General features: G+C 34.0%; 6 protein-coding genes and 1 long non-coding RNA gene across 9 annotated transcripts; 3 read left to right on the top strand and 4 right to left on the bottom strand.

Annotated features, from left to right (window-relative positions):
- Positions 1-19,102: 19,102 nt before the first annotated feature.
- On the bottom strand, positions 19,103-20,821 carry LOC142548166 (SNF1-related protein kinase regulatory subunit gamma-like PV42a). Its single transcript, XM_075656495.1, has 3 exons — positions 20,367-20,821; positions 19,773-20,124; positions 19,103-19,682 (listed from the first exon to the last, which is right to left on the bottom strand). Exons 1-3 carry the CDS (start codon positions 20,795-20,797, stop codon positions 19,344-19,346), a joined length of 1,122 nt encoding a protein of 373 aa, XP_075512610.1. The 5' UTR covers positions 20,798-20,821; the 3' UTR covers positions 19,103-19,343.
- Positions 20,822-25,281: 4,460 nt separating this feature from the next.
- Positions 25,282-28,561, top strand: LOC142549307 (PTI1-like tyrosine-protein kinase At3g15890). The gene is made up of 4 exons (XM_075658176.1): positions 25,282-25,720; positions 26,083-26,230; positions 26,905-27,167; positions 27,662-28,561. The coding sequence occupies exons 1-4, from the start codon at positions 25,677-25,679 to the stop codon at positions 28,218-28,220; spliced, it is 1,014 nt and encodes a 337-aa protein (XP_075514291.1). The 5' UTR covers positions 25,282-25,676; the 3' UTR covers positions 28,221-28,561.
- Positions 28,562-29,211: 650 nt separating this feature from the next.
- Positions 29,212-32,377, bottom strand: LOC142549306 (peptide deformylase 1A, chloroplastic-like). The gene is made up of 4 exons (XM_075658175.1): positions 32,051-32,377; positions 30,557-30,646; positions 30,410-30,477; positions 29,212-29,599 (listed from the first exon to the last, which is right to left on the bottom strand). Exons 1-4 carry the CDS (start codon positions 32,309-32,311, stop codon positions 29,359-29,361), a joined length of 660 nt encoding a protein of 219 aa, XP_075514290.1. The 5' UTR covers positions 32,312-32,377; the 3' UTR covers positions 29,212-29,358.
- A 15,658-nt stretch (positions 32,378-48,035) lies between these two features.
- Positions 48,036-49,875, bottom strand: LOC142548165 (glyoxylase I 4-like). The gene is made up of 3 exons (XM_075656494.1): positions 49,680-49,875; positions 49,408-49,513; positions 48,036-48,345 (listed from the first exon to the last, which is right to left on the bottom strand). Exons 1-3 carry the CDS (start codon positions 49,832-49,834, stop codon positions 48,100-48,102), a joined length of 507 nt encoding a protein of 168 aa, XP_075512609.1. The 5' UTR covers positions 49,835-49,875; the 3' UTR covers positions 48,036-48,099.
- A 4,620-nt stretch (positions 49,876-54,495) lies between these two features.
- Positions 54,496-56,855, top strand: LOC142549305 (uncharacterized protein At2g34160-like). Its single transcript, XM_075658174.1, has 5 exons — positions 54,496-54,814; positions 54,905-54,953; positions 55,737-55,799; positions 55,900-55,967; positions 56,582-56,855. Exons 1-5 carry the CDS (start codon positions 54,554-54,556, stop codon positions 56,672-56,674), a joined length of 534 nt encoding a protein of 177 aa, XP_075514289.1. The 5' UTR covers positions 54,496-54,553; the 3' UTR covers positions 56,675-56,855.
- Positions 56,856-57,665: 810 nt separating this feature from the next.
- On the top strand, positions 57,666-62,819 carry LOC142549303 (O-fucosyltransferase 13). Of its 3 annotated transcripts, none has more exons than XM_075658171.1 (7): positions 57,666-57,907; positions 58,032-58,114; positions 59,057-59,127; positions 59,240-59,328; positions 59,442-59,663; positions 60,136-60,869; positions 62,800-62,819. In XM_075658171.1, exons 1-7 carry the CDS (start codon positions 57,792-57,794, stop codon positions 62,802-62,804), a joined length of 1,320 nt encoding a protein of 439 aa, XP_075514286.1. In that variant the 5' UTR covers positions 57,666-57,791; the 3' UTR covers positions 62,805-62,819. The 3 variants fall into 3 exon arrangements, with proteins under 3 accessions (XP_075514286.1, XP_075514285.1, XP_075514287.1); XM_075658170.1 differs by lacking the exon at positions 62,800-62,819 and adding an exon at positions 61,905-62,259; XM_075658172.1 differs by lacking the exons at positions 57,666-57,907; positions 62,800-62,819 and adding an exon at positions 61,905-62,258 and having other exon boundaries at positions 59,028-59,127.
- LOC142549304 (uncharacterized) lies at positions 62,379-63,103 on the bottom strand. Its single transcript, XR_012821159.1, has 2 exons — positions 62,935-63,103; positions 62,379-62,710 (listed from the first exon to the last, which is right to left on the bottom strand). It is a non-coding gene; the product is annotated as an uncharacterized LOC142549304 (long non-coding RNA).
- Between the last annotated feature and the right edge of the window lie 8,986 nt (positions 63,104-72,089).

Here is a 72,089-nt window from a genome sequence, read left to right as displayed (position 1 = left end):
AGGTCTCTGCACTGACAACTGAGCTATGACTGCAACTTTCCTGCTCAAGGCATCTGCGACGACATTAGCCTTTCTCGGATGGTAGCTAATCTCGCAGTTGTAGTCTTTCACCAACTCTAACCACCGTCTCTGTCTCATATTTAGTTCTTTCTGTGTGAAGAAATACTTGAGACTCTTGTGATCCGTGAATATCTGACACTTCTCGCCGTACAAGTAGTGTCTCCAAATCTTCAATGCAAAGACAACGGCGGCTAATTCTAAATCATGCGTCGGGTAATTCTTCTCATGTACCTTTAACTGTCTGGAAGCATAAGCTATCACCCGACCCTGCTGCAACAAGACTGCGTCTAAACCAAGTTTAGATGCAACGGTGTATAGCACAAAATCACCTTGCCCCGTTTGCATGGCTAACACTGGTGCTGAAACAAGAGCTTGCTTCAAAGTATCGAAGCTCTTCTAACACTCGTCACTCCACACAAACTTAGCATTTTTCTTGGTCAGTGAAGTGAGTGGCACTGCTATCGAAGAAAACCCTTGAATGAACTTACGGTAGTAACCGGCTAAGCCCAGAAAACTGCGGATCTCAGAAGCATTTCTTGGTTCAACCCAATCCTTAACTGTCGCTACCTTGATTGGATCCACCCCAATTTCACTGCTAGAAATGATATGACCCAAAAAGGCTACCTTCTCCAACCAAAACTCACATTTACTGAACTTCGCAAACAACTTGCGGCCCTGCAAAACATGCAACATTGTCCTCAAATGCTGGATATGCTCCTCATGGTTATTCGAGTAAATGAGAATGTTGTCAATAAATAATATGACGAACTAATCAAGGTAAGGCTGAAATACTCGGTTCATGAGGTCCATGAAAATTGCTGGAGCATTCGTCAGTCCAAACGGCATCACTAAGAACTCGTAATGCCCATACCTGGTCCTGAAGGATGTCTTGTGAACATCTGCCTCTTTCACCTTCAGCTGGTGATACCCTGATCGAAGATCTATCTTAGAGAACACTGTAGCTCCCTGCAACTGGTCGAACAAGTCTTCGATTCTAGGTAGTGGGTACTTGTTTTTTATCGTTACCTTGTTCAACTCTCGGTAATCGATGCACAGTCTCATTCTCCCATCTTTCTTCTTCACAAAGAGCACTGGTGCGCCCCACGGTGAGAAACTAGGGCGGATAAACTCCTTGTCGAGAAGCTCCTGAATCTGTTGCTTGAGTTCTAACATTTCAGCTGGAGCTAATCGGTACGGTGCTTTAGAGATTGGCACTGTGCCTGGCATGAGGTCAATAGTAAACTCCACCTCTCTATCTGGTGGAAGGCCTATGACGTCGTCAGGAAAGACGTCTGGGAAGTCTCTGACTATTGGCACCTCTGATAAAGACGGAGTGGGTATGTCAGGTGCAGAAATAATGCTGGCCAAGAAGACCTGACACCCCTTAGAAATAAGTCTCCTAGCCTGCATGTAAGAGATCATGCGAGGGAAACTTCTCCATCTGGCTGGTTCAAAAAAAAACTGCTCTATGCCCGGCGGTCTAACCAATACTGACCTCTTCTGAAAATCAATCAGAACTATGTTCCTCATCAGCCAGTCCATTCCTAAAATAATGTCGAATTCTGGCATCGACAAGACGATCAAATCAGCATACATCATGTGGCAGTGCAATTTTAGATCAATGTCTCTGACCACACTAGTAGCTGACAGTTCTTCCCCTGATGGGACTGTCACGGAATAATTCACGTCGAGTCCAATGGTCTTGATATCCAAGTGACTAGCAAATGTTTCCGAAATGAAAGAATGGGTGGCTCCTGAATCTATCAAGGCCTGAGTGGCTAATCTCTTAATGAAAATATTTCCTGAGAGACGTTAGCACAACACAAACTTATATCCCCAAAATTCTAACGTTTAATCCTAAGCATAGTAGAAAATTAATATCCCAAGTCACTCAAAAATATCACTATCACACTAATAATCCCAAGTAAAATTCCACATGCAAGGCAAAATAATACTGAGCTTAGGTATAAAAGTTTACATGTCAGTAAAGTCGTGTCTGGGTTCGCCTCCTGTGCATGCATGACGAACACTCTGCCCTGAGTTGGCTGCTTCCACTGTGGGCACTCTTTCAGCATGTGGTCAGTAGCTCCACATTTAAAACATTTCCCGGATCCCCATAAGCACTGTCTGGGATGCTGGCGATTGCACTTCTGACACACTGGGAAATTACCGGGCTTTTGAGGCGCCCCCTGCTGCTGAATCGGACCCTTGCCCTTTGGTGGTCCCTGATAAGGTTTCTTTCCTGGTGGCCCCTGATACTGTTTCTTAAATTGGGGCCTCTGATGCTGCTGCTGTTGTTGTTGCGGTGGTGTCTGATAGGGCCTTTTGCCCTGCCTGTCCGCCTCTATGTCCCTCTGGTCTTGTTCTGCTGCCAAAGCTCTAGACACGGTGTAGAGGCCCGTATTTCGTATTCATAATTTTTGCGGAATTATTAAAATTTTTCTAAATAAATAAATAACTTGCCCAATTTATATAATAAACATGTAAATAACATAACAGCGGAAGTCAACATAGTATTTCAAACAGTAGTTTAAAAATAATCCAACATGTTAAAATCGAGTTTGAATGATAAAAGGTGCATAAATTAAATCATGAGGTCCTCGGGTTTACTACTGCTGTCCCAAGATCGCTCACTGGTCAACGTCCTCCGTCTCGACCACATCAGTACCTACAACAATCAAGTCTAGTGAGTCTAAAGACTCAACATGTATATATCGTGAATAACAAGTAAATATATCATAAAATCGCATGCAACATAAAAATAAAGTATCGTAAAACGTACGGTGAAAATCGTATCATGAGTAATTATAAGTACGTGCATATCTGAAAATCATACGTAAAAGCTTTGCTCAATAGAGCTCTGTCATGTCATATCATAATTTTCTTGTAGAGATAATGTTTCTAAGCAAGTGGCCCATAACATAACGTGAGCGCCTGATCAGACTAAACCACAGTATACTAGGCGGTACAGATCAATCACAGCCCTTGGACTGGATGTCCGTACCCATACATAATCGTAAACCGGTCGTAAGTCACCGGGCGGAGAGGTCCTCGGTTGCGCCTACCGACTTCCAAACCCATAAACATAAGGTGGCCACAAGACATATAGCATATATCTCAAAAATAAATATTTTATATTTTTATGCACGTAATATAATTATAACCTTATTTTACCGGATGAGTTGGATCGTTCCCAGGCTTGCTGCGACTTAATTCTAATATGTGACACATGAAATAAATTTTAACTTGACAAAACTTAACAATAGAACCAAAAAGAGACGATTAGAACCAATAACTTGAATTTTAATTCATGGCTTCGTACCAACCCGAACCAACATTTAATCGACGTTTAACCATGATTAAAAATACCCCAAACATACTGAAAAATATGTATGATGATAATTGTACACGAAAATTGGTGAATGGAACACAACAACATAAAACACTCTTTCGAGAGTCATTTTGGCACCTTTCACCGTACATTCTCGTACGACCTCTAAACTCGACCAAATCACAAACGGCCAAAAACATGACTTTCCTAACTCATTGAGGTACTGTCCAGTCCAAGGCCACGAGCTAAAATCCAACCAAGAACTCAAACCACCTCCAAAACCGAAGCTCAAGTTGCTGTCAAAAACCAGAAATTACAGCAGCAACTATGGTGTATGTTTTGATCAGTTTATGAAACTATTGACCATTGTGGCTTGCACCACCAACCAGAGACTCTTGACAACATCCTAAGGCATGGCTTGGACCATGGCTAAGGGCTAAAAGCCAACCACAACCCAAGCAACCACTTAGAACAAGAACAGCATACCAGCCGAGAGCACCCATTCTGTGCAGTGGGATGTATTGCGTTGTTTTGTCATCTTAGATCGTTCCAGTGGCTATGTGACCAACCGTGGCTCAATCCAGACATGATGAACTGTTGTATGAACCATGGCTATGGGCTACAAGCCAGCCACAGCCCATTCAATACCTCAAAACCGAACTCACTCACCCAAAGATCAAGATTTTTAAAACCGAAGAGCACTTATCATGTTTCTGTAAAAAATCTGGGGGATCCATGAAAAAAGCTTTGAAAAGATGATTTGGTCACGTTCTAGACATGATAAGGAAGGGTTCTAACCATGGCTATAGCCCCTAGGACAGCCAAGGTTCGAACACCCCTCAAACATCTCAAGGACAGAAAATCGTGAACCAATTCTGTAGCTTGTGTGAAACATTTGCTGTCATGCTTTTGTTTGAGAGGTTTGGACTCAAAGCAATGAACCAACAACTCCCTAACACACTCTAAAACATTCCTAGAAGCAGCCTTGAGTGCCTGGAATCGAGCAACTCCCTGTAAGCAACGAAGATCAGCAAACCGTGAAGTTGAAACCAAGAGAGCCGAAAATTTCTGTACAGCTTATTGCTTGGAAAGTTGCTGTCATTTTCGATTTATTGTTTGAATCATGCATATATAATGGTTTAAAAATATCTATAGGACTTGATTGAAGAGAAAAGGAACAACATATACATGCCTGGAATTTGTTTTGACAAAAACAAATCAATACGACGAATACGAGCGGCGTAGTCGGAGTTGAATTTTCTTCTCTTGTTTCTGCTGCTGATCACGATTGTTTTCGCTGTTGGTTCTCTGCTATTTTCGAAGCTTATGGTTGTAAGTTCTGAAGGTGAAGATTCAAGGGGTGTTAAATGGGTATTGAAGTGCATTAAGGTGGAGGTTACAAGTCAAGAAGTGGAATGGATTTGAATTTGTTTCTCCTACCCTTGCTGCTGTTGGTTTATCTTTATATTTGTTGCCTAAACACGTTATTTGTTAAGGTAATTAGTTGAGGAAAAATGAGGTGTAATATTGTGTTTAAATTACTACTTATTAGTGAATTAAAATGGGAAATGAATACTCCATGAAGTGCAATTAGGAATGGTTTGAATGGAGAGTTACCAAACCTTTGAAATATTTTAAATGTTGGATCCAAAATTATTACTAATTTTCATGGTATTTTATTGTTTAACTCTTGTATTTTAATTGATGAAGGTTTTAATCATCCATTATATATATTCTAGTACATTAACAATTTTATTTAGGATAGAATCTTGCATGGCATGCTTGACTTATTAATTAAGTATTAAAATATGATGTTTAATTTCTTGAATATATTATACCTAGGTTAATTTATCCCCCACTATCTTACATATTTTAATTTAAACTTTAATTAAATATTGAACCTAAAAGAACTTATTTAATAATTTAGCTCCAATTAATTAAATAAATTCTAAAAAATTCTATTTCTTTAAATTAAATTATTCCTTGATTTCATTTAAATTTAGGAATATTTTTCTTATTATTAATCTTATCTCTAATCTCCAAACTCCGATCCGGCCTCGCGTATTTATCCTGGAAAGATAAATCTAAACATCTACTTTTAAAATAAATAATCATGACTTAAAATTATTAAAATAAATCAAACACTTCATATATTTATAAAATTTTATTTTTTATTTAAATAGTAGCAATTATGCATGGCTTATACGTAATCTGATTTTTCGGGTTCTACAACTCTCCCCCCTTAAAAGAAATTTCGTCCTCGAAATTCGCTTATCCTTGATAAACAAAAAGTTTAGACTCTTAATTCTAGAATCCTAATAATCCACGCTTCCGATGCGCTACTCTGATAAGATAAATATTAAGCTGTCTTTACGTTTCCTCAATCCTAAATAAATTTGTCTACCAAAATCTTCGTTTGTGAATCGCAACTTAAAACAACTTATGGTAACGTAGTTCTATTCAACTATAGCCTCGAATTTTGACTTATCCCGCAATTCCTCATACTAGAGGTGGATGTCCAAATTTAACGCGCCTTACTTTCCTTATAATATACCCAAGATGTTCATTGACCTATTATATTCCAATATTGAAATCTTAACAGCATCCCTTCTTAACTTTATTGAATTCAAGATATATTAAAGCTTCAAGTCCAAGTATTGGCATTCATGCAGTTCGACTTAGGAGATCTTAGTAAAACACTTAAAAGTTTAAACCTTATCTCAATCCCATAATAATATTAGACTAAGATACTTGAATCGAATCTTTATCTTACCGCTCCAAACTTACATAACCTAACTATTTAGAAGTGCATCCCAATATAACGTTGTTGCAAATCTTAAGTTCGAGTGGTCTTAATCCATAAAACCCAAAATATACGATACCGATCTTCCACCTAAATAATAAAATTATTCTAGCACAAATTACATGCTTAAACTATTTCCTTTTCAATTAGAATAAAGTTGAGACCTAAGACCCTGGGACTTTCCTTATTGAAGCGAACGTCGCACCCTTACGTTTCCTTAATGCTTAATTAATACTAGCGTATAAAACTTAATAAGTTAGCCCATGGTAGCATTAGACTAACTCTAATAAATCAATTTTATTTATAACCCATAGAATTCTAGAATCCCCATATCAAGCTTTTAGATTCCTTACTTGATAAAAATCTTAATATTCATCAATTGATAACTTATATTGAACACAACTAATTCCCTTTTGTTTTTATTTCACTCAAAATTTCCGTATGAACAAATATCCCATAAATTTGAAATTCAAACTTACCTAATCCAAATATCTTTGAATAAAATAATTCCAATACGCATATCCGTTTAGTCCCAAGTTTTTTAATGACTTCCAAAATCTCTCAAGACAAAGTGTCTACCTCACCTCTTACGCGCGTCTACCAATTATACTAACCATCATCGTACCCAACTTTCCTAAAAATTTTAAATTCTCACAAGGTATAATCTTAAATGTTAAGATCATGACTGAAACTTGTCACACATCAAACTTATGTTCCCAAAATTTTACTAGCTCAATGTTTATCCTTATAACTTAACTAACCGATCAAATTTACCTTAAATCATCATCACTTTAAATCCTTAATTTACCACAACATGATTTCACTAACGCTTAAATTTTCATGCCTAAGATTGATTCATCCTACAATGTCCTTGGTTACCAATCATTATAACATTATAATCCAAATATCTAAATATTTTATATTTCCTTCGAGCCTAAATAACCGAAAATTCCTACCATTTAAACCGTTCAATTCTCACTTACTACTAGATAAGTTCTCAAATTTCTTAAAATTGTAAAAATAATTCTTACTTTCCTCGAATATCGTCCAATTTTTTATTTTTTTTTCTAAATCTCGAAATTTCCACAATTACCCATGAGTACTCAGTATTTCCAATTTCATTTTATAGATTTCCCGTATCATAAGGTTCAATAGTCTTAAGTTTATTAAACCCAAAATTAATTCCCATAACACGTCTTACATTTCTATAAATACTTAAAATCTCAAGTGTTCCTCAAAAGTTCGCATTTAATCCTTAAAATTTTGAAAATTGCAACCTGACCCTTACAGTTCTCCCAATTTACATTTTGGCCCCACAACTCTTCGAAATCTGCATCATTGTCCCCATAAAATTTTCCATCTTTACCTCATTAAACTTTTAGATTCTCGAACTCAAAATTTAATCCCCAAAATTTGGTAAATTCGAAAATAGTCCCTTAGAATTTTTTTTTTCCACTTAGGTCCTCAAATTATTAGTTATTACAATTAGGTCCCTAAAATTCTCAATTCATGCAATTCCATCCTTAAATCTAACTAGGTAGAGCATGTATCCTAAATAAATTCTCATAATTAATCTTACATTTCCATAGATACTTAAAATCCTCAAATTGTACATTTATAATCCTAAAGATTGTCGTAGTATTCGAATCGCTATTGCTTATATGAAATCCTCAAAAATTTACTCGACTAGCAACCAAGAACCATCAATAATTTCTTAGAATTTCTACAAGTCCCAAAAGCATTCATAATTTTCAAGATTAACTTATGGTCCATAAGGAGGACATCAACACTATTGACCTAAAAATTAATATAGTCAAATCATTTTCAACATCTCCTAAAGCCCAATATTCGAATTCTTAGACATGTCCAATTCCAAACGTACCCAACATGCATAATTTCATAATTTATATTTTTAATTTAAATAAACACTGAACAATTAAAATCTGAACGCAAAAACATTTCATGAAAACAAGCTGTTAAAATAATTCATGCTTTAAATAAAATGCGTAAATGTAAAACTTACAGACCAAAGACGTGACTTCATGAGCTTCTCGAGAGCAGTAGTAGTACAACCCTTTACAAGATCATAGGCTCTGATACCAACTGTAGAGGCCCGTATTTCGTATTCATAATTTTTGCGGAATTATTAAAATTTTTCTAAATAAATAAATAACTTGCCCAATTTATATAATAAACATGTAAATAACATAACAGCGGAAGTCAACATAGTATTTCAAACAGTAGTTTAAAAATAATCCAACATGTTAAAATCGAGTTTGAATGATAAAAGGTGCATAAATTAAATCATGAGGTCCTCGGGTTTACTACTGCTGTCCCAAGATCGCTCACTGGTCAACGTCCTCCGTCTCGACCTCATCAGTACCTACAACAATCAAGTCTAGTGAGTCTAAAGACTCAACATGTATATATCGTGAATAACAAGTAAATATATCATAAAATCGCATGCAACATAAAAATAAAGTATCGTAAAACGTACGGTGAAAATCGTATCATGAGTAATTATAACTACGTGCATATCTGAAAATCATACGTAAAAGCTTTGCTCAATAGAGCTCTGTCATATCATATCATAATTTTCTTGTAGAGATAATGTTTCTAAGCAAGTAGCCCATAACATAACGTGAGCGCTTGATCAGACTAAACCACAGTATACTGGGCGGTAGAGATCAATCACAGCCCTTGGACTAGATGTCCGTACCCATACATAATCGTAAACCAGTCGTAAGTCACCGGGCGGAGAGGTCCTCGGTTGCGCCTACCGACTTCCAAACCCATAAACATAAGGTGGCCACAAGACATATAACATATATCTCAAAAATAAACATTTTATATTTTTATGCACGTAATATAATTATAACCTTATTTTACCGGATGAGTTGGATCGTTCCCAGGCTTGCTGCGACTTAATTCTAATATGTGACACATGAAATAAATTTTAACTTGACAAAACTTAACAATAGAACCAAAAAGAGACGATTAGAACCAATAACTTGATTTTTAATCATGGCTTCGTACCAACCCGAACCAACATTTAATCGACGTTTAACCATGATTAAAAATACCCCAAACATACTGAAAAATATGTATGATGATAATTGTACACGAAAATTGGTGAATGGAACACAACAACATAAAACACTCTTTCGAGAGTCATTTTGGCACCTTTCACCGTACATTCTCGTACGACCTCTAAACTCGACCAAATCACAAACGGCCAAAAACATGACTTTCCTAACTCATTGAGGTACTGTCCAGTCCAAGGCCACGAGCTAAAAGCCAACCAAGAACTCAAACCACCTCCAAAACCGAAGCTCAAGTTGCTGTCAAAAACCAGAAATTACAGCAGCAACTATGGTGTGTTTTGATCAATTTATGAAACTATTGACCATTGTGGCTTGCACCACCAACCAGAGACTCTTACCAACATCCTAAGGCATGGCTTGGACCATGGCTAAGGGCTAAAAGCCAACCACAACCCAAGCAACCACTTAGAACAAGAACAGCATACCAGCCGAGAGCACCCATTCTGTGCAGTGGGATGTATTGCGTTGTTTTGTCATCTTAGATCGTTCCAGTGGCTATGTGACCAACCGTGGCTCAATCCAGACATGATGAACTGTTGTATGAACCATGGCTATGGGCTACAAGCCAGCCACAGCCCATTCAATACCTCAAAACCGAACTCACTCACCCAAAGATCAAGATTTTTAAAACCGAAGAGCACTTATCATGTTTCTGTAAAAAATCTGGGGGATCCATGAAAAAAGCTTTGAAAAGATGATTTGGTCACGTTTTAGACATGATAAGGAAGGGTTCTAACCATGGCTATAGCCCCTAGGACAGCCAAGGTTCGAACACCCCTCAAACATCTCAAGGACAGAAAATCGTGAACCAATTCTGTAGCTTGTGTGAAACATTTGCTGTCATGCTTTTGTTTGAGAGGTTTGGACTCAAAGCAATGAACCAACAACTCCCTAACACACTATAAAACATTCCTAGAAGCAGCCTTGAGTGCCTGGAATCGAGCAACTCCCAGTAAGCAACGAAGATCAGCAAACCGTGAAGTTGAAACCAAGAGAGCCGAAAATTTCTGTACAGCTTATTGCTTGGAAAGTTGCTGTCATTTTCGATTTATTGTTTGAATCATGCATATATAATGGTTTAAAAATATCTATAGGACTTGATTGAAGAGAAAAGGAACAACATATACATGCCTGGAATTTGTTTTGACAAAAACAAATCAATACGACGAATACGAGCGGCGTAGTCGGAGTTGAATTTTCTTCTCTTGTTTCTGCTGCTGATCACGATTGTTTTCGCTGTTGGTTCTCTGCTATTTTCGAAGCTTATGGTTGTAAGTTCTGAAGGTGAAGATTCAAGGGGTGTTAAATGGGTATTGAAGTGCATTAAGGTGGAGGTTACAAGTCAAGAAGTGGAATGGATTTGAATTTGTTTCTCCTACCCTTGCTGCTGTTGGTTTATCTTTATATTTTTTGCCTAAACAGGTTATTTGTTAAGGTAATTAGTTGAGGAAAAATGAGGTGTAATATTGTGTTTAAATTACTACTTATTAGTGAATTAAAATGGGAAATGAATACTCCATGAAGTGCAATTAGGAATGGTTTGAATGGAGAGTTACCAAACCTTTGAAATATTTTAAATGTTGGATCCAAAATTATTACTAATTTGCATGGTATTTTATTGTTTAACTCTTGTATTTTAATTGATGAAGGTTTTAATCATCCATTATATATATTCTAGTACATTAACAATTTTATTTAGGATAGAATCTTGCATGGCATGCTTGACCTATTAATTAAGTATTAAAATATGATGTTTAATTTCTTGAATATATTATACCTAGGTTAATTTATCCCCCACTATCTTACATATTTTAATTTAAACTTTAATTAAATATTGAACCTAAAAGAACTTATTTAATAATTTAGCTCCAACTAATTAAATAAATTCTAAAACATTCTATTTCTTTAAATTAAATTATTCCTTGACTTCATTTAAATTTAGGAATATTTTTCTTATTATTAATCTTATCTCTAATCTCCAAACTCCGATCATGCCTCGCATATTTATCCTGGAAAGATAAATCTAAACATCTACTTTTAAAATAAATAATCATGATTTAAAATTATTAAAATAAATCAAACACTTCATATATTTATAAAATTTTATTTTTTATTTAAATAGTAGCAATTATGCATGGCTTATACGTAATCTGATTTTTCGGGTTCTACACACGGCAATTGCATAAGTAGTAGGACCAGCAACTCGCACGTCACGGCGCAAGACCGGCCGCAACCCATCCATGAAATGCCTCAGCTTACTCTGGGCATCATTAGCTATCAGGGGTACAAAATGACACCCCCTCTCAAACTTCCTCACAAAGTCTGCCACACTGCTGTCTCCCTGCCTCAACGTCATAAACTCCCTTGTTAGGCGAGAGCGTACTTCCTCAGTGAAGTACTTGGAGTAGAAGACTTCCTTGAAACCGTTCCAAGGCAACACCTACAAGTTGACTGCCACGGACGCACTCTCCCACCACAACCTGGTGTCCCCTGACAGAAGGAACGTGGCACACTGACCCTATCTGCATCGGTCAGTTCCATAAAATCGAAGATTACCTCGATGGACTTAATCCATCCCTCAGCTACCATCGGGTCAGTGGTACCCGAAAACTCCTTAGGATTCATCCTCCTAAACCTCTCATACACTGCTTCCGGTCTGGGCCTCTTCCCCGCATCTACTGCAGTCTGGTTCCTCGCAAACTGTGCGAAGAACTGAGTCATTCCTGCCAGCATTTGTGCTTGCATATCTGGCGGTGGAGGTGGAGGAGCGTCCCTTCTCTCCTCTCGAGGCTCTTTGTCCTCATCCCTTGCTTCACGGTCGATCACACGTCTAGGAGGCATTCTGTTCCAACCATTTACCCAACACGTAAACCCACTATGCAAGAATATATAATAACAATAACATAGATGCACGTACTCTGAACTCAAAAATGTAAACATGCTGAAATCATGACAATGCGCTTACTACATAACATAATTCAAAACTTTAAAACTTACAGACTTGAGGTGTGACTTCGTGAGCTTCTTGCGACTGGATGTAGGCATAACCCTTTACAAGAACACCGCTCTGATATCAACTGTAACGTACCATACTTTTACTACTCAAAATTTGCGGAAGAATTAAAATTTTTCTTAAATAAACGTGAACATTCAAAATTTGCTAAAATAAATAAACTGTACACCTCACAAATTGTCGCAACAACAGATTTGAAAGTTAAGGTTTGACAAAAGTGTTCAATATTTTCATAAAGCTTAAAACATGACGGTCCTCGGGTTTAGCCTCCCGCTCAGTCCAAGCCTGCTCCTCGGTCCCCACCTTCGGTCTCCTCATAAACATCCTCACCTGCATCGATCAAGTCTAGTGAGTCTAAAGACTCAACACGTATAAACTGGAAGTAACGAGTAGTACATAATAAAATCACATGCAACTTTAAAATAGGACATACATACTGAAAATTTGAACTTGCATAATAAAATTGTACATACGTACATACATACTTAGACGTGCCATCAACATAAACTTTTCTTAAACGTGCTTGCATACATGAACATACTTGAACATACATAACTTCATCATTTTGCGTAGAGGATATTTCAAAATAAGTGACTCATAACATAATTCGCCTGATCAGAATAAACCACAGTATTGGGATGACAGGGACGTATCCACTGCCACATACATGAGATCCCCATTCATAATTTAACGGGCTGATTGGTCCGCGTTCATGATTTAACGCTATCCAATCACGATCTAAACCCGTTCATAATTTAACGGGGTGGAGAGGTCCTCAGCCACGTTCACCGACTTCCAAACCCATTCATAATTTGGTCACAAGACATTTAGCATACCTCAAAAAGACTTGAAATATTTTCTTTTGCACGTCAACATACTTACTTGGCGTTGAGGGATTCGTTGGACTTCGATTGGGGCCGTTGCTGCACATACTAATCATGAATTTACATGCTTAACTTGCATAACTTAGACGTAGGTAATCATGCTTACTTACGAGTTCATTCAATTCCTTAGGACGTTCTAAAATTCCCATAACCCGACCTTGTAAATCATCGTACTAAACCATGACATCAAACCCCGAATATGCTATATAAAATTTTTCCCAAAGTATGAAGGACACGGACCCCGTGCCTAGGTCCAGGTAGGGGTCCGTGTTCGTGCGCTAAAATGTGTCGTGCAGAAGGAGGAAGGCACATACCCCGTGTCTAAGTCCGTGTAAGGGTCTGTGTGTGTGCGCAAATTGACACCGAAAAGAATACAAAGGCAAGGACCCCGTGCTCTGGTCCGTGTGGAGGTCCGTGTATGTGCGCAAAAATGACGATCAAGAATAGACAAAGACACGGACCCCGTGCCAGGGTCCGTGTTCGGGTCCGTGTATTCTCGTTGGACGCGAACTCACGAAAATCATGTACGTGTCATGTTTAACATTCTAGACTCGTTTGTACGGACCAAGAACCGACACCTCGAGACACATCCTAACATGCCAAAACATCGAACCAATTACATACAAGCACCCAAAGCAACGACGACGTTCACCCTACGACACATACAATTCAAAAACGTGACAATTGACACCAAATCGGTTCCTACGACTTCTAGTGTATTCGAGTGCCTAACAACACCGAACGACATGTAAAATAACAACCCAATATCATGCTAATCATGCCTAGACGCAGCAATGATCACCCGTCGATTCCCAACGAAGCCTGCAACAATAAAATCTCAAAAACGCATCAACACATAATTTTCTGAAAAACGAAGTTTGAGCAGTCCCACGAAAAACGTCATAACTCACTCAATTTTTATCCAAATGTTTCGAATTTTATATCAAATCGAAGGCATCAAAAAATTCTACAATTTTTGCATTGAAAGTTTTCTCAGAATCCCGACCGAAAAATCTCAGTTTTCAAAATAACAGCAAAAACGGGATTTGAGATCTAAACTTATTTCAAAACTGATCCAAATCGTTTTCCGCTCAAACAACGAACGTCACCCATGAATTTTTACACATAAATAACAACGCAACGCATAATATGACGAGATCGATGCAGAAATAACAGAATATACATGCCTTTTGATATTTAAAATACCGTAACGACGATACCGAAGAGGAGACGGAGTGAGGGTCGATCCGGGACGAACGTGGCGCTAAATTTCTTGAAGAAAACCAACGAAAACTCGCTAGGAAATATAGAGGGATGGGGCGGCTGCTTCTAGGAGTAAGAACCCTAGTAATTCTCCTCTCAAAAGTAATAAAAACTGAATGAAATAAGTGTGTGTGTGTGTGTGTTTTGATCGGTTCTAGGTTTGAGTAAAAGTGTGTGTGTGTGTGATTAGTAATTTAGGGAAAAATTGCTTAATTAAATAATAAATAAAACTATTTAAAATACTAACACTCTTAATTAAATCCTCTTATAAAATTAACACACTCAAAGTGCTAACTTTAAAAGTTTCAAACACTAAAATCACTGAGTAAATAAAATTAGGCTTTAAAATACTACCAACTTAATAAATTAGTTAAAATGCCCCAACCTCAACTTAAAGTAAAATACCACATTTTAAATTGCCAAAATCGTCACCGGTCTTTTCCTCGATCCCGCCTCGAGTAATCGCCTGAAACATGAAACTCGAAAAACATTTTAACGTGCATTACATAAACATAATTAATTTAAAATAATGCATTTAAATAAATCATGCATGGCTAAAAACTCAATTTAAACTTAAATAAATGCTTTAATAATTAAATAAATGCATGGGTTATACGTGTACTGAATCTGGGCACTACAATCATAGTTTCCAATATCACTTGTGATGCTTGTTTGAAAGGAAAGCAACATCGTGTTCCTATTCCCAAAAGGAGTCAATGGAGAGCAAATGAGAGATTACAGCCAGTTCATGCAGACCTTTGTGGCCCCATCTCACCAGCATTAAATAGCCATAAGAGGTATCTACTGTGTCTTATTGATGATTTTTCAAGGAAATCTTGGATCTATTTTTGGTAGGAAAATATGAGGCTTTCTATATATTCAAATGTTCCAAAATGTTAGTTGAAAAGAAAACTGGAATGCCTATCAAGTGTTTAAGAACAGATAGAGGATGAGAGTTTAATTCTACAGAATTCAATGATTTTTGTAAGCAAAATGGGGTAAAAAGACAATTGACCGCAGCTTACACTCCACAACAAAACGGAGTGGCCGAACGCAAGAATCGCACGGTGTTGAATTTGGTAAGATCCATACTATCAAAGAGACAAGTGCCCAAAACTTTCTGGCCAGAAGCTGTTCGATGGATAAATCATGTCTTAAATCGATCACCCACCATTGCTGTGAAAGACATGACCCCAGAGGAGGCATGGAGCAAGAAAAAACCATCAGTGGAGTATTTTCGAGTGTTTGGTTGCGTGGGACATGTCCACATACCAGATGCTAGGAGAATCAAGCTCGACAATAAAAGTGTAAGTTGTGTATTACTTGGAGTTAGTGATGAAACGAAAGGTTATAGAATGTTTGATCCAACTGCCAAGAAAATTATTGTGAGCCGTGATGTATTCTTTGATGAAGATCGCATGTGGGATTGGGATGCAAGCTATAAGAAAGAACAAATAATGGAATTAGAGTGGGAAGACAACACTGAAAACACTCCAGATGCTGCAGAACAAATTGTTGATGGAACTGGAAGCTCATCAGAAAGTGAAGAAGATTCGGTACCAGCTGTTACCTCACCAGCGACTGAAGAAGGATCAATACTTAGGAAGGGCAGACACAGACATCCTCCAATCTGGATGTCAGATTATACAGCTGGAGAAGGCCTATCTGAAGAAGATGAAGCAGCCTTGGCACTTATGGCGTCATCTGATCCTACAAATTTTGAACTACCAATTTGGAGTTAAGAAATTAGGAGTGAAATGAGTTTATAAAACCAAACTAAATGAACATGGAGAAGTGGACAAGCACAAAGCCAGACTATTGGTGAAAGGCTACTCTCAACAATATGGAATTGACTACATTGAGGTATATGCTCATGTGGCTAGGATGGACACCGTAAGGATGATCATAGCTTCGGCAGCACACAAAGGTTGGAAGATATATCAATTAGATGTAAAATCTGCATTCTTGCATGGTGAATTGCAGGAAGCTATTTTTGTAGAACAACCAAAAGGATATGAGAAGAAAGGGAGTGAGCACATGGTATATAGACTACAAAAGGCTCTCTACGGCCTAAAACAAGCACCTAGAGCTTGGTTTAATCGAATTGAGTCCTATTTTATCAACGAAGGCTTTGATAGGAGTCCAAGTGAACACACACTCTTTGTCAAGAAAAAAGGAGGTAACATTCTTATTGTTAGCATCTATGTTGATGACCTGTTGTTCACTAGCAATGATAAAGAAATGGTGCGTGATTTCAAAAGCTCTATGAAAAAGGAGTTTGACATGACTGATTTAGGAAATATGAGATTCTTTCTTGGAATTGAGGTCCTAAACCAGTCTAATGGCATTTTTATATGTCAAAAAAAATATGCAGCTGAAGTGTTGAGTCGATTTGGTGTGGAGGAGAGCAATTCTGCTCGAAATCCAATTGTTCCAGGGCAGAAGGTTGATAAAAATGAAGATGGGAATTTGATAGATGCAACCCAATACAAACAGATGGTAGGAAGCTTAATGTACTTGACAGCTACACGACCTGATCTTATGTTTGCTGTGAGTCTCATCAGTCGCTTCATGGCAAGACCTACACAACTACATTTTGCTATAACAAAAAGCATCCTGAGGTATTTAAAAGGCACTGTGGATCATGGTGTGTTCTACAGAAGGGGAGGAACTAGTGACTTAGTGGCATTCACAGATAGTGACTATGCTGGAGATATAAGGGATAGTAAGAGTACTTCAGGATATGTGTTTATGATGTGTGGAGAAGCCGTAGCATGGTCTTCAAGGAAGCAGCCCATTGTTACCCTATCAACTACTGAGGCTGAGTTTGTGGCCGCTGATGCGTGTGCTTGCCAAGCCATTTGGATGAGTAGAGTTCTAAAAGAAATTGGTCATGTGCAAGATGATGCTATGGTATTAATGTGTGATAACACATCTACTATAAAGTTGTCTATAAATCCAGTGCTACATGGTCGTTCCAAACACATATGAATAAGGTTTCATTTCCTTGGGGATCTTACAAAAGAAGGAGTTGTTCAGTTGGTTTGGATTGGCACAAGGGATCAGCTTGTAGACTCAATGACTAAGCCTCTCAAATTAGAAGACTTCCAAAAGATTCGTGAGAAGTTGGGGATATGTTCTGTTTCAATATTTAACTAATAAGTTCAAGAGAGGGATTGTTAAGTTGATTAAGTCAAATAAAAGACCTATTCTTCTGTAGGTTGTTAGGATATATTTGTTTCCCCCATTCTCTCATTTGGTTGTTTTTACTAAGCTTGCTTAGCACTGCATTTGTCTATTTTCTGTTGTAAGGCTATAAATAGCCATATTCTGCTGAAATAAACGTTATCATTGTTTTCACCAAAGTTGGTTTTTATCTGTCTTTAATATTCATCACTTTGGTGGCTACCCGCAACAAGAATTTCAACAGTCTTCACGTTCCTTATGTTGAGCGTCGATTCTCTGGTTTTCAGAGCCGTTGCTATTTGGAGGCAGATGAGTCATCGACTCGAGCCTATTTATATTTGGGGTTATAATTTTGGAAAAAAAATACTTATTATATAACAGTATAAATTGATACATTGTAAATTTATCATTCTTGGGTTTTTTTCTTCGTATCACAAAAAATTATTTTTCATGTGCTTGGTAATAACTTTATTTTATTATTCTTGGGTCTCTTAAATTTATTTATAAAATTTGTTATTTTTAGGTCTTTTGATAATTTTTTCCCTATATAAATTTATTTTTTGTGGCCAATATAAAATTTTTTTATTCTCTACATTTATTATCCAATAATATAGTTGGACCAATATAAAAACTCATGTTTTGACTTATTGGGTTGTCTTATATTAACGGGACGATTTATTTTCGAAGTTGGCGTTCTTGATGTTTTCATTATCATGAGAAACAAAATGAACTGTTGATGTAGTAAAATATTTGAAGAAAATAGATAGATATTTCTCAAACACACATTATTTTAAAAATCGTGTTGATTATCCTAGTTATATTTGTAAATGCAAAACGAAGTTTTTCAAAATTAAAACTCAACAAAACCTTTTTCGATCAAGAATGTCACAAGAAAAAGGCAAAAACGTACTTACGTGAGACGGTTTCACGAGTCGTATTTTGTTAGACAGATATCTTATTTAGGTCATTCAAAAAAAATATTAATTTTTATGCTAAGATTATTATTTTTTACTGTGAATATCGGTAAGGTTGACTCGTCTCACAGATAAAGATTGTAAAACCATATCACAAGAGACCTATTCCAAAAAAAATTGAATTAATTGACCATATTGTCAATTGATAAAAAAATTTTAAATAATAAGAAGAGATGTTTATTTGTATAAATTTAATCTTATTGCTCAATTATAATAAAAATATATTGACTATTGCACATTGTTTAATTTTTATATTGTTTGTAACATAAATTTGAAAAAATAATTGTGTCCCCCAAAAATTGTTCGTATCAAATCTTCTGATGTTTTCTATCGTAATTCTCGTGTTAAAATCTAAAAAATAGCTAGTACCAGTTATTTTTTATTAATCAAGTTTGGAATTCTATTCAAAAGGCAGACTCTTTGTAGTTAAGCTCTAACACAAAACAATACACAGCAAGATTTGCAGTCCACGATAGTATAAGTATTGCATGTATAAATTAATCTCACATTTAAATGTTATCGGTAAGGATCGTTTCTAAGCAAAATTATAAACGACGATTTACTCTTGGGCGTAAGAACCAAAAAGCTTCAAAACCAGGCAGCAGCCATTAACAAACACACGGTCCGAATATTCTACCACGCTCAAAGATACGCGATATACATTCTAGGTTATAGAGTTGAGGTAAAAACTACTAAAAACCAAACCAGCCAACGCATCAACTTGATCAAGCCGGCTCCGAAAGCATCCAAGTTCGGATTGTGTGAATAATATCTGTCAGGGAAATAAGCCCCGCCAGCGTGTCCTGCTGCTCATCCACGACCCAAACCCGGTGAACATGGTTGTTGATGACCTTGTCCAACACCTCCTGTAGGGGTGACTCGGGGTTGCAGGTAATGAGTTCTTTAGTCGAGTTTTTCATGTTACAGGCTTTGTGCAGTGGGCTCTCTGCGAGTTTCTGAATGAAGTCCACGATGTTCAAATGCAGGCTGGATTCGAGTTGAGATATTGGGCATACTCGGAGATCAGTCGACGAGAATGTTCCCACGAGCTTCCTATCTTTTCCCTGGATTAATAGTGCCAAACATAGCAGCTTAAATTAGACAGACGACAAAAAAAGATGAGTTCTTTATCAAATTATGCGAAAGTAGATTACATTGATAAGCTGGCTGCGATCCTCCTCGATATCCATCGTAGCTTCAATGACGGGCACAGCGTTAAGAGAGGCCATATTCATGCACTTAATAGCATCAATAACTTTGGTTTGATCGGTAACCCCGAAAACAATGTCGCTCACGGATCCAAGTTCTCTCACACGTCGGCCCATGATACCTTTAAGCTCAGACTCATGTGCCTTCAAGAACTTGAGCAGATCCATTTGAGTTAGCATTCTATAGCCGAATGCCAATTCAACCAGCTCCACTCCGGCTACGTTCTCCGTGTTGCTGTCCACCGGTACCAAAACTCGGTGAATTCCTTTGCTTAGAACTTCCATACAGTCCAATATGCTGATTTTGTACACAACAATGAAAATAACATATCCATCAATGCTCTCACCCAAAAAAATGTAAGAAAAAATTAACAAACATTGGGGACAAGAAACACTTAGTGATAAACTAATGGAACCTTTCTCAGATGCTTTTATGTTTTCACTTCAATCTTAATAGAGCAATGACTTAGCAATAAACAAATAGATTTTTGAATCACATCGTGGATCACTCAATTTCAGCAGAGAACAGAGAGAGCAAACCTAGTATTAGAGTTTAGAGTCCAAAGACTGAGACTCTCAAGGCAATGCCCTATAATGGATGACACGGGTACCTGCATCTTCTGCTCGAATTCTCCGGCCCGGTCGACATTATTCACAGCAATATGAGACAGAATATCCAACAAAGTCACCATCCCTATGTAGTGTTTCCTGGCGGCCCCAGTCTGCTTATCGGACTCCATAATCATGGAACCACCGGCACCGATCCACTGCCCAGGAGGAGCCGCCACGGGCACTGCAGAGACCCTGTTGGCCATCAGGGCGTTCATGGTGTCCGCCAAAGAAGCAGTGTAGGGAACCTCCACCAGCCTTCTTTTCTCCGTCGTTACATCTCTCGCTTTCTTCTCCCTCAACCTCCGCAGCTGAGGGGAGTGGATTTCAGGGGATTTTTTATCGATTCTTGGCGCTTGCATGATATTGGGGAGTCTGTTTTTAGGAGAAAGAATTAATTTTGCCATGGATTTGAAGGGAAGAAGGAATTGAAGTTATGCAGGTGTCGGTTTCCAAGCTTGCATGAGTTTTACTACGTGGCACGTGGCTCTGATTAACATTTGGCTTTGTACTAACAAAATTCATTGACGTTTTCTTTTATAGCGGCACGTGTGTATTAATTTACTATAAAATCTTCCACGTAAACAGATATACCTTTATATCTGTTAAGATAAAAATTATCGGCTACCGCCTATAAACTCTCTGTTCCAATTGTCGGCCATACACATGTTAACGTTCAATTGGATTTTTTCCCACCCACAAATTGTAGAAGATTAGGTTTTTATGAGATCGATTAAATTTATGAAAAACGAAAAATGAAAAATAAGAGAAAAATTTTCAATTCATGTTTCATTTTCGGATTTATTCTTGATATTAAATTTTAGTTTTAACTTCTCAATTTTGATAAAATGATAAAAATATCTTTAATTTTATAATTGTGCTTAATTATCTCAAACATACAATGCTATTATTATTGTGTAATTAAATGCCTGAAGAGGAGATTTTCTAAAAATTTTGGATCCAAACATAGGTTCGAGATTAAATATTTACATGGCTTATTCCAATACTTTGGAATATTTACAAAAAAGGTAACCAAAGTTAGACATCAAGATCAAATAAGAACATATCAAGGCTCTAAAGTAAACTTTTGATTCAAAGTAAAACGTTCCTAGAAATAGTCATGAATTCATCTAAACTCAATGGAGATCTTAGAGAGTTCCAAAAGGATGTAGAGTTCGAATAAAAAATATCTCTAAAAGATGTCAAGGAAATGATATGAAGATCTCTTGGAATTGTGGGACATAAACCAACTCAAATCATCCTTAAAATCAAAGCAATGAATATGAGTATTGTTAGATATAAGTCTATTCTAATGAATACAGTAGATCAAAACGATATACATATTATTATCAAGGAAATTTTAAATCTCAAAGCGTAAATATCATTTATAACAGTCTAGGTTTTCTGGTAAGAAAGCATGGTAAAATAAAAAAAGAGTCAACCCAGATTTGTAATTAATTATCAAGAAACTAATAAAATTATGGATTTTGATGGGTATTTTATGTCCAGTAAAGAACATTTAATCAGTTGTGCCAAAACATTCTATAAATCCGATTGTAAGTTCGGATTCTATCAAATTCGCATAAAGGAAGAAAATAAGAATTCATATATAGCTGTCTCCAATTCGGGAAGTATTACCGATGAGATTTGATAATTAACCCCAAATATTTCAAAGAAATATGAATAATCTATTTAAAGATTATTTTAAATTTATGTTTATTTATATTGATAATGTTTTAATAGCATCTAAAAATATGGATGAATATATTAAATAATTAGAGATTTTCTCTAAGGTGTGTAAAAAAAAGTGCTAGTCTTATCGGAAAAAAAGTTAGTCATCGCAACAAGAAAAATTGAATTTCTTTGAATATAAATCGATGAGTCAAGAATAATTCAGCAAGAACACATTATGAAAAATGTGCAAAATTTTCCAAAAAAGCTCAAAGACAGAAAAAACTTTAAAGTTTTTAAGGATTTGTTAACTTTGCTGGAATATTCATTAAAAATCTAGCCAAACAAAGGAAAATATTTAGTTCATTACTAAATAAGGATGCAAGATTCATATAGACAGAAGAACACACCAAACGATTAAGCCAATTAAAAGAAATTTGCAAAAATCTCCCGAAAATGTCTATTTCTCAAGTTGAAGACGATCTGATATTATATTAATATATCAGTGATCATTGGTGGGCAGCTGTTCTGACAAAGCTGACACTAGAGCAAAAATTGAAGCTCTGGATCTTTATCTCGAGCTTTCAAGTCAATCCTTCACTTCGTGGATTGAAGAAAGAAATAGCAGCCTTTTACATCAAACTGATAAGGGAAAATTTAAGATTGGTACTAACGAGCTTATGGTTTGTCCATTTCAAATATATCAACAGATCTTGGAGAAATTGAAAACAAGAATATTATCAACTCAGCCTCAATTTCAGTTGATATAGCAGGAAAGTATCCTAGGATATGGATGAAACCAAATTCATATCCCAAAGAGGTAAAAATATGATATGAATTTGAGGTTCTTCCCTCAGTTTATATTATACCACTCAGCTTCCCAGAAATATCAACACTACCAAAATAAATCCAAAAAATTGTTAATAAAACATTATGCGGATACAAGTCTAAGTAGTGAAGGTCCACACAAGTCACATTTTTCCCGGAGACCATACAAAAACAAAATATTCATCCAGAAATGTATATAAAGCATGTGATCCAATCACTCCATTAATGGAAGATGAACCACTCAACCACCACAACATGACAGACCACTAACTAGTGGTACACCAATTAAAAGATGCAGTTCAATCACAACTGACAATGCAGTTCACAAGTTCAAGTACTTTCAAATCCATCAAAACTTCTATATATATCAGGACATAATGAATATGAATGCATCGTTCAACCTCTACAAGATGTTACTATGTAATAATATGTTGTATGCTTTAATAAAATAGTCAATGCTTACTGCTCATTTCATGTATTATTTTCAAAATTAAACTACTTTACTATACACTCCCTATCTCGTATAGTAAAAAAAACGAGATAAATTTCAAACATGTCACTGCAAATAACCCATTTGTCATGACGATCGTATTATTAGAAAAATGTATGTTAGGCACCATCTGTCGATTAGAAGAAAATTCAATACAACTTATAGTGAAGAACCTCGAGTATGATTCGAGTTGAGGAGACTATACATGGATAAGGTGTGAGATCCGGATAAGGTGTGAGATCGAGGCCAATCTGAGCACAAAGTGCAATCTTTATTTATATTATTATTATTCGATTGTTTAAATTTCGAAAATATTTGTAGGACCGAGCGCTTGCCGCTTTACCAAAAGCTATAGCTAGTAGTAATTGTGCAACTCAAATCTTTTAAACCGCACAGCAGCTCAAGCACCACGATTTGATCGCTCTACCAAGTAGGGACAATTACTGCACCCAACAATCTATCTCCCGATAATTGCACTCCTTGCAATCAATGAGAACATAACTCGTGACCTTGGCTCTAATACGAATTGTAGGACCGAGCGATTGCCGCTTTACCAAAAGCTATAGCTAGTAATAATGATGCAACTCAAATCTTTTAAAACAGCTCAAGCACCACGATTCGATCGCTCTACCAAGTAGGGACAATTATTGTACCCAACAATCTTAATTAATTTATTATATTAATAACGAATTATTTATGGTTTAATTAATTAAATTTTTTTTTAAAGAAAAAAGACCCACAAATGACTAAATCTAGTAGTTTAAATTATTTGGATTTCGTTGTTAGATTTGTGCGACAAAAGGAAACCGAATCGACCTTTCAACTCTTTTCAAGGAAATAATGATCTTCCAACTTATAATAATAATAATAATATTATTATTATTAAAGAAAAAACGTATATTATACCCAAAATCATCTCACTTATTAAGAATTGTCTCATTCGGGCACTAAATGGACATCTCAACATTAGATATTCAGAATAAAAAATAATACTTTTAGCATAAAAAGTAATGCATTTTCATGAATGATCCAAATAAGATATCTGTCTCACAAAATATGACCTGTGAGACTGTCTCACTCAAGCTTTTGCCATTAATTTTACATATTATTTGTATTTCACAACTTATTATTGTAATATTATTAATTTTTAAAGTATATTAAGCATTTTTTGTAACTTGATTTGTACTTATTTCTATTAATTATGTTACAATGGCAGAGATATTACAAGCGTCAATTCCGTGTTTTAAAAACACCTTTTGTCTAAAAAAAATTTGAATTGGAAAAATAATTTGTATAATTGAATCTTGAGCACGAGTCTTATTCAAAATTGAAAACTTTGATGTCAGATGTTGGATATTTCATTTTTCATCTCAATAATAAAAAATTTTGATGTATAGAAAAAGAATTGACATACATTATATTAATTAATTAACATAAAAAATTTTATAAAATTATCTCACACGTTAATTTTATGTAAATATATTTTTTCGGATCTATCTTGAAAAAAAATAACATATATATATATAGGGATTTTCCGGTGTCAGCCACTCATCTTAGGAATTATTTTATATTATATTTGAAATGTCATTTCCAACTTTTAATGTTTTCAATACACATAAAAAATTTATTGGTTTGAAATTTATAAATGAATTGACTTCTGCGTTACGTAAAGTAACTCATTACTTTCCATGATTTTTTTTTGAAATGTCATTACTTTCCATGATGATGATGGTTACAAATTTAATTTTAAATGGAGTTGTCGATCAGTTTTTCACATGATTTGATTTAGCTATGAATTCAAACTGAAGGGAAACTTTAACTCTTTTTTTATATTTAAAAAAATGAAAGATTTTATAGTAAAGTTTGAAAAAATGAAGAGCGGTGCTTGCGAGTTGCGATTCAGTTATTCGCCAAACTTTTTACGTTTCACGTCTCATTAATAAAGCTTTCTTGTTTTCAATCTGTCCCCATGCGCTTTGATATTCCCATTCAATATCGTCACTCTATTACAAGAAAGCGTTAAAAAGTGGGACTTGATCAAGTATTTGTTTCGAAAACCATCAAAAGTTTTCGATTTTCTTGGGAAGAAATCTCGTCTGAATCCTTAAAGTTGGTAGCTTTACACCAAATAGCGAAAGAAAGGTTTTTCATGAGATGGGTTTGACTCGGTTTGTGTCAGCTTTAATTTAAACCAATCTTTGCTCAAGGATTTTGGGAGGGAGGATTTTGTTACTGGAGCTGGCAGGAAGATTATGGCTTTGTGCTCGATGTTCTGTTGTGTCAAGGGTTCAAACAGGTATGCGCTTTACCTATTTAAAATTCTTGGCAGTCTTTTTTATTCTGATTTTTTATTTTCATTCGCGGTGGTTTTGAGTGAGTTTGATTCAAGGAAGACCCCACAATTTAAGAGCTTGGATATGCTTGTATTTGTCTTTGTGTTGGCAGCATAATTATGGCAAGAGAGGATAAAGTTCTCGTTTCCTTCTGTTTTTTTGTTTTGTTCTGTTTTTCTTTTGTTTTTTGGGTACATTTAATTTAGTAAATAAATAAATAATTGGACCTTTAAAATTTGTGCTTTTTTTGTTTCTTTCTTGAATAAACTGTTGAGTTATTGTTGTTTTTCCAAACTTTGGTTATTTAAAGTGGTGATGTGAGCAGGAAAAGCCAAGGAATAAAGGAGTCATCATGGAGGATTTTTTCTTTGAAGGAGTTACAGTTGGCTACAAATAATTTTAACTACGATAACAAGCTTGGAGAAGGTGGATTTGGCAGTGTTTATTGGGGTCAGCTATGGGATGCTTCTCAAGTAAGATAGGAACTTCTACTCGTTAGATTTATGAACTTCCTACTTTTCTAGCAATAATTCAGCAATATTCCGTGAGGACTTCAATGGAATTGTTTTAATCTGTTAAACAATATTTTGTGTGTAAAAAATTTTATTACGTGTGATTGCTAATTGTTTGATTTCACTGAGAGTTTTTAACCAATAAAAGAGTAACTGTGCAATGTCAAGTGTCCAAGTAAAAGTAAACCCACGTGATTCTGGTTGCCTTTTTTTGGTCCTAGTTGTAGCTGTTAGAATCATTGCTTCTCATTTGGTATGATGAAACAAACTTTGAGAGTGTGTATCTTTTGCAAGTTTTTTGAAGCTCTAAGGTGCTCCAGTTCTCAGGCTTGTAGGATTACGAAAATTACTCAACTTAACCGTGTCCGAGTTATGGAAGCCTGCTGGTAAACAATGTAATAACTTTGTTTATCTGGAGCTTTCTTATTTCGAAATGGTGATATCAAATCTCTAGTAAACTGATTTTTTGGGGCTTTGTCTCTTGCCAGCCGAATCATGTGAAATTATTTCTCCTTCACAATTTAAGTGGCTTTTTGTCAATGGACAATGACATCTCCTTCTCGACCATGGTTGCATAATTTCCTATTGTTTTTTGAGTACGTGACACATTTTTTCTTCACTTGTGCTTTCTACAGATAGCTGTGAAAAGATTGAAGTCTTGGAATGACAAAGCCGAGAGTGAATTTTATGTTGAAATCGAGATATTCGGTCTAGTAAGGCACAAGAATTTGCTGAGTTTACGTGGTTATTGTTCAGAAGGGCAAGAACGTATCATTGTGTGCGATTACATGACCAATCTGAGCTTGGCCTCTCATCTTCACGGCCAACATTCTGCCGAATTTCTTCTTGACTGGAAAAGACGGATGGACATTGCTGTTGGTGTGGCCGAGGGCATTGCGTAAGTCATTCAATTCACTTGGTGAAAGCATGGATAATACTAATTTAAGTTACTTATTTGTCCTACATGTCTAGTTCTTGAAAATTTACTGGATTCAATAAGCATCAGGAATTTATCCAAGTTGTTTGAGATTGGTTATCTTATCGCGCACGCTTTTATTTCTGCTTTACGCGTTAACTTTAATCATTCACACAATAGTCCTAAGGAGCAGATTCAGGAATTTAGGAGATGGCACAAGATGTGGCAAAGTGACTCACTTGATTTCATGGGGCGAAACCTACAATTTTATAATAATTACACATACAAAATTTATGTTTTATCCATTTGACCCGTCACTGGATCTGCCCCTGGCAACTATAGTTCATTCTTTTGTGTCTTTCAATCACGATATAGCTCATATTTTATGTAACTTATTTATTCAATATGTGTCTAGTTTTTCCCCTTCAAACAAAAATTTCTTAATTGATCACTGCTAACAAACCATACATTTCCAGCCATCTACACCATTATGCCACTCCACATATAATCCACGGCAACATTAAAGCTAGTAATGTATTGCTAGACGACGATTTTAAAGCTAGAGTTTCCGAATTTGGATTTGCTAAATTAATGCCAGATGGTGCCATAAGTGCTAAGGGTGCTCTCGGATACCTTGCCCCTGAATATGTATCGACAGGGAAGGCATCAGCAGCCTGTGATGTTTATAGTTTCGGTGTTCTTCTACTCGAGCTCGCTACTGGCAAGAAGCCATTGGTGAAGCTTAGTTCAACAGATTCTCTTACGATCGTAGATTGGGTGTTGCCTCTGGCCCGCGAAAGAAAATTTAATGAACTTGTCGACCAAGATCTAGGTGGAAAATATGTGGAAGAGGAATGGAAACGAGTTTTGTTTGTTGGACTCTTTTGTGCTCATAATCGAATTGAGAAGAGGCCGACAATGCTTGACGTGGTGGAACTGTTGAAAGGAGAAAAAGAGAAGGTTGCAGCTCTTGAAAATGATGAAATGTTCCAAAGCATGTCTGATACGGAAGAGAGCTCGGAATTTGTTGTCTGAAAAGGTTGCCAAACAAGAGACCGGAAACGTTTGAAGGCCTGAGGTTTATACAGAGTGGACTATTGTGGGATTTAGGAATGGTGTTTATTTAGTTATTTTTTATTTGCACTTCGTTTGCTTATTTTTTGTCGATGAAAGTTGGAAGTCGTTTATTGAATATCGGGGAACCATGTTGGTTGAGTCAATAGTGTCGAAATTTTAGGGATGTATTGCAGATTGATTGAGCAAAGGATGCAAGATTAAAAACAGTACTATCTTTATATGCCTCCTGTGTTATAATATACATGATTTATGAGACCGAATTTTGAATCTGATATGATTAGTGTGAGTGAGAATTATCATATCATTTTTATAACCCATTAGAACATTTTCACCAGGTGAAAAATTTTTGGGGATTGTCCATTTCTTGTCCATGGCCACCAAAGCTCACAATCTGCTGGTGTTACTGCCTGTAATACTTACAGCTCTGTCGCTCATCTTGTGTACGGTCCATTTTTAGCAGTTGGTTCTCCATAGCTCGAGTCCTCGGTTGACCCGAACCCAACCCAACACAACCCGATCATTTTTTTTCGGGTCAGCTATCGGGTCCAATCCGATCTGACCCGAACTCGAAAACCCCAAACCCAAACCTGATTTTTTTCGGGTTGAACCATGTCGGGTTGGTGGATCGTGTCTGATTTTGACACCCTAGTCAAACTTGTATTGAAGAATAGTAATGATTTAGTGTTTTTGCTAGTCATAGCTTTTTGATAATACCGATTGGCCTATAGATTTCTTGTTGCACGAAATTAAAGGTACTAGTTTTCATTGTTAACTTCTCTTCAGATTTTAGATTTTGACTGTTTATTTTCTTGCCTGGATATATCCAATGTATTATTAAATATTTTTGGGCAAGTGAATTTAATTTCACCGATTATAAAGAAAAACAAAGTCAAAAAACATCTTCTATGCTGACTTGCCTCTCCCCGTAGAGAGATGTGTAACATTTGAATTGCACAACATGAGCAGTAATCTGCATTACTTCGATAGAATGTGGCTTCCATGCACAATGCAGCAAGAAATAATCTCAAAATATTGTTAGAGATTCTACAAGAATAACTTCGTTGTGCTTCGTACTTTTTATATTTTATGTATATCGTTAGCAAACGCCCAGTTCGGGGCACCCGTTAGCAAGTGGTAAATCCAAATTCTCGACCGTCCTGAACGTTCTCGGCTCCATCCGGTCAACATATAATGTCCCGTCTAGATGATCAAATTCGTGCTGAAAAATTCGAGCCTGCCAACCTGAAGCATTGACTTTGATTTGTTGCCCATCTCGATCATAGCCTGTAACTTCAACCTCTAAATGTCTATTCACAACTGCTCCGAAACCATCGACGCTGCAAATGAACATCACATCGAAGTTAAGGAGAACTAAAAATCTCAAAAATCAACGCATTAATGCGCGCAGCTCGCGCTCCATTCCCACTATTCCACGACTTAAGGGACTAGTATGTAAAAAATAAAACATGTACTCTGTGAAAGAGTACGATAAAACATCCAATATTCTGAGTAAATTATTCATCTTGCATACAATAGGCAACCAAAAAACAATTTTTATCTACCCATTCCATTCCCAGAATGGTCGATATTGAACCTCTTACATATAACCAACCACATAGGAGATGTTTCTTCCAGATTCTTCGATGTTTCCCATGCTTATTCTACAATCTTCTCAATGTTTAACAATTTTCAAGCACAACATTTTTCTGGTAGTTGTTTTCTTAGTTATCTACTGACGGTCCTACATCTTCAACACCATACTGTCATCTTAGGGCTATATGACTATTTGTCAATGAACACGTATGCATGTAGTTGAAAGGCATTTTAAAATTCAATACAAAAAGCGGGCTCATCATTGCCAAGCAAGAAGTGTTAACATATACACAATAATTACCAATCTCCCAAATGAACAATTTAAATAAATTACTTTTTCTCATTTGCAATTTTCAGAAATTGTAAGGTTTCTAGAAATTTTTCATTGTTTTTATGATGATTCTTACAAGCATAAAATGAAACATGGAATTAACTTGATTAAACAATCATTAAGACAACCTGTTTTCAAATATCATCAATTGAAAGACAGCAGGAGAGACAATAATGATAACAAACGAAAATTAAAAGGAAAACAAATTGCATTTTGGCTTTACCTCAAACACCCTTCAAAAAATAAGGCTGTTTTGTTACTCTTCTTTTCAAGTTTTGGGTTTATCACAACCTGCGCGAAATGGACATTATTTCCCTCCATTTAAGTTTCAAGACTTCTACAAAAGAATCAACTTCACATCGGCATATACCAGAAGATCAAAAGGACTCCGGTCTTGCTTTTTTGTCTCTTCCTTAGGAGCATACCCAATGTATTCCTTTGTGTCTTCCAAAACAATTATCTGTTAACAATAAAGAATAAGAAAACCACACCATAAACATTCTCAATTCATCAAACAAGACCCACATGTTAAAAAAATTACCAACAGGTAAAACTAAATTTCTACAGGACAGCCAACTTCATTGGAAACTATTTCGACGCTGGTTGGCCTCAATATGCAGATAACTATATCATCAAAATATAGTCAGATTAGTGACCAGAAGAGAGCAGTTGACTATGTTTTTTTAATCTAATGGTAATAATTTTTTATTCACGAGAAATAATTTTGGTATTTTTCATCTGATAGTGCCTAGATGAATTGTGTTTACATATAAGATGGTATCACCATGAAACAAATTATTATAGCCTGTGATCTATAAAAGGTTCAAGGTCGACGAGCAAATCAAGAATGAGAAATCAATTAAACCTCACTGGAGATTAGATATTCATAGGCTTGTTGCAATTTATAGGCATCATTGTAAAGATATCGGCACATATAGAGATAGGTGCAAATTAGAAAATGAATTCACTGGACGATCCTTCCTTGAGATTCTCTAAATGATTCCAAGTAGGAAATTTCAAAAAACCATGTGAATTAATCCTCATGACCAGAGGTAACTGTGATCTTATTCGATCATGTTGTGTTTTAATTTGATTACCAACCCACTGCCGGTGACTATGATTCCATTTCAGATACAGTGGTGATCCAGGCAGAAACTGGTGCTTTATTAAACATAGATGTTTCAGTAATGCATTGTTGATAACCTGGATCAAATGCATACTTATCAAGTCACAATCAGGGTCTTGCATTGAATTGTGATCCTACTTCTAGGATTTCTAGAATATAGGGTGTGGGACGCTATTGAGGCTAGTTAAATTCAATTAGTTTGCTTTCACATTTCGGAGATGTAATATGATTAAGTATCCATTGTTGCATACGACTGTGACTTGAAATGCATAAGAAAATGAAAGGGACGTCTCTAATTAATGAAGGTTTCATTCTTGGAAAATTTCTAATTCAGTAAAGTTTATAATATGCACACAGGCAACGTTGCTTTTGAAACAGAAGAAACTATATGCCAAGTAAAAAAATTTGAAAATTTGAATCTCCAAACTTATAAATTTTTTATAGAGGTCAAATCAAGGATGAACACCTTACCTTAACTCTCTCGAAGTTATCCAGTAGCAATTGGTGGGATTTTTCTTATTAACTAACATTACTAAAAAAAAGCAAAAGTTAATTTGAAAAAGATTTAGCTTTCCTTTGATTCTTATATTGGTAGCAAGAAACCCAGAAAGTACAATGTGGAATTCATGGGTCTTCCACACTTATTCAGGATTTCGAAGATTCATTACAAGACAAGTCAACAGCCAGCATGAGTGCTAACAATTCCATTTGAAGATAATCTCAACGAAAAATACAAACCCTCAACGGGATGCCAATCTGAGGAGCAGCAAGCCCAACTCCAAGCGCTTTTCTCATGACCATCACCATATCATCCACAATCTTCTGAATCCGCTCCGACTTGATTTCTTCGGTTCGGACCTCCTGTGCAGGTTCGTGAAGAACCGGATCTCCAGCTTTCACGATATCCGGCGGGACATTCTTTTTATCACCTAAACCGAGAAACCAACCGGTTTGGACTGCCGTCCCCAAGCGGGAGCTGTGACTTCTCCTCGGTACCATGAACTCGGGTCTGGTAAGGGGTGGTTCGCACCAAATTTCGAGTCGAGATCAAAACAGGGCGGTATTGAGAAAAATAATCATGCGAAAACGCGACGTATTGAGAAAAATATTGTTATTACAAATTTCAATAAAGATATTGTTATGGAATTTTAACGCGACGTATTGAGAAAAATAATCATGTGAAAACCGGTATTGATCATAATAAAACTCAAATCCCGACATTATCAAAACAATTGGGTATTGATTCTCAAATTTTAAAATTTTCCTAAGCTAAATTTAGGGAAGAAACAACTAAATTTTGAGTGATTAAAAAACTTTATTTTGGTTTTAATGACATTATCTTTTGAAAATTTTATTTTTACAAGTGCAGAATCCTTCTATTAGACGTAGCCCAAGAAATACACTTAAACACACTTAAAAACTTAGTCGTTGAGCAAAAATATATTAATTAAAGAATTTGTAATTTAAATAATAAAGTTTCTTTTTGTTTGGAGTGAACATTGCCAAAAAATTTCATATGAGTATTACATGTCATTTGATTAATAATTCTTGAAATATTCAAAAAGATTGCATTCATATAGATGTTTTAATTAACCGCATATGATACAAAATATTCCTCAACTTATATTTGTTACTTTAGAAAATGTAATCCAACTTCTCAAGTTTTTTCAATTTCTTTTGATAATACTAGTGCAAATAATTTTAGTTAGGTAGCTTATTCAAATATGTAAACTCATCACTAAAAGTTTTTAATGATTCTAGTGACCCATTATCGTTATTTATTATTGAAACGTCCAATACTCGTTTTTCTTAAAAAGTACTAGATATTTTTTTCCTTCAACTTCATCCGAACCGAAACACTAAGCATTTAAAATATGAATATTTTGCATCATTTAAAAATAAACCAAGCAACTATTATTTAAAAATTCAAAAGAAAGTAATTCAAAGTATAAAGTCGTAAAATGTCAACCAACCTAAAATAACATTATTTCAAAAATAAATTTAACTCTAACATCATTTCAAAAACCTCTCAAAAACATCATAAATCATAAAAATCTTTAAGTAATCATAAATCATAAATTTATTTTATTTGTTGAAAACTAGCGACGATCATCGGGTTGTGTGCACCTTTAGTCCATCAAGATCAACCATCAAGACCTCTATTAACATCAATCTCATGCTCACATGCATTGATCACACCTAGTGAGTCTATTGACTCATCAAACCTTAACCATGATAGCAAGTAATACATATACATTCACAAGCAGCATGAAAATACTTTTAATAAAATAGTTTTTCATGAACATAAACTTTAATGTTTTTCTTTCAACATATCATATCATATTTCATTTCTTCATCTACGTATATGTTTTCCTTTTCATTGAATTCAGATCCTCAATTGTTATTTTCGTATTACCTGTAGGTCGATGGATCCATCTACGTATTACCACGGTACCGTGCAGCCGGAACATCAGCGGCCCTCTCACCCGTCAACTGAGCATTGGCCTTACATATCACCGTATCATCGTATTATTCGCGATCAATTCACCTTCTTCAACTTTTCATAATGCAACATTTCTTTTAACATTAACGTTTCATCATAAAATTCCATAAATATTTGAAATAAACACTTTAACATTCATTACAGCATTCATGACACTGTCATGACGTATAACATTTTTCAGGTATAAAATGATCGTTTTGCTCCTAAAACCCTAATTTTCTCAATTTATCCTTAGATCTTAAAATGACGACCCAGATTATTCAAAAATTAACATAGAACCTTAAAATATGCCCCTAAATATTTCTTAGACGTAAACTTAAGCTTCTCGACTAATTTCCTAATTCCTTTTTAAACTTAGACGTACATCCCGATTTTGACTCGTATTGACTCGAAACTTAATCTAACTTTACCAAACTTGAACCATAGCTTAATAACACCTAAATATACAATATACAACCCAAATCAAGCCAATGAAGACCTTCGATCAAGCCTAGATCAGCTACTGAATTTTTGTCCCTATTTTTCGAAAACCCTAGTTTGATCAAGCCAACAATTCCTTTGACCTAGCCCCTGAGCGAGTGGACTAGACCCCGACCAACCCTCCTAGGACCTAGATCGAGCCTCTCAATACCATCTTAGACCAGCTTTTATGAGCCATGAATGAGGACGTACATGGTTCCTCCTGTATCTCACGGCCGCCGCTAGGGAGTGCCCTAGGACCCTAGCCGTGCGCCTTCCTTATCCAGCCATCATCAAGCCTAACTAGGGCCACAACTCAACCACCTAGGGACCCTCTGGATGTGGTACGAACGCTGCTAGCGATTGTACTCTTTAAGAGCCCTTGAGCCGTGTCCAAGTTGCCCCAAAACACCAAGCCATGCGACCCCTATGTTCATGAACCCTAACCAGCCTGCACCTTGTGACTTAAGGCCCTTGAACCTCCTGAAACTCAGCCCTTTTCATGCTCCTACCATGGCAGCCCTTTAGTGCACCATTAACAAGACTTTAAAAAACGAAAACACTAATTTTGTGTACGTATAGCCATAAAAACGAAAATACAAGGAGTGCATCAAATTTTTCATGCAAGGATAATTAAATACACATAATATGGTGTGAAAGATGTTTGAAGGAAGATTAAGATGTGCATTTGCGTATTTCACGCACGAAATTCAATCCTTGGTGGAGAGACGGGGGAAGAAGCTTGCTGAATTTTTCCTTCAAATTTCCGTGCACTTGCCTTCAAAAATTGTGTGTATGGCCGTGTGCTTGGGGAGGGGAGAGTCCTAGTATTTTTTTGTGTGATGTGTGAGTGAGTTTTAGGTGTATATGTTTAGGGTTTTAGGGCCCTGTTTAATTTATAATACATGGTATAAGCTTAGGCTCATTAACCTAGTATAATAGACCCATTAAACCCATTATTTAATATTTAAAATATTTTGTTTAGGAAATATTGTGAAAATATTAGCCAAGTTCTCAAAAGTCCCTATTTTCATTGAAAATTGAATTTCGGTTTAAAATACGACTCGACGTATAAAAACACATCAAAACACCTCATTTTCAAAAATCTCATTTAAAATACGCCGCACAATATAAACAATTAAAAATAATTATTTAATAAAAATATTTTCCCTTATATGGTCCACAGATCTGTTCCTCGACCGCGTCTCAAATAACCTTTCAAACATATTTTTATGCATTCATGTAGAAAGGTACATTTAAAACATGCACACCATATTAAATTTATGCAATTAAAACCATTTAATTAATCATTTTCTATTTTCCCTAGATTTTCATGTAGTTGGATGCTATCGTATTTTGGACCTTTCAATTATCCTACATTTCATTTAGTTTTAACACATTATTGCAACATTCCATGTATTTTAGTCAACATATTAAATCTAATGATGATTCTTTAGTTACATGTATATATATATCATGAAAGCAAAATGAGAAAATTATTTTTTAGAAATTTCTAAAATATTTCTATATGCTTTTGTTTTAAGTCCTAGACTTAAATTAGATGGTTTATAAGAAATTTAATATTATATTATGATTCTTTAGACCCTACTACGGAAACGGTTCCATTTTTATCATTGATTTTGTTTAATATTAGAACATATTTATATGATATTTGTAATGAATATTATGCAGAATATTGTAGACAAACTATTCTACATGAAGCATAATCCACTATCACTAATAATATTATTTATAAACTCACTAAATTAAAGTAGAACTTTTACAAAGGAAGTGGACGAAATGTCCACGAGAATCCTCAAGTTCGAGTCAGAAATTTGATAATTATTTACCATTACTTTTGTTTTAGATGTAGATAAGGAAACTTTCGACATATTGCGATGGTGGTGGAAAAAAACATAAATATACCAATATTGTCTATAATGCCAAAAGAAATTCTAATTTATTTATAATTTCAACTGTTGCGGTGAAGCGAGCTTTTAATATCAGAGGAAATACATTAGATGAGAGACGTTTTAGTTTAACGTCGAAAAATTTGGAAGCCCGATATTTGCCTAATAATTGGTCCAGCCGCTAGCCGAAAATGAGGGAATATCTGAAACAACGACAAAAAGAAACGTGAGTAGTGAAAATTACGATGATGGGAGTTCGAGATTTATGATGATAAATTATTGATAATACTATATTTTAGGAGTCCAATTATGGTTTGATTAATTGAAGACTTTTGGAGAGATATATATTTTTTATTGAAATATATGTTTTTTTATTTTAAAAATATTTGATAGAGTTTTATAAGTACATGCAAGCTTTCTTTTATTAATTTATATTTTTTATTCTTTAAATTTTTATTAACAAATAATAAGTGTTCTTTTTTAAAAAATTAAGGAGTGAATCGGCCTCAAACCCAACGGTTAATTGGGTCCAGACCTGAACTGCTATGTTCACAATTCGGACCGTAACCAGCCACGAGCAGGCCGGTTAAGGGTCGGGGTTTTCCCGATCCGAACACAATAATCCGATCCGAACCCAAACTGAACCCAGCCCATGACCAGGTCTAGCGCGAAGTTTGCTGTAAAGAAAGCTCTTTGGATGCAATAAAATCCTCGTCACATTTTTAAATCTTTACAATAAAAAAAATATCAACAATAAAGACTTATTAGAGCATAAATAATTATCAGACTATGTAATATTTTCTTTGTATGTCTGATTCGTTGTTGTAGATATTTATAATGATATGACTTTAGAGTATAAAATATGAATTTCGTTGAGTTTCTACTTAACGCATGTCAATTATTATATATGAATCCAGCTTCACCCCTCGTAACAGTATGAATCCATACTAACTAGCTTTATGAATTCACACTCACCATAAGGTGTGTTTTTACAAAAAAAAATTAAAAATTAAAAATAAAAAAATTAGTAAAAGACATATCCATATGTCGTTATCTTACTGGTGAATCAAATAAATATATAAAAGGTGTTTGATTTAGCAAAACCCTCGATGAGACACATGTAAATCTAACATTGCGTTTATTTGTGTTGATGCGACACGAATTATCGATGTTGGTTATTAAAATGTTGAATATGATTTGTAATAGCAGCATTGAATAAGTAACAGTAGGATTGGTTTAATAGATTAAATTCGAGATAAGATGATAAAATAAAATCGTGTCTTTTTCAATATTAATGTGATGCCCTGAGCTCCGACTCGACTCGAATCCGACTTATGTCGACCTGATTGTAGCCCATTAACCAAAGTTGGCTAATGTTGAATATAATTAGAATCAAAGTAGAGGCTGCAGGATAAACTACTCGAAGTCCAACTCATTATTCCATGTTCAAGAACAGACATAACACAAAGAACAAGAACAGTCGAGCCCATCAGGACTGAGAAGCCGAATTGAAAGTGTACCTTCCCAAACTCAAACTAAGTATGACGATGAATAAAGTTCTATTTGTGTAAAACTTTGAACAAATCTCATGTGATAAAGAAAGAATCTCGAGAATATGATCGAATTTATAAATTATCAAATATAAGGCGATATTAGTACAAATATAATATTTTTGAGAACTTACCCTACCAAAGTCCTTTCCCTATGGAAAACTTGTGCTGCTAGAATCTTGTCATACAAGATATATACTCTCAACTTTATAAATACCAAACACTCATCATTGTTAGATTCACCCACATATTGATATCACTAACACTATTACAATCGCACACTTCAATTTTCTCTACGGACTGACTTAAACATTGGAGGAATTACGTCAGGAGCATTTTTGGCGCCCCCTAACATTTGTTCATTTGTGTAGGATTCATCTCAGTCGTATTCAGCTCAGCTTCTCCCTATCATGACATTTCTGCTCGGATCACTTGGCCTAGGCCAACCATCAAAGATAATTTTTTCTCACCAGACCGGACCTTAGGTACATGAAATTTTTGATATTATCATAATGAATATAAATAAAAGAAAGATATGAAGGATACTATAATAATTTTTCATATAATTTGATTAATGAAAGATAATAATTAAAAATTTGGTCGATGTGCGGTAAATAATCAATGCACAAAATAAATCAAACTAGTGTCTGGAATTGGTTACTAGTTCAATCCCACTTTTATCACGCCAAGTAAACATAAAGCCCGTTCACGAATTTTTTTAAAAAAATTTAATTTTAAAAATAAGATAGATGGTGGAGTTTGGCAAAATTAAGGAAAAACATCACCATCAATGATGGACACTGCAATATATTTGGTAGCGTCCGCTACTAATAACAGCGGATGCTACAAAATTGTAGCTGCCAAAGGCAGCTGAGATTGCATGCAAAAAATGAGAGTTGAAACTCAACTTAAATAATTTGAAAAATAGATAATTTAAATGTTGAATTAGTCTGCCAATTTTTTTAAAAAATTCTTTATTTATAAAATATTAATTAATTTATCTTTAAAAAACTTGTGCTTATTTTTGTTTTATAAAAATATTCATATAAATATGTGTTGATTTAGTTTTTGGAAACAAATGTATATATGTATCTATCCACTTATTTTTTATTTTATTATTACTAGGAATATAATTAATAAATAATAATAGTTCGAAAAGAAAATTCTTGAATTTTTGTTCGCAAATTGTTTGAATTTGTTTTCTTTTTATTTTTTTAAACAAAATATATTATTTATTTAAATATACGTTGACTTAGTTTTCATGCGTATCGATCCACTTATATGAATTTTTTAAAATTAATAAATTTGAGCTCCAACTTCCATCTTTTTGTAAATGGATTAATTTGAAAATAACTAAATTTAAAATGTTGAACTGATCAACCATTAAGAAAAATATTTATATTAAAAATATTAAAAATTTATCTTTCGATCAACTTATTTTTATTTTTAAAAATTATTGAATTTGAGCTCCAACTTTTATTTTTTTGTAAATGGACTAATTTAAAAGATAAATAACTTTAAAATGGTTAATCGATTAACGATTTGAAAAATATTAAAAAATTATATTTCGAAAAATTTGCACTTATTAAAAAACTTGTGTCTATGAAAAAAATAATTTATCTTTAAAATTAATCCATATCCAAAAAATAGAAGTTGAAGCTCAAATTCATTAATTTAAAAATAAAAAGTAAGTTCATCGTCAAACATACACATCTTTTTTTTATTTTTTTAAGACTGAATAATATAAATTTAAATAAATAAGAAATTTGTTTAAAAAATATAAAAATACAAATTCAAAAATTTTACGTAAGAAAATTCAATTTTCATAATTTAATTATTATTATTAATAATCATATTAATAATAAAATAAAAAATAAGTAAATGAAGACGAATATAATTTTTTTTCGAAACTAAACAAAACATATTTATATAAATAATTTTTAAAAGATAAATTAATTAATATTTATAAATAAAGAATTCTTTTTTAAAAAAAAAAGTAATTAATTAACAAACCATTTAAAATTAGGGCAACTTTGTAAAAAATACCTATACCATTTTTAACTTTCTATTTACTCCCCTTTCCTTCAAAACTTAGTTTTTACTCCCCATTCTTTTAAAATTCCCCATAATACCCCGGTCATTGTTTTGTGATACGTAATATTGTTTTACCTATCGAGTCTGTTCTTAAAGACATGTATCCCAAAGACATAAAAGTATGCAAGGTTTCCAGTCTATATATCATGATCAAATGACCGATTTTTTTAATATAAATGGACCATCATGCTTCCGTATAATAAATTGAACAATTTACCTCTTTGACCAGAGTGTCGTCGGGTTATATCCACTTAGTTTTACTGACTGCTTCTCACAGCCTAACCACGCAGCCGCAACAGATGTTTCCTGACACAGATTCCTTCAACAGCACTTAGCACAATCCTATTTCGTTTCCTACCTCAAGGTATATAGTAAAGCAGTTCAATTTGAAACTAATACATGAGAGGGGCAAAAGCCTTAGTTCTTTTATTGAAACATACAAAATATTATTACATAGTAACCTCATGTAGATGGGGAGAAACTTGTTTAGGTACTATACTAAAACACATATGAACTAAAAAATATTACAATGTTTTGAGAGAAAATGAAGATGTTGAATGATGCATTCATCTTCCTTCTGTCTTCTTAATTATAAAAGCCCCTTACGGATTTGTTTTTCGAACTTCAAACTCTTGCCATAAATTTTCGTTAATGCCTTCCAGCTGTAGTTAACATTATCTCTTGAGTGGGTCGAGTGGGTGGTTGAGTGGTCCCTCTACTTTTCTTGAGTTGTTTTTTCCTAGATTATTAATCTAGAAACAGCTTGTTCATCCAGTTTTATCTCATGGCATAAATAGTAGATATGATTTTGGATCATATTAGCTGAGATTTCATTACCTACTTCTTTCAGAAGTTTGTATAGATCTTTGAAGATCACCAGCTGCTTTCTTGTTGCCTTAATCCGTCTTTTGGAAATCTTGAGATATGTATAATACATTTTCTTGGGTTCCAAACTTTTGTTTTAATTTTTGTGTGATTTTCTTGTTCTCATTTACTCTATATTTATGGGTATAATTTTGAGTGCAAGCCTTTTAGTTAGTGGGCAAATTGTATGCCTACTAGCTTTTTTCGGAGAATCTTTTTCTTTTGTTATCCGGAAGGAAAAGTGATGGTAATCACACGTCCACTTATTTTTGTCAAGGAATCTTAAATTTTTGGTGTCCCCGAGGAAAACTCGGTTGTAGTCCTTCACCACTTGGTCATGTTTCTGCAAGATGCTTCCTGTCTGATCTAGGTTTGAAGCCCTTGCCAAATTCTAGCTCTTTTTGATTCGGGCATTCTGGGCAGATGTGTTGTGACCATCTTCCCAAATGAGCCATGGTGCAGAATTTTCGACGAGTTTCTTTATTTCCCGGCAGCTTGCTATTCTACAAAAGATTTCTTTTCTTTTCAAATAGATCTTATGCAAAACTCATTGTTTTTCCTGTCATAGTATTTAATAGGAAAGATCCGTTTACTGAATCATGATAAAATTTAAACGGAAACTTGACTTTGATACATTTCGATTAGATAGACCCATAAACCCCATGCTCTTCTGGTGGAAATGTCATCTTCAGTTACTGAAACAACAATGGATGTTTCTTTGGTCGGAGGATCTTTGATGAATTTTTGAACATTAACATCTAGCCTCCTTAACTTTATGAAATGAAAGGCTTCGTGAGAACTTTTTCCTGCTGGTTCTGGTGTTGTACTAAAGAAGTATAGCTCCAGAATGTCTCCTCTAGACAAATAATCATTATTTGTCCATGTCTCATGTACCGATTCCTGAATCAATTTAGGTAGTCCTGAAATTTCATGGAAGCTAGGTGATGTAGTATAAACCGAGGCAAGAGCCTCGAATTCATACAAGGCTTTAACTTCCTTTGGATATGAATTTGGTTTCATCCATACCCTAGGATATTTGTCTGAGACATCAACCCTGATTTAATTCCTACTCTTGTTTTCAATTTCTCCCACATTTGTTGATAGACCTGAAATGGAGAAATTGTAGCTTCATTAGTATCAACCTTAGGTTTTCCCCTATCTATATTAGGTCTAAGGTTGATCTTTCCTTCTTCGATCCCCGAGATTAAGGGTTGACTTGAAGACTCGAGATTTAAATCTGGAGTTTCAATTTTTGTTTCAGCCGACTCATCTGGAGATGATCCCGACTTAACACTTGTGCTAGGAGTATTTGAATCCCCTGCTCCAGGTATAGAGTCATGTACTCGAAAACTCTCCATTTGGAAAACCAGTGGCTTCTCAATGCCTTGGAGGATAGGCTTTTGCATTACAGACCATAACTGAGTATAGGCTTGTAAACATCTTGTAATTCGATCAGAGACAATTGTCTTATCGGCTTGTTGTAGCCTTCCCGCAACTTCTGCGTTTAAGGCCAGCTTGTTGAACTCGTTTTGAAGCATTTCAAGATATTCCCTCAAATGTCTCTGTATTTTTATAATGCTTCGATATCACCGTTGTCCACCTCTTGTTAAAAAATCTGCAAGAATATTTTCATGAGATTTTATAATCACGATATCAAAAATATAATTTTGACATAATACTTGTCATCTTAATAATCTGGCATTCTCAGGTTTAGATTCTATTATATTCCTTAATAAAGCTTTTACCCCGTGTATTATCAACTTTTAAAGTAAAATTTTTTTGCAAGTAAAAATAATGGTCAATTTTCAGTAATTTTTACTGCATAAAATTCTTTTTCGTTTATATGTCATCTTATGGTTTCTGCATCTGAGAAGAGTCCACTGCAATATCTGCATGGCTGTTCCCCTTCCGGTGTGAGCTTAGTTATTACTGCCACCCACAGATGATCAATGGTATCTGTATATAATACCATATCATCTTCATCCTGAGGAATAGTCATTTTCGGAAGATTTTTACAAATCTCTTTGAGTTGGCTAAGTTTCTCTGTGTGTTCTTTTGTCCATATAAATTTCGCATCTTATTTCAATAATGAACTAAACACATTCCTGTGTTTTGCTAGGTTTTTAATAAACATCCCAACAAAATTAACAACTCCTAGAAAACTTTGAAGTTGTTTCTTTTCACATTTTCTACTATATGATCTTGCAAAATTATTTCTGACCATCGATTTTTATTCCAAGGAATTCAATCTTTCTTGTAGCAATGACTGCTTTCTTTCAGTTAGAGCCAGTTCTTCTTTTTTGCAAACATTAGAAAAGATTTCTAAATGCTTGATATGTTCCTCTATATTTTTAAATGCGATTAAAACATCATCAACATAAACAAACATAAATTTGAAATACTCTTTAAAGAGATTATCCATTTTTCTTTGAAATATCTGGGGTGAATTAGCCAATCTCATTGACAATACTTCCCAAATATAATGTCTTTGTGATGTTGAGAAAGCTGTGAATTTCTTGCTTTCTTCCTGTATCCGAATATGATAAAATCCAGACTTACAATCAAATTTAGAGAATATCTTTGCATTGCGTATGCAACTAATTAGATATTCTCTACTAGGTATAAAATACCTATCAAACTTCAGAATCTTATTAATTTCTTGATAATTAATAACTAGTCTGAGTTTGTTCCTTTTTACATCACCATGATTTCTTACAAAAAATCCTGGACTACTGTATGGTGAAATTCCTGCTTTGATTAAACCAAGGTCCAAATGTTACTTGATTATAGTCTGCATATCCCTTTGATCAACTATGTTCATTGTAATAGGCTTGCATCGGATAAATTCATACTTTTTACCTTCCTTAATTTTAAGGCAAGCTTTGAGTTGATTTTTGTCCCACCATGCCAATGGATCTTCATTGTAATTTTATTTGATCCTTCTCTCGACATCTTTTAATGATACCTTGTATTCAAACTCTGCCTCATTCTTATGTAGAGTTATCTTGAGGCATTCTGTTTCTTCTGGGAGCATTATTTCTCCAAACCGTCTAGAATAATTCATTTGTGGGTTTAGAAGTTTTTCTTCATCACCACACTTGCTGCGAAATTGAATGGGCAATTTTCTGTAAAATGCCCCTCTTAATCGCTGAAATGTGATTTTGTGATCATAAGGTGTTGTGAATACTAATCTTCTAGTCTCATTTTCTTGTGTATAAGACTCAAACATTTGTAGAAAATTATTTCCTAGCAGAATGTCAGCTTATGTATCATGAAAATAAATCAGTGGTGTTTTTATCTTCTACCAAGGCATTTGTCCAGCACCGCCGATTACGATTTCGGTCATCCTAATCCCATTACATAAGATTAAGATTCTTCTAGAGAAATCTTTTCCAGCAATCTTTGGTAATTCTTATTCCAAATTATTTGGAAAAACTCCTCTTTTTGTTGTACAGATTCTAGCACATGAATCAATATAAGCAACAAAATATTCTGTCTTATATTGTTCGTATAACATTCCTACTGGAATCTATATCAAGAATGGGCTTGTGGTCATTGAATTTTTCACATTTTATCCTCAGCCATAAACTTTATTTCATATTCTAGTCGTTTCCAAGGTTTATGTTCCTCAATAAACTCTAGCCCAAGAACCAATCGATCTGATTCTTTTCTTGGAATTCATTTGATATGAACTTCCAATTTTCCGATACTGATCGTTCTTTGGTAAGTTCCTATCATAGGTTGTTCTAAATAATATATGGTATTACAAGGAAACTAATTTCTTTATTTTGTAATATCAAATACAATTTCTACTTTCTTCCATCATTCTGAACATCTAAGTTTTCCTATCATTGAAAAGCTTTTTAGTTCCTGTTGGGTTTCTTGAACAGGTGTTTTTCCCCACCTGTAGCTAGTAATTATATCTGCTTGAAAAGATAGTCTTCTTGATTCCAATCTAAGACTTTGATTCCTTTGTAGAATTGGTTTGTCTTGTATTTGGATATATGTCTCATGTACTAAGGAAAACTCAACTCTTTCTGGATAAATTGCTTGAGCAACTTTTCCAAATATCTCAGGTATTTCAATAAACTTTTTTCTAATAAACAATCCTGAATGATGTGTATTATATAGATCATATGAAATTCGATAGATAATAGAATACGGTCTATTACCTTCTTTCATCAGCCTTTTTTCTTTGAAGTTTTGATGCAATGTCAAAGCTCGACTGAAATCACGATCTGCCAGATTGTAGAAAATTCTGGGATAGATTACTCCTATAATTTTTCCTGCACAGAGATTTTCTGAGATTGTTCCTTGTATCGAATCTTGAAGATTACCCATTCTTTTATCGTATATGACGTTATTAATAGGTAAATCTATTCTTTTTTTAAAAGTAGCTTTTATCATGATCTGGATTGCTCCAATACAGATCCATGACATGGTTCGTGCTATTTCTATCTTTATTTTTTTGTAATTCCTTAATTTCTTCGGAAGGAATTAACTGGATCTTCTTCTATTTCATGTAAGTTCTATTCGGATTGCCATTTCTCTTCTGGAAACTTTATAGATTAGATGATGCTTTCTATTTCTTAGGCCAAGACTTCATAAGAATTTTTCTACCTGTCCTGCAGAGAATCCCTGATATATCTAAAGACTAAGGTTTTCTCTCATGATCATTTGGACCTTATTATGAGATATTGTTGTCTGGCTAAAAAAACCAGACAAATCCTCATGTGTTTCATGTCGAACACCTCGTCTTCAGTCAGATTCTGATTCTGATCCATCAGATCCTTCCTGACTTAAGACTTCTTCTTCTTCTTCTTCTTCTTCTTCTTCTTCTTCTTCATATATATACTTTAATCTGAAGCAATATCCTCAAATTGGTATACCTGAATAAGATCCTTATAATAAATTGCTTCTTCAATATTTGAGGTTGGATCGAAGCATTTAATTCCTCTTTTTTTCATTTTATGGACAGTTGTTTGAGATATGACCTCTTGCTCCACATGTCCAGCAATTGCAATCCTTAAAACTTTCATTAACTCTACTATGAGATCTTCTGGTTTTATTTGTAATTGTTCTTCCTCTGCTTCGAGAGGTACTCGATACTTGAGATGATATCGTACTTCTTAATGGTCCACTTCTTTGCCCAGATTTATAAGATCTGGCCTTTTGTCTGGATCAAACTGTGTTTGGTTTTCAAAAACTTCTTCCACTTCTAGCATAAGGATGATTTCTAAAACTTCTCATCTTTTGCCTTTGGGTTTACTTCTAATAATTTTTGGAAGATCATTTTCCTTACAACACAAAGGAGTACGTTTGTTAATACTCCTTAATCGTTTGTAATTATTTTGTAATGCTGGCAGATGACACCATTTTGCCAATTTTCCTATGAGGAGAGAGGCTCTTCTTGCCAATGTATCTGGATTGCCATGGACATATTCTCTTATGAGCATTTATCTCCAGGGACTTGGCATTTTGACGAAGAAAAGCTGCATTGCTATATTTTCTTCAACCCTTAAATTCCATATATATTTAGTGAATAACATAATATATCTATCCACTAAACATATATCATGTAATTCAAAACTATACATAGTTTGAGTATATTTCTTTTTTTCTCTGTATCTTGACTGTTAAAATAGTCTACCCCTATAAATTGTGCTTTAAAAAGGGTAGTCATTCTTCCGGCTATCTCGCTAAGATATTCTCCGACTAGGACTGATTCTTTGGTTTCTAACGAAGTCATATCCCAAGAAATTTTAACCGATCACATAAGAATCATTTCTAAACGTTTAATGAATCACACTCTGTTGAAATTAAGTGTTCCTGCTGTGATTCTCATAGCTATTGTCCAGTCATCTACGAGATCTTCTATGTTTTTAAAATCTAGTACATCAAGGTTAAGCATAATCCCATAAGGATGTATATGTTCTAAAACAGATTTCGATAAGGTGTTTGGTTAAAAAGAATTTGACTCTTCCTTGACCTCGTCCCTGCTGGGTGTGATTCTCCACAATATGAAAATCAGGTTGGGATTCTCTCATATTTATATTCTGAGATCCTACACTTTTTCTTGGTGGTTCCTGAGAAGATGATCAAGTTATGGTAGGTTGTTCGCCCTCAGTTGTGTTCATCTTTAGATCTACAACATTGAGATTTGCAAAAGATTCTGCAAGGTCTTGAAGATCCTCTAGACCAATCATTTCTAAGGTCGTCATCAGATTAATTTCTTTTATGAAACTGTTTTGATTATATTGATAATTTTTTCTTCTTCAGCTAAAGGTTTGGCATTCCCTCTTTGATGTAATAATGGTTCAGTACCAAATGATGGTGGTAACCTTCCTTCTGAAGTCCTCTTACTAGAACTTGATTGTTGTTCTAGGTTTTGAAGTCTTATTCGAATATCATTTAATATTCCAAGAATTTCTTCCTGGTTTCAAGAATGTTCTCCACATTTTGCGGTACATAATATAGCATATTGCCATAATTCTATATTGTCTTCTGAATTTCTCTAAGATCTCTAGAGAGTTTAGAGGAATTATGTACTATTTATACGAACTTATTATTTTGAATCATGAGTTTACCTTATGACTTTGATAAGTTTCTCTTTGTTCTTTATATCTAACCTTGGCTAGATCTTCCTGTTACAAATATTCCAAAATTTTGGAATTACTTCTGCAAAGAACTAATCTCGGACCTGGGTTCAGATTCATGTAATTTGAGAAAATTCTCCTTAATCATTTAATTACTCAGTAATAATAAATTTATATGTTTGAAATAATTTTACATCGGCTCTGATACCATTTTTGCTCGGTACCCAACTCAGAGCTCCACGTTGAAGGAGATGAGCGAATATGTGATATTTCCGAGGATGACACGCAAAAAAGTACCTATCAGTTTGCTAACCTCAAACTTTGTAGCAGAGCCGAGGTCATCTCATACAAAGAGTCGCGTTTTGTGTCAAATCACACTATAGAAGCTCAGTGCTTTTTATAAGCTCTGATACCATTTTCAGTCCAGCAACTCCAATCATTTGAAATTTACACATATATGCACATATAAAGGTAATATTGTCTTTTTTTATTGTTTAAAGGGTTTAAACAAAGTTTTTTGATTATAGGAAGTTAGGATAAAATTGAAATGATATTTATTTACAAATTACCCTTAAAATATCTAATTTTCTAATTAAATTTTGTATATATAACTTTTCTATTTTATTAATAATATATTAATTCAAATTCGATAATAAAAGTAATAAATTTTTTTTTTTTAAAAGCAACGTCTGCTGCACATGGCAGCTGGAACGTTGCTACAAATTCAATTAATTAATTATTGATAGATAAACAGAAAAAGGAGCATTTTATTTAATAAATTAGGAGACAACATAGTACACACATTAATCAATCAAGGTTGTACGACAGGGACTTGGATCTGCTGCTGCTGAACATTCAATCTGGAGCAAGAGCGTACAATATCCTCAGCCAAAGGTACCATTGGAATATTATCACAGTTGCATATCTCCACCATGAATCCATCCGGGTCGTGGAAAAACAACTGATCAACGTATATCCCACCTTCCTCTACTCTCTGCCGCACCCAATCAAGCCCCATGTCCGCCAGCTTCTTCTCCACCACCCCCATGCTCTCGCACTGCCACAAATCCAAATATACAAAATTAAAGATCAAATTGAAATTATCCCCATCAATCAATAAAAAAATATATATTACTTCACACTTTAAATATAGATCGAATTAAACAATATCATATATATATATATACACTATTTTATTAAGTTTGATACACTTAGAATAATTAATTTTGATGTCATGATCTATTTTAATAATTATATATATTAATAAAATGTTAAAATTTTAATGTAAGTTATATGTAGTTCAGCGGATATAGTCAATGTCTTCTGAGGTTTAGGTTATAGGTCTATTTCTACCGAGATCATTTTTTTATTCTTTTATTTTTCAATTTATTTTTTTTATTTATATATCAAAATTACAGTGTAGTCCCTCCCTCACTATTTCTTATAATTATATTTTGATACTCATTTAAAAATAGATCAAATAAACTATAAAAAAATATTATTCAAGCACGCAACGCGTGCGTCGGTACACTAATTAATATATATATATATATATATATATATATATATATATATATATATATATATAAACCCGTGAGATAGTCGAGTTATAAATTCGTTTGTGACAGAGATTAATTAGTTTGGTTATGATTAAGACTAATATCCACCATTATTTTCCCTAATCATTATTTCAACGTGGCAATCATTTGTATTAAAATAATCAATAAAAATAACTAAAATCAAACTAGTTGATTAGTTGGACAAGTAAATATAATTAAGTAGTATGTGGGGTAGAAATGCTGAACGCATATGATAGATGATAAAAAAAAATAATTTGTGTATCGTTGCACAGGTTAATTTTATGGGACATATATTTAACCCATCTTTATCTCGTTAAAATGTATTATTTAATTGAGAATTATACAACAAATGTATTATTTAATTGAGAATTATACAATTAATTCTAAATTGAAAAAAGTAAAACCAACAAAATTAGTAGATGTTGCACACTCATATTTTGAAAAGCATATTAAGTTTATTTGATTAAGTTGAATTTTTTTAATTTTAAAATAAACATAATTTAAAAGGTATACGAATATCATCATCACATAAAAACTACCTGGAAGGAAATGTGATTATCCTTGGGATTAATGACAGTTTTCTTCGGCATATTCTCCGGATCTTCAGATTGTAGCAAATGAATCCCAATCCCATGTCCAAATAACCTGTAAGTACATTAATTAGTTCAAAATATTACCAAATTTAGCCGATGAACTTGTAATAGATCCGTGGAAAGATTAAATCTCGAGATTCAATTATAACAAACTTCGACTAAAAAAAAGGATTTTAACCGACAAAGAAATCTTGAAGATTTAAAAAACTAAAAAATACCAGGCCCCGTCAAAATTCAAAGAACCAGGCCTCCTAACAGGAACGAAGCCAAGAACATTGTGGTAGAAATCAGTGGATTCTTCCACTGATCTGCAAACAAGCGAGATGTGATTCAAAGACGAGAGTTGCAGCGGATTCCCATTATTGCCCTTCATTGTTTTTTTTTGTTTTTCAATATATGCGATTAACTTGGCCAGAGGGTAGGAGAAATGGTCGGGGTTTATATATAGGTGGGAGGTGAGGTGTTGGTGCGGGGTTCGGATGGGTGACACGTGGAGGGCTCGATTTGAAGATGATGATATATAGGTGATTCCTTGACACGTAGGTTCCACGTTGCTGACTCGGATATTATAGTACAGCCAAATGCAACGGGTTAGTTTATGCTTGCAGAATGTTTCTTATTTTATTATTATATTATTTATATCTCTCATGTTTTTATGAAAATTAATATATATATATATATATATAATTTAAATATTAACATTTAATCAGATTGAAAAAAACAATTGATTCGTCTCACAGATAAAAATTTGTGAGACCGTGTCACGAGAAAACTATTCCATATGTAATAATTCAACTACTACTATTGCTGATGGGCCCACAATATGTCATCTAATCTGTCTTCTACTATGTGTTGTTTATGTTGACAGGAACCGAATTGTTAAAATTAGATTAATTTATTTTTTCTGTATCAAACCCAATCAACATAGTTTCCGTAAATACAAAACTAGTTCAACCGACAAAAATAGAATTGGATAGGTCTTTGTGATATGATCTCGTAAGTTTTTATTCTCGAGATATGTTCATTCCATCTATAATTAACATGAAAATTATACTTTTCGTATAAAAAAGTGATTTTTTCATGAGTAGGTCTGAGTTGAAAATCCATCTTACAAAATTCACTCATAAAACAGTCTCACAAGAGTTTGTTTATAAAAATTGCGATCTTGTTCAATAATAGAGTTTTTATTAAAAAAAATCAAAAAATGGGAAAGAAACTTTTACAATAGACTTTGTTGTTGTTATTATTATTATTTTGGTTTCTTGAGTATATAAATATGTGGTAATAATCATTTACAAAGAAAATCCTCTAATTAGGTGCAGAATGGAAGGAAAAAAATCAAGTGTTTTAACAAACCAGAAGTCAGACCATGTTTCACTAAATCAATATAAAATCAACTTTCATTTACATCTTATGTGCAGTAGAGAAAACAAATCGAAGCAGTGGGTCGATATCAAATGCTCAACACAATCAATATTATAAGGGTGTGTTTGGTTGAGTGGATTAAACAAGGATAGATTAATAGTCAAACACTTATCCAATGTTTGGTTAAAATTTTAAGATGTTTTAATAATCATTTTGACTCGGTTTAAGATCCAATTTTGTGGATAATATTTGATTAGTAATCTAACAAATCAAGTGGGATACACTATTAAAACTCAATAAATTATTTATTTCTCCTCTTATTGAATCCAAGTGGTGGGTTAAGTTATTTATTGAATAAAAAATTTATTTTAGAGTGTTGTACGTTAGATGTCGATCTTGATATTTAATATATATCATTATTATTTAATTTGATTTAAATTTTAAAAGATATAAAGATATATTTTTATTTTGAAAAAATAATTTATTTGTATATATTTTAATAAAATAATAAAAACTAAATTTTAACGTTGGTTATGCTTATTAATAATATTTTTATTTTTATTATATTTAATTTTATGATATTTACACTTATTAATTAAAAGATTATTAATATCTTTATTATTAACATTATTATTATTATCTAATATTATGTATTGTTTTCAGATGTGTACAAAAAATAAGTAAACTTAGTAAAGGTATAATAGTAAATTTATTAATATTTAAAATCTAATCACATATTAAAAATGTTGAACTAAACCATCTTAATAGTATCAAATAATGTTTGATTAATAATATATCAATCTTGTTATCTATAACATAATAAATTATTTATTTATCTCATCACTTGTACTAAACACACCCTAAGAGTATGTCTCTTCTGAGACCAGTCTCACTCTCAGGTCAACCCTACCGATATTCACGCTAAAAAGTAATTTTTTTAGCATAAAAAATAATATTTTTTCATGGATGACCCAAATAAGAGATCTGTATCACAAAATACAACCCGTGAAACCGTATCACACAAGTTGTTGTCATATTAATAAATATCACGGTTCTATAACGAAATTCAATATTGTTTGAAAAACAAAACTGTAACTTAATTAACCTATTTATTAAAACATAAAAACCGAATTTTCAAATAAATCAAACCTGACCTACAGATTAATTCGATTCCATCATTCGTTTCAGTTTAACTGATTTTTGCTCGTCCATATTTAAATTTTAAATCTTTGTTCGGTTTTATTTCTCCAATTTTCGGGGTGAGCCGAACGACTAATTTTGCGGGTTGGACCTAACCCACAGTGGATTACGGGTTAGAAGAGTCAATAAAAAATTGAACAAAAAAACTAAATAAAAAAATCCATATTTTTATAATATATATTACGCATTACATTTAATCAAACAATTCAACATTTAATATCATTAGCATAAAATTAAGAGCATTTATAATTTAACAAAGTCTAAAAAACTAAATAAATAATATTCAATTCGAATATGCTATTTATTGTCTTCGTCATTAATTTCTAGAGTTTTTGATCGTTCACAAGAAAAACTTGTTTTGATACTTGCATTGTCTTTGATATTTGATATTTGCAAATAAAAATACACAAAGACAAAGATGTTTCACTACAGATAAATTAATATACCAACTAAGTTAAAAAAAAAATAAAAAAATAAAAAAAAATGGAGGGCTAATCCGACCCCACCTGTCCTGACCCATAACGCAAACATGTAACCCAGCCATTTTGACCAACTTCCAAATGGGTTATTAAAAACTTGACCAAATCCACGTTTTTATTATATGTAAACAACTCAAAATCTCGAGCTCGACTCATTTGTTGAGTTGAAAATTAAAAATATTAGTAGTGATGAACATTTAAAAGGATTTGAACATTAAATATTGTTGAAAGAAAGATGAATTTACACTAGTTAAGAGCAATTATAAATTTAAATTAAGTTGCAGATCATTATAATAAAATGATATTTAACACGATATATAAAATAACTAAAAAGAAATACAACATTTTCCCGCAAAATTCACACACTAATTCATATATGCATTTTAAATAAATTTACAAATTGTTATACTAAAATAATATTATTTTAAAAATTAGCATAATCAACAAATAAAACTCCACAAAAACATATCAATCAATTAATTTAAAAGGACTGAATAGATTACAATAGCCTAAACTTTCACTAATAAATCGGAATAAACTTGTATATATTATGCCGAAACATTTTTTAAAAACTAGCATAATAAATAGCTAACATATAATCCAGAATCTTATAATGACATATCTAGAAAAATTAACTAAATAATTATATAAATAAAATTCGTAGAATAAAAATATAACTTTAGAATAATAAAATTAGGCTTATCATTAATCAAATAAAATTTAAAACCAAATCTTGGTATGATTTATGAACTTTTTAGAATAAATTACTTGAAATTAATAAATGTATTACAACTAAAATATTTTAGGGTAGGTCTCTTGTGAGACGGTCTCACGAATCTTTATCTGTGAGACGGGTCAATCCTACCAATATTTACAATAAAAAATAATACTCTTAGCATAAAAAGTAATATTTTTTCACGGATGACCAAAAAAAAAAATTCGTCTCACAAAATACGACCCGTGAGACCATCTCACACAAGTTTTTGCCAATATTTTAAATAGAATATGGTTAAAACTAAATATAAATTCTAAGATAATATATTGTATATGATGGTTAATTAAAAACTTTATATATTAAATTGATATTTCATTCAACATTAATAAATAATTTAAGTTAATGATTTTGAATTTATTATAATTTCTAGTATTGTCGGTCAGTGCAACAGTCAACAGGCGTGGAAACTGACAACCGTTTGGTCTTTATATTTGCAAGGTGTAGTACCAGTTTGACCAATTACGGGTTTACAGTAATGCATACTGTCTTCAAAAAAGAAAAAAAAAAACCTTTGTGGAAGTTACGAGAAAATAATAACATATCAAATGATGTCAAAATTTACCAGAACAAATTAATTTAGAGTGAGTTTTACGTGAGGTAGATGAGTTGACTCGATTTATATTTATAAAAAATGATTTTTGACATAAAAATAATTTTTAAATGAAACAAATCGAGTTAGAGATAAGTTTCGTAAAATTGACAATTAAGACGATACCTTGTATGTATATATAAAATAGTAAAGAAGTGAAAGATAGTTTAACTTTCACCATTTCGAAAAAATCTCAGTGATCAATCTAAATATAATATAGGAATTTTACAAATTAAAATCTTCAATGATTTGAAATGTACAATGAAAATTGTTTTATTAAAATAGTAGGTATCTTGTGAGATGGTCACACGAATCTTTATCTGTGAGATGAGTCAATCCTACAGATATTCACAATAAAAAGTAATACTTTTTCATAGATGACCTAAATAAGATATCTGTCCCACAAAATACAACTCGTGAGACCGTCTCACACAAGTTTTTGCCTTATTAAATAATGATTCAAACATACATTTTATTGTCCAACATTTTACTCACAAGATCTTCTATTTTTTTTAACAATATTTAAAATAAATCCAATAACTGAGTATATTTTTTTTTCTGAAATAAAAAGTGGGAATGAGGTGTGAAATCAGAATAATAAGGAAAAGATTGAAAAAATAGCTTGGCCCGATAACCAATTGGGCCTGCCCCGGAAGTGGCTTCTTTCACCATGCGCAATTCTCAATGATCATGATAAAAACCCTAGCTTTCCCAAAACTAGCCGCCAAATTCAACCAGGAAGAGTGTGATTACATTCATTTACGTACAATCGAGCGCAATCTTGCAGAGCATACACGCCGAGAATCTTCGATTATAATCCACTGCCATATGGAGGGAATAACAGAAGGAGTGAACAAGATGAAAATAGCCGATTTTCAAAAGAAGAACCGGATTCAAGTCTCCAATACCAAGAAACCTCTTTTCTTTTACGTTAATCTCACCAAGGTATATGTATTGCAGTCGATATAACTGATGTTTATTCTCATACGGAACCCATTATCGACCTTCGTTTTTTTTCCCCTCAACTGTGTGTAGAGATACTTGCAACAGCACGATGAAGTGGAGCTTTCGGCACTTGGCATGGGTAATGATATCTTTTCTTACTTGAATGTTTTACATTTGCTTTGCTCCCTGTGGTTTGTTAGAACTCAGGATATGTTTGGCTTGGCTTATTAGAATCTACGTATTGACTGCTCGACTAAAATTTGAAGCTGTAAGAATCCTAAGTTTCCCTCATTGTGACCTCATACTCTTGTTCCTTAATTGGTGGTTGGATTTTGCCTTGCCCTAGCGGTCGATATTCAATTCACGGTGTTTCCATTGGTCCAACTTAGTACATTTTTAATTTGTACTCGCACACATATTATCTAGAATCAATTTAAACCTGTGAGTGGACACACATATGCAATTCTGTATGACAAGTATTGATGATCATTGTGAAACATTTTTCATTCATGATATTTACTTTTTAACGGGGTAATATTTATTGGTTTTTTTGCATATAGAAAGGATCTGTTTTTCTTGCTTTAACATGATGTTGAGAGAACCAAGCACGCTTATGTTATGCTTGTGCAAATCTCAATGCAATGTTTGATATGCCTAAACCTTTAGGTATTTGTGAAAAATATACTATTGTCACTGATGAGAAACAAAGCTCGAAAATGGTCTTATTGTCACAAACGTAAAATAAATATTATGATCGGAATTCGGGCTGTAAAGATGACATGTGGGAGTCATAGAGATACCAATGATGTCAGTTTGACATCTCTAAATCACAACTTATGGCCTTAAAGTTTCTTTATGATGATTAGTTTCCTTCCATCTTTTATGCATGCATTAATACTCTGCTCATGTTATATTATCGCAGCAATTTCAACAGTTGTTTCCATAGCTGAAATTCTGAAGAATAATGGATTTGTCACTGAAAAGAGTGAGTTTCGGTATTCTTTATGGCTCCTTGTTTATGTTGAAAGTGTCAAATTGTATGGACTATGGACATCTTATCTTATGCGTCTTTTCAATACATGTAGAAATCATGACATCCACTGTGGAGATAAAGGATGATGGTTCAAGGGGGCGGCCCATTCAAAAAGCCAAGGTAAATTCAATTCTTCAAAGAACTTTTATCTCTATTCTGGTTAGTGTACTGCGAGAAAACTAGAATGGTTTTCTGCAAACACTGGCCATACTGCCAAATTATTCGAGAAGTAGTGCAGCTGCTGTATCCTAGTACAGTAATCATAAGCTCAAATTGGATACTAGAAATAAAAGTCATGGTGGATAGCAAACAGAATAAGCTAAGAAACTAAAATTGTTATGAGTGAACCATAATCAACTGCAAGAACTACATCTATTGAAATAATGAAAAATATAATCTTTGGCTGAAATAAAAAACTATGATAATCTTTGGCTGAAATAAAAAAATTATGAAGATTGATTCATATATCAAAATAATGTATAATAGTACTACATGCACACAAGCTGTAAATTATGGTCTATCACGTCTTATCATCATTAAGATCGTAGGTGCTGTGAAAGGATTTTGTTGCGCCAAATTTAATTTCAAGTGGCACTTCATTTGTTTATACCCGTCTGTAAGAATCCTGTAGCAATCCTTTTAGTGGGATAACCAGTTTTGTATTGCCATTTCATATCTCCGCATCACTTTTGGTTTTGGTTATGGTCTCAATGTTTTTCCTTATTTTGGTGCAGATTGAAATAGTGCTTGGTAAAACTGCAAATTTCGATGAATTAATGGCTGCTGCTGTGCGAGATGGGGGCGAGAATGGAAATGGTGAAGATTAGTGATATGAACATTCCTGGCGCCTGCGCCCCCTTGTTTTTCAATAGCTTTGTAGTTATATTTTTCAAGATGGTTGAAATTTGTTATTTTTCTATTTAGTGATGATGATAGGTAGGGTTAATGTTTTTGTTTCCCTTGTTTAAATTCTATATTTTTTTCTACATAATAAATTTATTTAAAATATTTGGATGAAGTGTTTATTCATTTAATGACTCATATATTAAATTTATTATCGTTTAATTTGTTATATGAACATGTTTACTTGATTAGATGAAATATCTTATTATTTATTATAGTAGATGTCATTTAATTGACTGTTTTTCAATTAATCAATGAAATTCGAGATGAAATTATGATTATATGATAACTTAATTCTCAACAAAATCAAAAATATTAGGTAAGTTAAATTATTTTATATTGTTTTTAGCTATTAGATGTATTTTTTTATTTATCAAAATAATACCAACTTTGTGATTTTTGGTGTTTTTTATTTACGAAAATGACAGTCATGATTATAAAATAATAAAGGTGTGATGTATCTATTGCGTTTTTGTGATTTTTTTTTTTATGAAACACTATATTATTTTAATTTTATGATTCATTTTTTGTTTTCGTTAAAAAAATAAATTGGACAAACACGCAACAGGTGAATTACTTATAAAAATATTAAACATTATTATGAAATAATAGAAATTTAGATCGTCTTTTGAATCTTCGTGACGGAAAGAGAACTAAAAGAACACAAAAACTTATGTGAGATGGTGTCACACGTCAATTTTGTGACACATATATTATATTCGAATAATTCATGAAAAATATATTATTTTTTAAAATAATATATTATTTTTTATACAAAAATATTTTTTTTTTAAAAAAATATTAAGTATCCTTCCCTATAAATTAAGACCTTGGCTGATTCCAAATTAGAAGTTGGAGTATTTTTTATTATTATTTTTATTTTTTTAAGTCGAGAAGTGATTGTTAAATCTCGAATCCAATATTTTGTATTAAAATTGAGATCATATTTATAAAATTATTAACTAATTATGATATTTGGTAGTAACAGAAAGAAGCTCATTCATACTGAGATCTATCTGGATTCTACAAGTTCAAGTTCAAATGTTTGTCGGAAAAACCCTACTGATCGTAACCCTGATGTTTTTTTCTCTCTTTCTAGCCCTTTTTCTATTTTCCCCTGCTTCACAATTTCCTCAAGAATCTCTGAATTCTTCGATGTAAGTCGATTTTTCTTTTTTGATTTCGAAATTGCAAATGCTGGATTTTTTGGGTTCACCTGGGTTCGGAATTAGTTTTATTATTTTTGTTTTGAATCAAGTTAATTGGTACCCGAATTAGCAGATCAGAAAAGGCAGAGATATGGACTGTACGGAGAATCATGGAATGGAGGCCTTGCGATTGGTGGTTACAAGGAAAGCCAGCTGGTTAGGTTTATGTTTATGTTTCTGTTTTTTTTTTTTGCATGAAGATTTCTGCTTATTAAATTCTTAATCTGTGTGTTTCTAATTGGTTTTATCAAATCGGGATTTTGATCCCCGTGATTGTGATTTCACTGAAGTTGAATGTCAGAATTAAATGCATAATTTCTTTGTTTCTGTTCGACAAAATTAGGAGATGAAAGATAAGTATATACGAAGGGAATAAATTTTACCAATTTTTCCTTGATATAAGTTCAAATATCACATTCAGAAATTAACTTGTTGATTTTTGGGCTAGAGATAATGTATGTCAAAATTAAGGTATCTAGTTTTCCGCCCATTTCTCCAGTGCCATTAGATACTGAAAATCTAGAAGTTTTCAAAGACTGAATATGCTAGAGGTCTATAGTGCTTGCTGATATTCATAGTTGGTCAATGGATTCTAGAACTGGTTTCTTGTTGACACTCATTTTTCATCTACCGATCCATATTAAAAGATGGTACGAGACACTTAAAAACGTGCAGATGGATTTGCCTTTTGTAATGTTCAATTACCACATTCAGAAACTGAAGCTTGACATTTTCTTCTTGAAACGATGAATTTGAAGATTAAGATAAAAAATATTTCTTTGGAACTAAAAGCTAGAATCCTTTTGAAGGTTGAACATATTAGTGGTTTTCAGAGGTCGATAATTTTGAAGCCGTGCAAAATAAGATCTACAGTTTGTGCCTCGGCATCTGCTGGCAATTGGTTATTGGTTCAAAATAAACTTTATTATTAAACAGGGATATATCAAGGTCTTTTCTTGCTTCAATATGCAGAATCCTTCTGCATTCGAACATGTATACCGAGTAACATCTCATAGATTTTGCCGTGGTCTATATTTTCTGAGTCAACTTCAACTGACTTCAAATGCAGACATTTGCAATGGTTTTTTAATGATGCAGCTCTGCCAGCTAAGACCAATGGGTATCTTCGAGTTGATTGCTATGGAGGGCTCAATCAGATGAGGCGGGATGTGAGTACTGTTATGTTCCCTCTTACGTTCGGAATTCACTATGTTCTGTTGTTTTAGTTTCTGGAGACTTATTACTATAGATTTGTACATACATTTACTGTGGTAATTGCAGTTTTGTGATGGTGTTGGTATTGCTCGCCTACTAAATGCAACTCTTGTTCTACCCAAATTTGAAGTAGCTGCATATTGGAATGAATCTAGGTAAAATTTATGACTGTGTCGTCCAGGATAGATTCTAATTGTTGGAAATAATGAATGCCATTTATTGCTATCCTTTTAAATCATTCCTCTTAATTCATAGTTCGACAATGCAGTGGATTCGGAGATGTCTTTGATGTGGATTACTTCATCGAACAAATGAATGGCTTTGTTCAGGTTGTGAAAGAGTTGCCTGCAGAGCTAGCATCCAAAGAACCTATTCAAGTTGATTGTAGCAAACGAAAAGGTTTATTTGATTATGTAGAAACTGTGCTTCCTTCGCTGCTGGAGCATCATTATATTTCAATAACTCCTGCGATGAGTCAAAGAAGAGACAGGTACCTTGCATTTTAATCTCTCAAATTTAAATATTTTTCCCAACACAAAGTTGGTGAGACTGGTGGACTCCATAGGATTTGGTAATTTCTCTTGGATTACTTATTTGCCTTTTATTTTCTGGAGTTTTTATCCGTGTTTATCTTTCTGTAAATATGGGTATATATCATGTCATGAGGAGCGAACGAAGAGTGTGATCCATGAAATTTTCTCTGGATTGCTGAGGAGTCTACATAAAACCCACAACGATGCCTGTAATATAGTTCTTGAGATGATTGATAAGCTAAGGGTAGATCTCTTGCAAATGTTGTCCTTTCCAGTTCTTAAAAAAATATGAACTCGAGCGCAATTTAGTTCTGGGTGCATGTGGTTTCCCCTATCCCTTGACGCTGTTGCATTTTATGCATTTAAATTTTTGGTAGATCAGGTGTAATTTAGAAGTTCCGAACTGTCTTGGCGTTGCTATTGTTGCAGATATCCACAGTATGCAAAAGCTGCCCTTTGTCAGGTTTGTTACAAGGCTCTGCGTCTGACCAGTGCATTGGAGAAGAAAGGATCTGAGCTTTTGCAAGCTATTCCAAAGCCATTCCTTTCACTTCACCTCCGGTTTGAACCTGACATGGTAGCTTATAGTCAGTGTGAATACTCCGGTCTTTCTCCCTCTTCTGTCCAAAGTATAGAGGCTGCGCGAGGAGAGAGGAAAACATATACTGGAGAGCAAGCTCGTTATTGGAGAAACCGTGGAAAGTGTCCCCTTACACCAAATGAAACTAGGATCATCCTTCAAGCTCTTGCTATTCCTACCAATACAAGTATCTATCTGGCAGCTGGGGATGGTCTAATGGAACTCGAAAGCCTGACTTCTGTATACACAAATGTTTTTACCAAATCCACCCTTTTGAGTGACGAGGACTTCAAAAACATGCATGGAAACACAAAAGCTGCGCTGGATTATTATGTCTCTATCAGTAGTGATTCATATGTGGCTACATATTTTGGGAACATGGATAAAATGGTTGCTGCCATGCGGGCATTCAAAGGGTTGTATAAAACCCTTTTCTTACGCAGGAGGGCATTTGCAGAATTATGTTCGAAGGGGCTCCACGGGAATCTTTTGATGGATGCTCTGTACAAGGTTCACAAAGATGATTTTGTAATGGGTGTTGGATCTGCTTTACCCGATTGCTTCTGTGAATTCAAGCTTCGAGGTTAGTTTTTGCTTCTCAGGCATTTCTAAAATCTGTTTACATGTTAGAATGATTTTTGACTTCTCTTTGTAGAGAATTGAAGTATTCACTAATTTCTGTAAGTTTCAACTGTTGGAACAATCGACACATACAATCAACATATGCTAAACAGATCTGCACATGAACGATGTATAGAAAACAGCGCTCTGTTGAGCTCTTATTCGTTTGCTTTCCACTCTCTTCTGTTTAAGATTCCTATACTCCCTATGTTGGCTGGAAGCAGTCATAGATTATCAAGGATCGGTGTTAGGAACTAGAATCCACCACAAACTATTATCCACGACAATTCTTTAGTCATGTGCAGTGGCATTGAACAATTCAGATAATTTCAGTCCCTTTTAGTTAATTGGCTAAACGTGCCGGGATCATCCAATAGCTCTTTGCATGTAAAATCCAAAGGAACTAGCCTTGCCATTGGATGAATCAATGATCGTGGAGGCGGCACATCTAAATAATTTATTGAAGAAGACCCCATTAATATATTTGGAGGGAGGAATGCTACAATCAGTGGTGGATTTAGGAAATTATTTGAGTAAAACGAGGGAATTTGATTGGGCGATTCAATATATTTTGGGAGTAGACTAGACTTCTATTATTAGAAATAAATATGGATAAAATCTGATTTCTCTTTTAATTTAAGTGGACGGTTGTTTCACTGCCACCAATACTTGAGCCCGATAGCTCCATCCCCAATCAGTCATTCAATAGCTTATCACTATTTTTAACAGAATTTGCATCTTTCATCTGAAAAGAACTAAATCGCCACGGTTGAATCATGTGGCTCAAAAAACCTGGAAATTATGGATCTTCCTATCTCCAGAAAATGAAATCACCAGAATTATTTATACTTAGAAATAGAAATATACTTCTTTAGAATTCCAAGTGACCAACTGTAGTTTTCATATAATTGCAACACTATCTAAAAATCTAGCGTTGCTTAATAGCTATAAAGATTTGAATGTGATAAAAGGGACTCATTGGTTATTGCGACAACAGAGAGCTGGATTCGATGAATGTTCGGTCACGTGAGCGTTGATGCATTGTGAGAATGGTGGCTGTTGATCTATTGGTACTATGTTAACATCATCCATTTGGATATCAGCACAAGGAACCGTCTGGCTGCAACTGAAGTTGATGGTTGCGTCCCGGCTGATGGATGTCCCGTGGAGTCCTATGTACTTCACATCGCTGACTTTGACAGCAGATTTCTGATGAATGAAGATCAGTTAGTCTGAAACGAACATTGGCTGATACCATGATGAGTGATGGAGTCAGAAATTTGATTTAGGGTGTTGAAAATAAAAATCTGCTACATTTTTCATATGTAGAAAGGGCCAAAGAGCATTTTTAACCAGCATTGCATTGCCACTTGCACTGCTGGTAAAAACATCCAACAGGAACTTTACCTTGACGCTATAAATATCAGTTCATGCAGAAAATTAGAATGTGCATCAAGTGAACTTGGCTCACCTTTTCCGTGCATATTTGGTGAGGGCAGTAATACTGGTCAATGATTACAGGGTTATCGGTTGCATCGAAGCTGATATTCGAGAAGGTGATTCTTCTGGCAAATCCCGAGCCACCCTATCAAAGATGAATATTGAAAAACATATAGTAAATTAAAACTTTACCATCGATCCCGGAATAAAAGGAAAACAAATGGCGTCATGCTTTTAACGTTGACAGTTTTTACCTGCCATGTTTTGATTCTTACTCCATTATGTGTTCTATGGAAGCTGCAATTGCTTACTGTTATATCTTCCACTTCTTCGTATCTTCCATCTTTTCCTAGACTTCCAATGCTGCAACAGAAAACAGATTTGAATTCCCATAATAAAAGTAAAGTATGTTAAGAAAAATCAATTTCCATCAAATTATTTGTCTGCTACAGGATAGGACGAATCCAATGCGTTGAGGCTGTTGCCCCTTCGCATCCTGGAGGCTTATTTGATCCAGACTAATACAAGCCAGTCAGGTTGGATGATGGTTCGCTGTAACGGTTCATGGAGGCCATGACGGAACCCACCTTTCCATGGACATTTCACGCAACAGCCGCGATACTACCCTTTCAGCCTTGAATTTTGTCATGGCAGCTGCCGTTCTGGAACTCTGGTCGTTAGTCTGCCGCGACGGCGAACCATTGGACCTGTTTTCTACACTTACAAGATTCGAACCCGAGTTTTGTCTAGGGAAATCGAAACTAACCTTATTCCATGTCCTGGACCACATTCTATTCCGGTTATATTGACATGTGAGGTTCCTCCATTTATGGCAATGCAATCATCCCCTTTAAGTTCAAATCAAGTACACGTTTCATGACCAAAAATGCCAAAAAAAAAAAGAATAATTTTTTTTTACCAGTTTCCATTTTAGAGTCGTGAACATTAATGTTGGTTGAAGCACTTATGTCAATTCCATCAGTATTTGGACTTGTAATTGGTGCGATCATGTGAAGTTCTGTAAGGCGTACATTGCTGCATACATTTATTGATATATGGTTCATTGGGCTGTCGATGTGTTTCAAGCCGCTCACTTGAAGTTCGCTGCAATATGAGAATCTCATTGCCTGCAAAGAAAAAAAGAATCCAATAAAAAAGTATAAAAAAGAAAAAAAAATTATTGGCTTGTGAATTTAGTATGTATTAAATAAATGTATGATACCGTGGGTCGTGTCACGTTGGGTCCCTGAAATAAAAGGATTTGATATTGTATTAAGACTCGGAAAATAGTCATAATTAACTTTTACGAATTATCATATGTATGCAACTTTAAAGAAAGGGAAACAGTAATTTTGGTTTTGTATGTTTTTATTAGTCTATTTGTGATTTTGTTTTTTGAAACGTTATCAAATTTCAGTTTTAATCTATCATATGTAATTTTTGCAGCTTTAGTCATTTTTTCATGTGGCGATTGTGTGTGTACAGTGTTACAAACAGCGTTCCTACAAAAAAATGACTAAAAATTTCAAAAATAAAGAGATATATGATTAAAAATGAAATTCATCAAACATTAAATATAATAAATGCAAATAGACAATTATACATGATCAAAATTATAATTTTTCTTAAAAAAAAGTGAGACGGGTTGTATGAACTCACATAGGACCACCAAGAACCTCCTTTTCCATCTACGAGTCCTTGCCCATTCCCTATCACTTCTAGTCCAACTACTTGATTAAAATGCAGCCATTCATCTGCAATAATTTGTGCCTCCCATTTTGATCTTGGAGGAGCAACAATGGTTCCCATTATCTGTTTGTTATCAAGAACTTTATACCAGTAAAATTTGAAAATACATAATTTCAACATAATTTTTTGTTTATGGTTTTGATCCGTGAAATTATTTTTCATCGGAAACAAATCAATTATTGTGTATGCCGTAGTTTTTATTTTTAACGTTTTTGGGAAATATTTTCGGGAAATTATTTTGTGTGACGAAAGAAAATATACGTTCGGACTGTTTTTAAGGAGACGCGAACATTTACTCTGCACAGTAGAGCCGTTGGATCATTACCTGAAATGAAATCCATATTGGTTTGCATGGGCCTTGAAACAGGATACGAGACACCAAAAATGCCTTTCCACTGGGTACGCATATTGCAACTTTGTCCAAACCACTCGTGCATGCTGCTCCCCACGCTGCCTCAAAAGCCTATCATTGGTTTTGCAAATATTACCCATATTAATTAATCGAAACATATATAAAAAATACATCAATATATTAAAAAACTGATTTTATATATTATATTTATTTAAAAAGAGATAATATATACTTTAGTATCATCTGTTATTCCATCTCCTACAGCACCATAGTTTGTGACATCGTGAGACGTGATGTTATGGGAATATCCATCCGCTGCAACTTCGTGCTCACCCCTTGTAAGAACTCTTGATTCGAAGAATACCAAGCTCAAAATCACAAAATATTTGACTAATTCCTACACCATAAAATGGAATGATAATAAACAAAAAAAATTGATAAATCTATATATCAATTCTTATTATAAAAACGATGTTTTTTTTTCCTGTTACGACGAAAAATCAATAATCATAATGTATCATTCAATCCCGAAATGGATCGATCCATGCTCCATATGCCGCGGCATCTTTAATGATACCATCTTGACGTTTTTTAAAAACTATAATTAAATATATGTGACTGAAATTGCAGTTTTCCCTAAAAAAAAATATGTTCAGACTAAAACAAGTGCAATTAAAAGAAAATTAAAAAGAATGGCCATCCTTTTTATCCATACCATTGTTAAAATTGCTTTGTAAAGAACTCTAAAGAAAGCAACTATGATAATCCTTGATTGTTCCAAACAAATGACCGGATATGTATAAGAAAAATTATGTCAATACATATATTAATTAACACGAAGATTATAATTTTTGAAACCCAATTAGTGGTCTAATATATATAATATAGCCTAAAAGTAGAGGATTCAATGTAGAAAGTCACCAAATTTTTAAGATGAGAATTATGCATTAATGAATTATATCATCATAACTCGATTATGTTTCTTGCTTTTTGATTTCCTAATTTTCCCCTTGAAATATATTTATTGTACGTGATATTTTAATTGATTTACACCAAACGTTGAATTTTGTGAGATTATGTATATAAATAGGGTATACACATGTTACATGTTTCACTAAATACAAAAATTAATGGTGAAATTTGAGAAACTCATTCATTTATAATCTCTGAAAATTATAAGAGATATTCTGGTGATGGGACCAAAGCACTCAATTCATTGGAGATTTTAGTTCACATGATTTTGACTAGCTAGGAATAAGTATAATATAACATTATATATATATATATATATATTATTTAGTTCACTCTTTTAAATCTTTGGTTGAGCTCCCCAATTTTTTAAAGAATAGATTTCTTGTGAGACGGTCTCACGAATCTTTATCTGTGAGACATGTCAAACCTACCGATATTCACGATAAAAAGTAATACTCTTAGCATAAAAAGTAAAATTTTTTAATGGATGACCCAAATAAGATATCCGTATCACAAAATACGACCCGTGAGACCGTCTCACACAAGGTTTTGTCTATTTTAAAATTTCCATAAATATTCTCAATCTTCATAATTAGTGTACATGACATTGTTTTACATATCGAGCATGTTCTTAAATACATATGACCTGATTGTCGTCGGGTTGTATTCATCGGGTTTTACAGATTGCTCCTTACAGCTTACCCATGCAGTTGTAACAGATGATTTCTGATGTGGATTCCTACAACATCACCTAGCACAATCTTATTTCATTTCCTACCTCAGGGTGTATAGTTGAACAGAATTCAAGAAGGAAACTGATTATTTATGTATATATGTTTCTTAAGCAAAACTGTTAATCAAAGCCCTACCGACTGCCTAAACAAAACTGCCAGTTCATTATTTTAAGACAAAAGGTCACTAATAGTAGCAAGCTGATACAAAATGATCGCTGACAGAAGCTGAACTGATCAAATGACAACTGATAGAATAATATATTTCAATAGATCAGTTAGTTTAAACAATGAACATTCTATGAACATCTGCTGATCATTCTTGAAGAATAAAGCCTAGCTAATGATTAGATAAGATATCGTATAATAGTTTTTTCAGTCTATTGAATGTCAGATTCCATGCGCACTACCCAGAGTGTATTATTTGTCAGAAATGACGATGACATGACACAACGACGTATCTAGTTGTAATGGATTTCCAAATTTAAAAAAATTACTGTTGCAGGCGACGCCTATAAATAGATAAGTCAGGGCATACTCAAGAACTCTTGATTACTTGCTTTATTTTTTCTATCTATCTTAGAAAAGTTCTTTGAATTTAAAATCAATTTTCAAAAGCCCAACTGAGTTCATTCTGATAATTGATGATCGTTTTTGTGCTTAGAACTTATTTGCAAAATCCTTGTAACAAAGAGTAAAAAGCCTTATTACTCATTTTTTAAAGCTTGTAATATACTAAAAGTTTCAGTTAGACAGTGTGGTAAATCTTGATAAGGTGGAAAATTTCGAAGTATTGTAATTGTCAAAGCCTTTTAGTGAAATACTTCAACAAGAAAGAAATTATGACGTAAAAGTATTGAAGTTTCCGAAGCTACAGAAACAAACTTATATTATTTACTTATCATTTACTCCACCGTAACTTTCTATTTGATAGCCTAGCTGATCACAGACAAACAAGTCATTTCGTGTTCAAACTTAATGAGTGAACGTATTTCTGCGTAGTGACAAACTGCTGGCTTATTGATACCCAATCGAAAAGAATTACATTTCATTGTTGCTAACTCGATCGAAATATTTTCAGAATTTAATGAGATTATTTATTCACCCCTCTTTTTAATCAATCTACTGTCATAATAAGTGGTATAAGAGCAGGTTAATTCTTGCATCTGAATACTAAACTCTAATGGTCTTGTTCAGTAAGATTATTATGTTCTCCAAAGAGGATTTTGACGATTAGAAAATAAGGATGGAGAATAATTTAGCTGCAGAAGATGATGATATGTGGTATGTCATAACAGACAGAACAATGAAGATCATGAAATCAAACACTGCAATTTCTGACGGAGCTCTTTAGATGATTGAAAAACCAAGAATGGAGTGGAGAGAATAAGATATGAAAAAGGCAAATCTAGATAATGTTGCCAAAGACATATTGTGCAAAACACTAGACAAGAACACTTTTAGTAAAATTAAGATATGCTCCACTGTCAAAGATATCTGAGAGAAGCTGATACAAATGTGCGAAGGCAACGACCTGACGAAAGAAAACAAATAGTTTGTTGCTATTAAAAAATTTGACAGTATCAAGATAAAAACCGAGAGTCTATGTCAGAATTCGATGAAAGAGTGATCAGAATAATTATTGAATTGGATGCTCTTGGCAAAGTGTATGACAATCGTGAGATATGATGGAAAGTAATGAGGACACTCCCAAAAGAATGAGATGTCAAAACTATGACTATGTGTGAATCTAAATACCTTAACAAGCTTGAACTACATGATCTGTTTGAAGAACTTAAGGCATGTGAATTCGAACTTGAAACAAGAACTGATGATGAATCAATAGTCAATCTGACAAATGCTCTGGCTGCTACATCCTATGATCAATCTGTTTCGAAAGAGAATTTAACCGAGCAGTTAAGCAGCGATGCAATGTCACTGATTGTGAAGAAATTTGAGAAGTTCTTCAAGAAGATCCACGACAATTTTCAAAACCCAAGCACACACAATTATTACAATAAAGAGTCTATTGATGAGAACAATGCGTTTTTCAATTGTGGGAAAGTCAGTCATTTTATAGCCGACTGCCCTAAGCCAAAGAAGGATGAGCGAAGACCAAATGACAATGTAGATTGATCTCATGACAAGAAGTCATTCCAGAAGAGAAGAAACAATAAGGTACTGGTGGTCAAGGAAAGTAATACCATTTGGGAAGGTTTTGATTTTGACTCATTCGAGTTAGAATATTTCACCCGTGAAAGTGTTGGAGAGCTGCAGTGCCTCATGGGTGATATTGAGCTGGAATCCACCAGTAAAGAGGTATTTGATTTTAGCTCAACTGATTTTACACGAGATTATATCATCACTGCACTTCAAGATATATGGTAATGAGTACAATATAATTTCTCAATCATTCGAGGAAGTCAAAACAAAGAAAGCAAGTCCAACTGACAATGATACAGAGCCTAACTTGAACAGTCAGGCGAAGTGCACTGTATTAAGGCAAAAATTGAAAATCTTAAGACTGAGAATGAAATAGTATTGATTGAGCATCAACAAATTATGTCTGAGAACATAAACTTAGCTGAACTGATTAAAGTTTGGAACAGGTCTTCAGTTATTCTTGAGAAAATGCAGGAGCTGCAGGAGCAATCATGAGACAAAACTGGTATTGAATTCAGTAGTAATAATAGCAATCTCACAGATACCAATAATCAATCGAAACTGAACATGTTCAGAGAAAAGCACATTTATTTTTGTAGGTCAAGTACGATGTATGAACATCAAGAGCCAGCTCTTCGAATTGAGAAACCTGTTAAATAGATGAACAAAGGCAGAAAGTTTTGTGTTGGTTACAAACCTGAGAATTATAGTGCTAAGTCTAAATAGTCTAATAATAGATTCAGTTCGACAAAGCATGACTCAATAAGAAGCAAGCCTTACCGATACTACAAGTGCAAGCTTGTTCAGAAAAGATACATGCATACCAATGATATGACAGAAAGACAAGACAACGAACTGTTTCCAATGCACACAGAGCATCACACACATGTTTTTGCACATCCATCTGAACTAACAAAGTGGTCGGCCAATCAGGTTGATCCAAGTGTGATTTCCTAAGAGACTAATCCCATTTGGCCCCAAATGAGATTGGATACCAGTTGATTTAACTTGTGATTGCTGAAGAATTCATTCTGGTACATGGACAATGGATGTTTGAGGCACATGACTGGCCAAGCTCGGGCTAAATGATCTGCACACTTGGAAGGAAAAGAACGTCAGTGGGGCATCGAAAGGATTTCCGACGTAGCCACTCTTAAGTCAATCGAGTATTCACACAAAGGAGATGAGAGTGCTATATATGGAATATATAGTGAGTGCTTCTGATCGACCAAACCTGAGTATTAATATGAGAAAAGGTAATGATGACCTTATTTTTCGTGTCCGACTACTCTTCATGATCAAATGGCTGCTCATGCCCTGCCCTGCCCTGACACTGTCACTATCGACAACTCTACCATCTCTAGTCTTGTTATATCGTCTCTGCGTACGCTGACTGACATATGAATGATTTCTAGGCATGGTGATCCATACCTGTGGGCCCATGATCGAGGCCTGTCTTGAGATGCTCGGGCAGTGGTTATGATGTGAGGACACAGACCATTATCCTAGTCTTCTTGTACCGCCTGGGCTAAGCTAGGAGCCCAGGTTTGTCTCGTCTAAGCCACTTCTCTAGCAGTTGTATACCCAGTGATGATTTATTTAAGAACACTCTCTTTACTCGGGTTGGTCTTCCTCTAGGTAGTCCTGATCTCCCAATCACACTGCCTGAGTCCTAGGATGACCCGAGCTCTTTTCCAGATATCATTATACAAACTTTGTTGTCACGTTTATCAGATGCATAATGGCAAAAAAAATTTTAGTCTTCATATATTTATAAAATTTTAATGTTTAAATGGTTTTATTCAAATAAAAACAAGGGCAAATTATTAATACCTCCCCATCATCAAACTCAACTTTCTCCTTACTCCCCACTCTTGTAAATCTTTGCTTGAGCTCCCAAATCTTTTAAAATTTCCAAAAATATCCCCAATCTTCATAATTAGTGTACATGACATTGTTTTACCTATCATATATTTTTTTAAAGACATATAGCCCAAAGACATACAGTTACACAAGGTTTCCAACCAATATACTATGTTCAGATGATCGATTTTTTATTATTTATTTTATAAATGATCCATTATGCTTCCGTATAATAAATTGAACATTTTACCTCTTTGACCTGATTGTCATTGTATTCATCGGGTTTTACAGATTGCTCCTTACAGTCTAACCACGCAGTCGCAACAGATGGTTTCTGATTTGGATTCCTACAACAACACCTAACACAACCCTATTTCGTTTCCTACCTCATGGTGTATAGTAAAGTAGTTCAATTTGAAAATAATACATGAGAGGGGCAATAAGCTTTGATCTTTTTATTCAAACATTGAAATTGTTATTACATAGCAGCTTCCTGTAGAGGAGGTCGGGCATTCTGGTAGATGATTTCTGACCATCTTTCCACATGAATCATGTTACTGAATTTTCAGCGAGTTTCTTTACTCCCCGAGAGTTGTTATTCCACAGAAGATTTCTTTTCTTTTCAAATAAGTCTTATGCAAAAATTATATTTCCTGTCATATTATTTAACACGAACGATCCATTTACAGAATTATGATAAAACTTAAGTAAAAACCTGACTTTTCCCATCTCAGTTAAACAGACCCATAGAACACATGCTCTTCTTGAGAGATGTTATCTTCAGTTATCGAAGCAACAATATGTGTTTCTTCTACCAAAGGATCTTTGATAAACTTTTAAACATTCATATATGGCCTCCTTAACTTGATGAAATGAAAGACTTAGCCTTTTCCAGCTGGTTCTTGTGATGTACTGAAAAAGTATAGCTCCATAATCTCTCATCTTTGCAAATAGTCGTTGTTTGCCAATGTTTGTTTCATAAACCGCTTCCTGGATCCATTTAGGTAATCCTGAAATTTCCGAGAAGCTAGGTGATGTTGTATAAACTGAGAAAAGAGTCCCGAATTCATATTATGTATTGACCTCATTTGGATATGAATTTGGTTCCATCCATACCCTGAGATATTTCAGGATACATCAACTCGGATCTTGGCTGGGTTGATGCTTATTCTTGTTTTCAATTTCTTTCAATTCTGTTGACACACCTGAAATGGAGAAACTGCATTTTCATTAGTACCAACATTAGACTTGACTTTGTTTGTATTTGTTCTAAGGCTGATATTTCCCTATCCAATTCCCGAGGTGAAGGATTCACTTGAAGACCCGAGATAAATATCTGGAGTTTCAATTTTTGTGTCAACTAACTCATCTGTATATGATTCTGACTTAACACTTGTGCTAGGGGTATTTGAATCCTCTGCTCCAGGAATAGAGTCCTGTAATCGAAAACTCTTCATTTGTGAAACCAGTGGCTTCTCAATGCCTTGAAGGATAGACCTTTGCATTACAGAGCATAGCTGGGTATAAGCATATAAACACCCTGTAATTCGATCAGAGAAAATTCTCTTATCATTTTGTTGTAGTCTACCCGCAACTTCTGTATTTAGGGCAAGCTTGTGGAAATCGTTTGAAGGACTTCAAAGTGTTCCTTCAAATGCCTCTGCATTTTTGTGATGACATCGATATCACCGCTATCCATCTCTTGTTAAAAGATCTGCAAGAATATTTTCAAGAAATTTAATAATCACAATATCAAAAATATAATTTTGACATAAAGCTTGTCATCTTAATAATCTAGATCTCTCGGGTTTAGATTCTATTCTATTTTTCAAGAAAGCTTTTACATGTGTGTTATCAACTTTTAAAGTAAATTTCTTTGCCAGTAAAATAATGACCATTTTTTGAAAGCCAT

This window comes from Primulina tabacum, chromosome 6 (assembly GCF_025594145.1).
Source record: "Primulina tabacum isolate GXHZ01 chromosome 6, ASM2559414v2, whole genome shotgun sequence".
NCBI classification, from domain to species: domain Eukaryota; kingdom Viridiplantae; phylum Streptophyta; class Magnoliopsida; order Lamiales; family Gesneriaceae; genus Primulina; species Primulina tabacum.
The sequence above is the reverse complement of the archived record's forward strand: the minus strand, read 5'-3'. Positions and strand labels throughout refer to the sequence as shown.

Bases quoted from the DNA above. Each gene is read 5' to 3' on its own strand.
- LOC142548166 (XM_075656495.1), bottom strand. From the start codon at position 20,797: ATGCAAGCGCCAAGAATCGATAAAAAATCCCCTGAAATCCACTCCCCT. The intron at 20,125-20,366 runs GTTTGCTCTCTC...GTACAAAATCAG, and splicing joins ACTCTAAACTCTAATACTAG to CATATTGGACTGTATGGAAG. The intron at 19,683-19,772 runs GTAATCTACTTT...CTATTAATCCAG, and splicing joins ATCGCAGCCAGCTTATCAAT to GGAAAAGATAGGAAGCTCGT.
- LOC142549307 (XM_075658176.1), top strand. From the start codon at position 25,677: ATGGCTTTGTGCTCGATGTTCTGTTGTGTCAAGGGTTCAAACAG. The intron at 25,721-26,082 runs GTATGCGCTTTA...TGATGTGAGCAG, and splicing joins TGTGTCAAGGGTTCAAACAG to GAAAAGCCAAGGAATAAAGG. The intron at 27,168-27,661 runs GTAAGTCATTCA...ATACATTTCCAG, and splicing joins GGTGTGGCCGAGGGCATTGC to CCATCTACACCATTATGCCA.
- LOC142549306 (XM_075658175.1), bottom strand. From the start codon at position 32,311: ATGGTACCGAGGAGAAGTCACAGCTCCCGCTTGGGGACGGCAGTCCAA. The intron at 30,647-32,050 runs GTTTGTATTTTT...TATTGTTAACAG, and splicing joins AGATTGGCATCCCGTTGAGG to ATAATTGTTTTGGAAGACAC. The intron at 30,478-30,556 runs GTATATGCCGAT...CATTTCGCGCAG, and splicing joins GGAGTCCTTTTGATCTTCTG to GTTGTGATAAACCCAAAACT.
- LOC142548165 (XM_075656494.1), bottom strand. From the start codon at position 49,834: ATGAAGGGCAATAATGGGAATCCGCTGCAACTCTCGTCTTTGAATCAC. The intron at 49,514-49,679 runs GTATTTTTTAGT...ATGTACTTACAG, and splicing joins TTGAATTTTGACGGGGCCTG to GTTATTTGGACATGGGATTG. The intron at 48,346-49,407 runs GTAGTTTTTATG...GATTTGTGGCAG, and splicing joins ATAATCACATTTCCTTCCAG to TGCGAGAGCATGGGGGTGGT.
- LOC142549305 (XM_075658174.1), top strand. From the start codon at position 54,554: ATGATCATGATAAAAACCCTAGCTTTCCCAAAACTAGCCGCCAAATTC. The intron at 54,815-54,904 runs GTATATGTATTG...AACTGTGTGTAG, and splicing joins TTTACGTTAATCTCACCAAG to AGATACTTGCAACAGCACGA. The intron at 55,800-55,899 runs GTGAGTTTCGGT...CAATACATGTAG, and splicing joins TGGATTTGTCACTGAAAAGA to AAATCATGACATCCACTGTG.
- LOC142549303 (XM_075658170.1), top strand. From the start codon at position 57,792: ATGTTTGTCGGAAAAACCCTACTGATCGTAACCCTGATGTTTTTTTCT. The intron at 58,115-59,056 runs GTTAGGTTTATG...TTAATGATGCAG, and splicing joins GTTACAAGGAAAGCCAGCTG to CTCTGCCAGCTAAGACCAAT. The intron at 59,128-59,239 runs GTGAGTACTGTT...TGGTAATTGCAG, and splicing joins TCAATCAGATGAGGCGGGAT to TTTTGTGATGGTGTTGGTAT.